Source organism: Tasmannia lanceolata, unplaced genomic scaffold (genome assembly GCF_043159265.1).
Source record: "Tasmannia lanceolata isolate RefF3 unplaced genomic scaffold, GAP_Taslan_0.1 ptg000037l, whole genome shotgun sequence".
In the NCBI taxonomy this organism is placed as follows: domain Eukaryota; kingdom Viridiplantae; phylum Streptophyta; class Magnoliopsida; order Canellales; family Winteraceae; genus Tasmannia; species Tasmannia lanceolata.
Window position 1 is genome coordinate 54,477,630 of NW_027518714.1, and position 72,089 is coordinate 54,549,718.

At 38.8% G+C, this 72,089-nt stretch overlaps 2 protein-coding genes and 2 pseudogenes across 3 annotated transcripts; 2 read left to right on the top strand and 2 right to left on the bottom strand.

Annotated features, from left to right (window-relative positions):
- Positions 1 to 6,638: 6,638 nt before the first annotated feature.
- Positions 6,639 to 17,255, top strand: LOC143862501 (uncharacterized). 2 transcript variants are annotated; one of them, XM_077373557.1, is made up of 10 exons: positions 6,639 to 6,889; positions 9,227 to 9,574; positions 10,401 to 10,473; positions 10,639 to 10,751; positions 10,977 to 11,061; positions 11,345 to 11,417; positions 13,141 to 13,196; positions 15,955 to 16,020; positions 16,821 to 16,886; positions 16,978 to 17,255. In XM_077373557.1, the coding sequence occupies exons 1-10, from the start codon at positions 6,726 to 6,728 to the stop codon at positions 17,056 to 17,058; spliced, it is 1,125 nt and encodes a 374-aa protein (XP_077229672.1). In that variant the 5' UTR covers positions 6,639 to 6,725; the 3' UTR covers positions 17,059 to 17,255. The 2 variants fall into 2 exon arrangements, with proteins under 2 accessions (XP_077229672.1, XP_077229673.1); XM_077373558.1 differs by having other exon boundaries at positions 6,647 to 6,889; positions 9,230 to 9,574.
- A 3,333-nt stretch (positions 17,256 to 20,588) lies between these two features.
- Positions 20,589 to 27,968, top strand: LOC143861783 (Calcium-binding EF-hand family protein). The gene is made up of 5 exons (XM_077372710.1): positions 20,589 to 20,838; positions 26,489 to 26,737; positions 27,045 to 27,244; positions 27,354 to 27,528; positions 27,653 to 27,968. Exons 1-5 carry the CDS (start codon positions 20,799 to 20,801, stop codon positions 27,769 to 27,771), a joined length of 783 nt encoding a protein of 260 aa, XP_077228825.1. The 5' UTR covers positions 20,589 to 20,798; the 3' UTR covers positions 27,772 to 27,968.
- Positions 27,969 to 35,526: 7,558 nt separating this feature from the next.
- On the bottom strand, positions 35,527 to 37,236 carry LOC143862244 (cytochrome P450 89A2 pseudogene; annotated as a pseudogene).
- A 23,548-nt stretch (positions 37,237 to 60,784) lies between these two features.
- On the bottom strand, positions 60,785 to 62,528 carry LOC143862402 (cytochrome P450 89A2 pseudogene; annotated as a pseudogene).
- Positions 62,529 to 72,089: the final 9,561 nt, after the last annotated feature.

Sequence of the window (72,089 nt, forward strand, 5' to 3'; positions counted from 1 at the left end):
AGTTCACTTTACAGTGGGGTGAATAATCCTATAGTGGGTATTTTTGTCACAGAAATTTGATCACACATGCCATGTCAGTTTGTCCTATCTACCAACCAGTTCATTTAGTTCGCATGACGGCATGAGACACGACGAGATATTGGTGGAAGTCTACGGGTGGCAATATCAATAATATCATGACAAGATAGAGTCCGACTAGGGAGATAATCACAGTCCGTATAAAACACTAACAATCGATTTGTGGGTCCCATAAGGAAATGAATGTGCAATCTAAACCGTTGATCTTGTAAGCAAAATAGTACTCTGTTCTCATCTCACATCAAACGGATGCAGATCAACGATTTATCTTTTCTTAGTGGGCCCTAAGTGCTTTTTTATGGTTCAAGTGGCTAAGAAACATCCAAATAAGATGGCTTAGATTAGAACTTGGGGTTGATAGTTGGATAAACGGACCGGATCACAAAAAAGTGGTGCATGTATGGCCCATGAAGTGACTGTTAGGAAAGAGGCTAACAGAGACCTTCTGTTTAGCATTTAGATATTTATTAGTTGGAATATTTGAAGTCCCTTTCAGATAAATCGTGCCGTGAAACGGCCGCTTCCGGCGACCGTAACGGCGAATCACGAGAGTTTTTACCCATTTGGAGTTTGTTTTGTTTGTTACTTGATGGCATTTTTGGCATCTTTATTATTAGTTATTTAATTACAAATGCTAAAGGTAAGGTGGTTCTTTCCTAACAGTCACATTTTGGATGCGTTTGTGCCAGTCTGGGTTGATCTGGTATGTTGATCTTGTCAGAGACTCAATATTTGGACCGGGTTTAAAGAAATCATTGGTTTTGGGTAGGGTCGGGTTTTAAATTGGAAAACCGACTCAATCTTAGGACCGGGTTTAAAGAAAAAAACTCGAAACCCAGCCCGACTTATATGGGTGTATTGTGACTTTCTTACATATCTCTTGAATAAGATGGCAAATTATTTTCCAATATATTGATACAATTGTTTTCATTGAGGTGATCATGTTTGTTGTGTGAAAATATAGTCTCCTTAAATTTATACACTTAATGACATAAATTTAGAGATTTCCTTAAATTTATACACTTAATGACATAAATTTAGAGATTTTTGGTGTGAAAACGTGTTTTTTCTCTACATTCTTTAAAATTAGTCACTATCCTACGCTAAAAAAAATGAAAGCCCAACCCAACCCAACCCGAGAAACTATCTTGGGTAGGCCTCGGGGTTTACGAATCTCAGGTTTTCCTATAGAAAATTAGGCCCAACCCTAGATAGTTCTTGGGTAGGGTAGGGTTTTGGCAAACCTAACCTGCCCGACCCGAGTTGCACCCCTACTGTTTGATATGTTTTCTAAGAACTTCCAGGCCCTCTGAGCATCTTGATTTCTGTGTGTTCTACAAAACATAGATTTAGAAATGGCATGATCTCAAACAATATATCTAAATGAGTCTATCTTGCAGGTCTATTGAAAATCAATCTAACCTAACAATGCGATTAATTTAGAATACAAAAGAGAATAGGGATTTACTTTGATTGGGCAATGCAGATGATCAACTGGGTTGAATCTTCTATTGCCTCCCTATATGACCCAATCTCCATTGGGGGGCAACCATTGGAGATTGGATCTCTTTATAGTTAGCTGGATGATATCATAAACCAACCCCTCATATATATGGAAATAGACTTGTAAAAGTTTACAAAAAGTAATATGCATAACAGAACTCTAAATAGTTTAATTAGCTACTAATCATGATGTAGTTAAAAGGGGCCACACTAAAACGTTCATGTCTAAATAGGATAAGATGTACTAATTACCCTTTTATCATTTATTGGAGTTTTTATATGGTGTAAGCCCTTATAGTCCCGTATTTTTCAAAAGTACTGTACGGACCACACTATAGGATGATCCAAACTGTCCATGTACGTAAATAGGTTGTTCCCCCAAAAATCATTTACATAAGATGAGCATATACCTCCGATCTATAGAATAACCGCATAATATGCAGTTACTCTACATATCGGAAGATTGGGATCATCCTGTAGAGATGATTTTTTGCGCACAACCTGTTTATGTTGTGGCTCATCACTTCGATGGTTATGATCATCCTATAGTGTGGTCCGTATAGTACTTTTTGAAAAATACGGTACTATAAGGGCTTACACCATATAAAAACTCCATTTATTGATCATTTTTCAATGAGTAAATCTAGTAATTTCACACTTAATCTCACTCCTTAGTCTGGATCATTAATCTAAGATCAATGGTTGCCCACATAAGATCTTACATTCTCTCACCTGGGCAAACACTGATCATAAGATTAATTTTAGTACACATTTAGATTTCATAAACTTTATGGCCAAAGAAGATCAACGTAAATGACATCATATAACCATAATTTTGTCAATCAAGATCCCAATGATGAACCATATGTTGTAAAATATGTTGAGGGTACTGTTGATGATAGAAAACAGAAACTTGTTGCTTCAAGGTGTGATATCACTTTCCTTAAGACAAGATTCGCCCCCACTAGTAGTGTGCAAAGGGGATCCGCGAATTGCCTCCAAGATACAATGAAGCCTAGTAGGGAAGCCCTACTAATGTTTGATGACGCGTAGCACTAGCGGAATCAAACCCGAAATGCCCTTCCGAAATTTCAAGCCTTAGAGAAATCTCTAGATTCTGTTTCTGCAGAAAAACAGTATCTAGAACAGTGAACAAAAGAAAAAACAGTATGTAGAAATACTTGGGAATTTTTGTAGGAGTGTAGAAGAGAGTGTAAAGTCTGTCAGAATTGCCAATTCGTTTTCTATATTGAAATGACTGAATTTTGCACATTTTGTAGACCACATGGTGTCTTTTCAGTGTGAAAAACACCTCTACAGGGCACCTTTCCAGAATGTTTGAAATCTGACCGTTAGATCGCACCCATTGATATTGAACGGTCCTGATAGATCCTAGATGCGACTGTTGGTTTGAGTAAAACCTCTCTCCAACCTAGTCATCGTTAGATCAACCATCTATGGTGTGGATCGCACCCCCTTGGCACATGACCGTTGGGGGAAGGGACAACCCATTTGATCACACTCTTTGACCGTTGGAGTTATGGGCCCGTGGAAAAATTAAAGGCTCCAATCGCTCCTCGCGACGTTGCGTACGTGCGCCTAAAAAAGCGCCAATATGCGCCCTATAGCCCATTGCCCATTGCCCACGTCGCGCGCGCGCGCGTGCGCGTGTGCGAACGGTGCGTTGCACCGTCCCGCGGGTCCAACCCAATGTGCAATCAAACAAGTAATAGAAAAGTGTAGTGCTTTATAAGCCCTTCTCTTTCTTTTCTCTCATCCGGTACGGGACTATCTTTTCAACTACACTTCTACATCCTTTTGTAAAAGCAAATCTTTCCAAGAAAATATTTTCTTTTTCCCAAACGCTTGTGATAAAACATTTTCCAAAACACTAAAACATGCAAAACACATGATTTTGAAAATCCAAAATCACTAACACCATAGAGGTCAGTCTAGTATCAAACGTTGTACGACCTACTATGATCACAATTATCTTATTCTCATTTACAATGATCTCCAACAAACATGAAGCATGTAGTATGAAAATAATCTACTTTATGTGATCATTTACCCTTATTGGTCAATCTCTATGATTTATCACCGAATACTCTTATGCTTTCTTTTATCCTAAAGCCTAAGGCCCTGTTTGTTTTGGATTTTGAGAAGGGATTGAGAGTCCAAAATTGATTATTGGACTCAAAAATTTGTTTATTTTTAGTCCAATAATCAGTTCCTCCCATTTGGTTCTCAAAATCCAAAATTATTGTGATTATTAACTGATGGGGTATGAGAAACAGCAGCCAATTAACTGTCGACACGTGGCCCCAGGATGGCCCACCACAAATCCAGCGTCGGCCCAGGGGTAGTCTGGTAATTACCTAAGAGTAGGTAAACTTAAACCCGTAAGAGGCCGACACTGTCCTGGGGTAGGTAATCCAACCACCCTAGGTTTCCCTCTTTAAAAGGCCTTTCAGGGCTTAGACCGAAGGGTAATAATTTCTCAATCTACCACTCTTAAAAACTCGCTCTGAACTCCTGTTCATACTGACTTGAGTGTCGAAGGGCCTGTCCGGAGTAACGACTCCGGGTTGGTCTTCTGACCTCGTTTGCTCTTGTGCAGGACTCAGCTCCTTCACTTCGGCTCCTCGGGTCTTCCAGCTCGGCTCTTACGTCACTGCCGTATCTGTTACCGATTTCAGGCTTAACATTAACCATCATTCGTAAGATCAATCTTACATTTTTTTTTATTTCATTAATATTCACATCCAACTTTAAGAGTTGCTATATGCCTGGAGTGGAATAAAGCCTGGATGTAGTTCTCATGAATTCATTTCATTTAGCCAAAATAAAATAAACAATCTCTCACTTGCCTTGAGGTATATATACCGATCAATCAAATATAGGGAATATGTGATAAAATTAAAAGAAAAAACCCATTATTTCTGTTGGGGGTTCCACGCAAAAGCCAAAGATCCCACATCGGAAAGGTAAATAGATGTGGATGGGCTTACAAAGGAATGGGCACCCTCCCCTAAACGGCTAGCTTTTAACGGTGAGTTCTACTTAGGTCCCAACAAGTAGTATTAGAGTTGGGGCGTAGTAACTCCTTCGTGTACCTCTGAGGACAAAAAGTCCCTCTAAGAAGATCTTAGTAACCCGGGTGTACCTTTGTGGACGGTGAAATTTCCTTGGAGAAGATCTTGTAGTTTCCACGTTGTCACTGAGTGGAGGGGTGAGATTGTCCAACGTGGAGGGGGAGATTGTTGGGGGTTCCACGCAAAAGCAAAAGATCCCACATCGTAAAGGTAAATAGACGTGGATGGGCTTATAAGGGAATGAGCACCCTCCCCTTAACGGCTAGCTTTTAAGGGTGAATTCTACCCAAGTCCCAACAAATTCAATGCCGGTTTGAAATCATAAATTAACTTAGGGCCCGTTTGGATACCTCATGCATTTGTATTTCGATTTGGATTTGAGTTTTGGATACAAAACACATCAATCATCTTCATGATCATGTTTTAATAGAGAGAGAGAGAGAGAGAGAGAGAGAGAGAGAGAGAGAGATGTTTCGCTGCTGCCGGAGCAACATCGAGGAGCAGCGATGGTGAAGGAAGTTGCCACAAATATTGATTTCCAAATAATGTCTCGTAGAACATATTTGAAAATCGGAATTTTTTGCACTGTTGTAGCTGATTTAGAAATCTAAGGATCAGATCTAGTTCCTAATATCAACTAAATCCAAATCTAAATCTGGTTGGTATCCAAACTGGCCTCATTTAATTTACAAGTCACATAGTGAGAAATCGATACAATGATGATTCTAAAAGAATCTTAGAGATTATTCCCCCAATGATGCTTGCATCCTTAGTGAATTAGCTCACATGTCTCTATAACTTGATGCTTTTACCTCTTGTTCATTGACAAGCTGCTTCGAAATTGTCTTTCATGATCTTTTGCTAGGGACCATCGCAAAGGAATTTCACGGATGAGCTGTTGCATGAGAGAGCAGCCACACCGGCTCCGATTTTGTCTTATTCATTTGATCGGAGCCTGTGTGGCTGCTCTCACATGCAACAGCCCATTCGTGAAATGCCTTCTGCCATGGTCCTTAGTAGGGGTGCAACTTGGGCGGGCTCAAACCGAACCCCGCGGGTTCAACCCGGAAAAAACTTGGGTTGGGTTGAGTTCAAGTCGGGTTCCAGTTGGGTTTTCTCAACCCGGGTTGAGTTCGGGTCGGGTTCGGGTTGAGGACTTGGGCAACCTGACCTGAGTTCAACCGGAAATTTTTAATAATTTTTTTAGTTTTTAAGCTTAAAATCTCGTGTTGGGTCGGATCCGGATTGGCAAAAAGGGCTGCTAGGGTCGGGTCGGGTTGAACCTCGTTGGGTTGGAACTCGGGTTGGATTCGGGTTGAGTAAATAGTTGCTCGGGTCGGGTTTGGGTTGGCTTCATCCCAAACCCAACCCGCCCGAGTTGCACCCCTAGTCCCTAGCAGATCCCTAACTGGATCCACCATACATGATATGGGCCCACCACTTGTTCTGTGATAGGACCCACAATTTCCACAATTTAAACCAATAGCAAAGAGCGGAGCCCATTTTGAGGTTATCCAAACAGTGAAGGTATTAATTAGGGGTGCAACTTGGGTAGGTTTGAGGCCAACCCTAACTCAACCTGAGACAACATTCCCTCAAGTCCTCAACCCTAACCTGACCCAACCCTCGGGTTAAGGATGGTCAACCCTAACCCAACCCGCCTCCAAATCGGGTGAGGTTGGGTTCGAGTTCATGTAGGGCAAATAGAAAAATACAGGAAAAAAGTATAATCCTAAGAAAATCATGAGAAAATTAGAGGACAGAGGTCGGGTTCTGGTTCAGGTTGGGTTGCCAAGGCCTCAACCCTAATCCAACCTGAAATTTAATCAGGTTGGCTTTTCCCAACCCTAACCCAACCCAACCCTAGATAATGCCAACCCAACCCGAGCCAAAATCGGGTAGAGAAAATGGGCTGCCTTGACAAGAATATGTGGACACTTGAGTAGAAGAATATACTTATTCTCCTACTTCACTAGGTACCACATATGGCTGTAATTAGACATAAAATTTAGAATCGTTGCTTGACAGTTTGACCTCTCTGTAGCACCAATGGCTTTAGCGTCTCCTTTAACACACGCCTCTTTCCGAACCCCCTTACCATCATTTAAAAAAAATCCCTCTCCAAAGCCTTATATTCTCTCTAACCCGGTGGTGGATTCAAAGCGCAGGTTATTGGGATCTCTTCCCCATTTCTTCAATCCCACAACCTTCTGGTAACTTTTTTTCCTAACTTATGGGAGCTTTCAATATATTGTTTTGATTGGTTTAAATCTTAAAATCTTCTTTGCATATATGTTTATCAATGTATGCAGTTGTCTCACTTCTCAGTCCTGTATTGCTTTTCAATATTTTGTTTCTTTGTTTTAAACAATTTCAAATCTGGAATTTTGGATCTTCTCCACATGAATGATCTGTAAGAATTTTAATTAAAGTGGACTTGCATAGCACATGAATATTTGCAGAGCGCGTGTTTTGGTGTTTATAAAAATGGGATTATAGAGGATGTTTGATTAAAGTGAAGAGCACTCCAGGTCGGGTCATAGACAGTTAGTGATCAATACGGTTTTGAGCCAGGAACACCTTAGCCACATGTATTGTGCGTCGGCTCAATGTAATCCCAATAAGCATTTGGGCTTACTTGATGAGGAAGAGCCCATAATGAGTAGACACTAGGGTTTCCTTTTGTTATTGTATGTAAGGTTGATCCTTACTCTCACACATTCTTTTGAAGAGTTGTTTTTCTCCTCATTGGAATTAATATAACGTTTCAAGATGACGGCCCTTGAAAAATTCCATCCTTTTAGTTTTTAATAGCTCTAGGGTTTTAAGAGATGATGGGGTAAAAATGAGCAACTAAGGAGGCGATGGCACGTGGCAGTAGACCCACGGGACTCCACCACCTACTCTGTCGGTACCCATTGGCTCGCGACCGGGTGCACAACCTCCGACACACAGCCGTTAAGGAACATACTGGGTCACTATCACCTGCCAACCTACTAGCATACACCACCCCCAAGAACCGTACTGCACACCACTTACCTGCCAGCTCGCCGGGGCACGCCACCTCATAGGGAACACATCACATTAGACACTTACCCAGGGAAAGGATATCGCTCGAACCTTCCAATCACATCCATTCCTTGTACCTGCTACTCCTGGCAACCGTAACATCCTCCAAAAGCTTCCAATAGGCTCCATCCTTTAACGGCCGTGCTACGCCAGGTGTCGGAACCACGCCACAACGAATAACATGGCACCACGTCGCAGTCACGTCGCAGCCAGGACTACGGAACCTCCACCTATAAAAGGGAACCCTTCCCTCCATTTCACAGGTAATGCAAAAACACCAGTGCTAAGTTCTCATTCTGTTTGCCTTAAACTGACTTGAGCGTCGGAGTGTTTTCCCGGAGTTCCAACTCCTGGTGGTCACCTGGCCAAGGCAGCCTTCCCTTCATCAAAGCCAGATAAAAGGGCGGGACCTATAACATCATAGTCGTCTGTTCGTTTAGCCAGATTTGAGCCGCAACAAATTGGCGCCCATCGTGGGGCTTGACAAGGCCTTCTTGGTAAAAGGGAACTTAGCGCCATGCCTGCAAACACCCATTTAAGCACCAGATGTAATCCACCAACCCAAAAATCTCGCCCGGTGCCAAACACGCAAGCAAGAGAGGATCCTCCTCTTCCTCAACCTGCTGCTAGCCGGAACTCAGATGATGGACAGATAGATCGTCTGAGGCAGCAAATGGAGCAGCTGACTATTCTTGTTCACCATTTGGCAACAATCTCAGAATGGAGAGTGATGGAGCAAGGAGACCGGTTCCCACGTGACGAGCATTGCTCTCCAGCAGCACGGAGCCACAGTCCATCCAACTCATCCTCCAATCCTGGCAGAAACCCACCTGCCTGTCTGTCGCACCTGCACAACCACAGCACGCTTAGCCCCCCCCCCCCCCCCCCCCCCAACCTTTTTTTTTCTTCAAAAGGCCTTTTTTCTTGAAGCTACTTTTCTAAATTATCCACATAGGTGTTTTCGGAGTGGACCGTATAATCAAAGAATTTGAATTCAATAGATAATTATCTATTAACTTTATATGTATATGCATTACCCACTGCATCACCAACTTTGTCTTGGCCTCATTCTGATCTCTTTGTTTGCTTTCATGCCAATGCATTCAGCATTAGCATCTTAGAGACAATTCTTTAACTATCCACTTGACTTCCCATGCATGAGAAGTTGTGCCTTCTGAGTAGTCCAAGTTTGAGCTTTGATTAGCACTCAGCACTTGGTTAGGCACGGTTTTATACATTGATCTAGGGATGGAAATGCTGGATGCTATACAGGGGAATGCATTGGTATTTACATGCATGCTCAATTAATTAGCGTGCTCATTTTCTTGTCTGTATCTTTTGACATTTTTATAAGGATGTAAAAAACTTTCGAAAAATCTTAAATCCATGCCTGTCTTTAGCCTTCTAAAGTAGGTTTTCATCCTTTAGAATGTGTTATATGATGTTGGAGCATAGAAATGTGACCCCTGACTTGACATTAGCAGGGTAATAAGCTCTCGCTGTCAGCATGTCAGAAGTTCTAATGTTTCACCATCTGCAAATACTCCTTTGAATGGAGGAGACGGGCTTGGTAATGAGATACTTGAAGACTGGGAGTTTGAAAAGAGTAGTTTGGGAATTTCATTCCTGGCAAAATTAGCAATTGCTCTGGGCATAGCTGTCGCAGCCACCATAATATCCATTTGCTTCAAGAGGCCTACTTTGGGATCATCCTTTGGGGTTCCATTTCTATTTGATGGTTCATCAGCTTCAGCTCCAGCTGTTCCCTCTGTTGGTTTTACTTTGACAATTTTTGGATATAGAGTTGTACTGCCCCAATATGCTCCAGGGTATGCACCTGAAATTCACATTTAAGAGTTCATGTTTTTTTACCTTTCAGTTATCCTTTAGATCTGCTTGTGTTATCAAATGCTAAACACTACTAGTGGTGAAGACTTTGATGAATGATTTTCTTGAATGGATTGCAAATAATCCTTGAGAATCAATTGTATTTTCTTTAACTACAAAATATGCACATCATTCATGTGCAATTGCAAATGATTTTCCATTTTCAGTGTGGATGTTCCATTAAAACATAATAACATGGTAACCGTATTTGGCTTATTTTCCTCATACTGGTGTTTGAGTGGCAAATATATACGCTTTGGATGTTTCAGATTATTATATTTGGAAATGTTTTTACTTTTGAACTGTTTTCTCATATGAGAAGCACAAGTCCCATGTTTACGTCCCTCTCCCTTGGTTTGGTTAGTTCTGATAAGATTTCTTTATTTTCCTTGTTGTTTGAATTTATTCTGCCTCCAATGTCATAACACATTTATTTGTTTAAAATTTAACTTTTTAGAGAAATACAAATTTTTTGGGTGTTTGTGCTATGAAAAACGATCTGCCTCACAATCAGACCACCCTACCCACCTACGTGATACGTGTTGGTTTCATTCGACTCTTAGGTGTCTACCGGCTTAATTGTTTGCTTTTGAGTAATTTCCATATTGCGGGGTGGATTTACTTATTAGCTTGGAATGTTGTGTTGGTGTTAATTTTCTGCTAGCATTTTCAATAAAGTTTAAAACAATTGCTGATTGCACTGCTTCACGTGATTTAATTTTTGAAATGGATACCTGTCTGAGTTTCTTACAAAAGAATTTCTTGCAGATGGATCTACTTTTGGTTGCTTATGGCTGCTGGATGCGGACTTTTCATTAGTGAAGAAGCACTAAATATTTGGGTCTGTTTTATTTTTTTTTGTGCTGGTTTTTCTGTTTAACCAAACTCAAACTGGGCCCTACATATATTTTCAAGTTCAGTAGTTAAACTAATTTCTATATAAGAATTTTTGAATATATCGTTGGTCGTGCACTTGACGGTAGCCATTTCCAAGAAAATGATGTAGGTTGGAACATCTTTAGCTCGGATGCTGTCTCTGGATGGATCTTGGACGTCATTTGCAGAATCTTTCTCAAAAAATGCTCCCTATATTATATCCACAGTGCTGTGGGTATACTGGTATGTTCACGCTCCATTTCCCCTTTGGTTTTATAAGGGATAATCTTGAGTCATCAGTTTTGTTAAGTATAAAGAAAGGAGGTAGAGAAATATCTGGGTAAGGTGATATGAAATTTCTATTGGCATACAAGTTGGTTTTTTGCTACAAAACTTAGAGATATTCCTGGTGTATGAATTACACTCATTTCTATATTGTCAATCTGACACTCTAACAACTACCTTCAGGGGAGTTTGTATCAGTGATATGATACCATTTTATCTTGGGAAGCTTTTTAGGCGTAGTAAAGCATCTAAAGATGTTTGTTCTAAGGTTAGTGACCTTCCCTTCACTTCTGACACATCGTACAGGACATTGCATTATTGCTTTTTCGTATTTTGTTCTTTTGAATATGCAATATTCTAAACTTGAAATCAAAATTCAAAAAAATAAAATAAAAAAAGATTCTAAAACTTGAAAGGACAATCAGCATGAAGTATTAAGCCAAAAGAATGAAAGATTTAATTCGTGCAATTAATTAGCTTCATGCACTGCTAATATGATGTTAGACACTAAGTATGTTTACTTAAATATTTCATCCTTATAACGGTTGTAGGTAGGGATTAGCAAAGAGAAGGCAGCAAGCGTTACTCGAGTTGTGCAGAAATATGGCAATCTCATTGGCTTTGGTGAGTTCTATATATTGCAACATTTCTGTGCAAAGAGGTTTCCATGTGCCAGCATGGAGAAGATAATCTTGTGTTGGATGATATTGTTATTCATTGTTGTAGGATGTTTTAGTTCTATGTATATTTAGTTATTTTTGTTACATTCTTGGTCTATTGCTCTTATTCCTTTACGTTTGGGTTATTGGTGTAAACTTGTAATTTGTAATTACACACGGGCTATTTGGATGAAGGGAAAACAAATTGTGGAATTTTTTCAATAGAAAAATTCCAGGGCCTAGTAGGGTTCCAATTTTCCTAGAAAACATTGAACATTTTCATTTTTGAAAATATTTTCCACGGAAAATGAGTTAGCAAATGCCGGGAAGCTCATTTTGCGTGAAAAAAATTTCAAGATAAATTTTCCCTACATCCAGACCCCCCTTAGCATTTAGTATGAAAGGGAGGATGTCGTAATATTTTCTGTCTAAATCATTCTTATTCTTCATATACATTGTACTGGAGCACCTTTCAAACCGGAAATCAAAGATTGCTAGAGTCCATTCATTAGAAGTTCAAATTGGAGCAATCCTAGGAATATTAGAAACATTTGAGTTTGGAGCTGGGATTGTATCCTTTACAACCATACAATTACGTCTCCCATACCTAAGTGTGTATTTGTGCTCATTCTAGCAACTCCCAAGGTTTCAACTTAAATATCCGGCATTTACATATGTTTTCATACGTTTTCATGATTTTACAAGGTTTTTACTGAAATTTCCATCCGAAACTGACTTTTTTCCATTTCCATAACAACTGAAATGTATACCGAAACCGAAAGCTGAAACATTGCCATTTACACACTATCACATATTTCCCTTGAGCTATCTTTACTAGTTTCCAAGTTCTGTTTCTTCCAAAGTCCAAACACTTGCAGTTCCTCAACCATTACATCTTTACACATATGATAAACCAAAGCACCTGCAACTTAGGATGGATTTTTTTGTGGAAAGGCTAAATTTCATAAAAAGAACCAAAATAGAAGGTGTGGCCCATGAAAGACAAAGAAAGAAAAATAAAAGATGAAAAAAAGAAAGTTAAAACTACATTATAGGCAAGTTACTAAGCAATAGCCTCTGTACAAGTCGTACTAAAATTAGCATATCTTTCCACTTGAGAATCTCCTTCATGATGAATGCGACTGAAGGAATATTTCGAAAGACTAGATAAAAGATCATCCATCTCTTCAAACAATCTTCAAAAGCACCAAAGGACGGCTAGATATTCTCTTGAGATGAGAAATAGTGGAAAGAGAATAACCCTCGATCCATACTTTAACACCATCAAAGAACGCCATGCATCTGACACCAAACCAAACATCTTTTAACCTCTACCTTGATTGCTTCACTCTCATCATAACGAACTGCATGTGCCAAAATAGTATTTCTATCTTAGAGATACTTACCCAAAGCCGGATTTATGGTATGAAGCATCCTTTTACCCTCAACTTTGCTACTCTCATCAATGTTTAATTTGAGCCAACCAGAGGCGAAACATGATTTCTCTGAGCGACCGATAGTCTTTACAGATGTGTAGACAAAATTTTAATACAGCAAATAGGACACTTTCTACCCCCCCTCTCTCTCTCTCTTGTGTGCGTGCGTGTAAATTTATGTATAGATGATATATAGAATTCCTCTATCGAATATTCAATTATATGAGTTGTTTTTTTGTATTTGTACTGCAGTGGAACGTTTTTCCCTTGGAGTGCGAAATCCAACAGCCTTTCTGGCCGGAGCATTGGTCAGTCATGCTCTCTGGTCTTGTTTATTGTTTACTTGACCCTGAACCATTGCCCTTTTTGTACAATAAATACCATCTACTTCTTGAATTTCTTATGTAGTATTATTAATTATTTTTTAAGCACTAAGTTGCGGTTCTGATTCTCTTCTTATTGGTTTTTTTCTTTTTAGTGCCTCTTGTTATCCATGCGAGCATGCCATTTGTCTTTGTGTATGGTTTCTAGCTTCTTAGATTTTTTTTTGTGATTATGTAAGTTCTGTCTTAAGAAGTTTAGCCCATACATTAATTGGTACTTAAAATCTTATGCACATTTGGTTTACCTCTTGCCATAGGTTTTCAAATAGCTTGTTTGTAATGTCATTTGATTATTGGCTCAAAACCCTAATCAAGATATGTGCTCAAGAATGAGATCTGCCACACCGTTTTGAACCTCTCTCCTTTACTGAACCGTGAAGGGGTGAGCTTAAAATGAAGTTATGAGAAGAGAGATGGGATGGGGTTATTGGTTTTAGGAGGAAACTTAAGTAAGGCGAAATAGATAACCTCTGATCTATGTTTAGAGTCCTCCGTCAGTGTATGTGTTCCAATTATGAACTTCACAGACGAGTGTTGAGGAAGAGAATGAGAGAAAGAGATTGTGAGTTAGGGAGACTCCCCCTCACTTATATATTTATATATAATGAGAAATGTACAAAAGACGTATATGCCTATGGGCATATACATACACTAACACTAACAATCCCCCTCAAGCTGGAATGTATGTCAAACATTCCTAGCTTGTTACAATTATCACTCAGTTTAGCTTTGTTTAATGGCTCGGTAAACATATCTGTAATTGGTCCACTGATCTAGTGAACACGGTGCATATTTCTCCTTTTTGAATTCGGTGCCGGATGAAGTGGCAATCAACCTCGATATGTTTAGTTCTCTCATGAAAGACTGGATTTGTGGCAATGTGAATCGCTGCCTTGTTGTCGCAATATAATTGAGAAGGAGATGATGGGGAGAAACCGATCTCTGATAAGAGAGAGTAACCAAATGAGCTCTCCACTTGTGTGTGCCATAGCTCTATACTCCGCATCTGCACTAGATTTGGAAATAACGTCCTGTTTCTTACTCCGCCATGACACAAGGTTACCTCCCATATATGTGCAATATCCTGCGGTAGACCTCCTATCAGCTGGAGATCCTGCCCAATATGCATCTGTGTACCCTTCTATCTTCTGATGTCCATGTTTCTTGAATAGCAACCCTCTACCTGGAGCACTTTTTAAATACCGAAGAATCTGAAGAACTGCTGCTCAGTGTGAAGTACGAGGTGAACTCATATGTTGGCTGACAGCACTAACAGCAAAGTAGATATTTGGGCATGTGACTGTAAGATAGATAAGTTTACCAACCAGCCTCCTGTATTTGCCTGGGTCATCTAACAAGTCTCCCTCTTCAGGTAGTAACTTCATATTTGTGTCCATGGGAACTGAGGCAGGTTTCACTCTAAGACAACCTGTCTCCTCAAACAAGTCTAAGACATATTTCCTCTGTGAGAGAAATTTCTATGTCGAATATGCAACTTCAATACCCAAGAAGTATCTAAGACGACCCAAATCTTTGGTAGAGAACTCATTTTGCAAGAATGTCTTTAATTTCTGGATCCCAGCTGTATCACTGTTAGTGATGATGATGTCATCGACATAGACTATCAAGAGTACACACCCAACTGTAGATTGACGGCTGAAGATAGAATGATCAACTGCACACTGCTTCATACCAAAGCAAGCGGGGAGTGCTGGAAGGGGGGGCGGGGAGGGAAAAGGGGCGTGGGCGGGTGATGGAGAGGGGGGGGGGTGAGGTACTGTAGGGCGCGGGGAGGGAAACGGGGGTGGGCGGGTATGGGTTTGGGTTAGGGTTAGGTTAGGAGTGGAGGAGGAGAAGAAGAAGAAGGAGGAGGGTGGGGCGGGGATGGGTTAGGGTTAGGGTTGGGTGAAGGAAAAGAAGAAGAGGAGAGGGGTTTCAATGGGGTCCCTAGGGATTCAAAACCCTAGGGCTCTAATACCATGTTGAGGAAGAGAATGAGAGAAAGAGATTGTGAGTTAGGGAGACTCCCCCTCACTTATGTATTTATATATAATGAGAAATGTACAAAAGACATATATGCCCATAGGCATATACATACACTAACACTAACAACGAGTTTGGACCCTAGAACCCAATGAGAGGTTTCTGATAAGACTTTTTTCATGGCCATTTCGGCCGAAGGTAATTGGGATTCTCCTTTGGTGAGGATTATCCCCTGGTGCACACTAAATGGTCCATATGGTAGCTTCCATGTGATTGATGCTGAAGTGAGTGTATTGTGATATGGAATTAGTTGGTCAATTTTCAAAAAAAAAAATGTGATATTGAATTAGTAGTCTTCCCAAGTGTGGGAGGTTATCAGGGTTTGTATTGAAGGTGACTCTATTGGTTTTTTCCTTCGCTTAGGAAGGACTCTAACCTGCCATGGACGGTTAGAATTAGCACTGTTTTGTAAATCAATAATGCGCTGTTAGAATTATGTCCGCCTCTCTTTTACATTCTGCCATTGAGAATTTGTCTATGAAGCCATGATGATTTGTAGATAGAAATTACCAATTAAAAAAAATGATTTGTAGATAGAAACTATGGTAAGCAGATCCTAAAGATTTACTCTTCCTACAAAACATCTACTGTTTAGATCTTTGTTTCTAAAATATGTCCTAATGTGATATCTGTAATGCAGGGGATATCTTCAGAGTATTTTTTTGCCGGAGTTTGTTGCGGTGGTTTGCTCACTCTTCCGATTCAGGTCAGTAGTCACCCTTCTTTTTGCTTTTTTTTCTTATTTTTTCGCTGCAGCAAGTCAGTTGCGAGGCGCTCAAGACCTGTTCGGACGTGAGCTGAGCTTCCAAGATCCTACTACTGCTCATTCCAGCGGACGGAAAGTGGACATCTAGTGACTATTATCCAATGCTTTCTCTATGCATCTTACCTTGCTTTCTAGCAAACCAACATGGAGGAAGAAAAATAAGCGACCAACATGGTCAATACAGACAGAAGAACAGAGGGCAAAAAAAAAAAAAAAACACTACTACACAACCCTCAAGGAGGTAGAAAATCAAACACCAGCCTCTCCTTGGATACCCCGGCCCTGGCAAACCTAACAACGTCGCTATTGGCTGCTCTCCTCACATACTAGAAGGAGATGGATGATCCCGCCACTCAATCCTAAATCTCATCAAAGTACTGAGTGAATCTCCAATGAGATGGATGGGCCCCTTTGAGGCATCTCATAACATTAAGGGAATCTCCCTCCACTACCACTTGATCCATAAGAGAGCTCTCTAGAATCCGAATGCCCTGTTGCTTTAACAGTTTAACCTTCCAAAGCTATGTTCCAAAACATGGCGTTGAAACATATAATTCAGTTCTGATATTTTATCGTGATACACGTGCTGAAATCACGTGCCAGTGTAACTATCAGATGTATCTTTCAAGTTCTTTGGGAAAACTCTGCCGATATAGGTTCTTCTCATGTTGAAATAATCAGGTACTACCTTATCAACTTGGTTACTAACACTATTTTATCATCTGTTATTTTGATATCAGTTGGGGATCGGATTCTTGTTGAGAGAGCGCCCTGTGGTGGCCATTGCTAGTGTTGCGACAGCCGTGGTACAATAAATACCCTTTTCAAAAAATTCTGCATTATGTTTGATTCATATCATATTAGAATTAAGAACTAATAACTCGCACATATATGCAGGGCATATGGACTGTTTTTCCATATCTGTTTGCAGCTTCAACAGCATTGTTCCTTTTCCTGCGCCAACGTTACTCCACTTAATTTGTGCTCATAGTTTGCTAACCAACGCGAGTTCTTTTGAATCCTAGAGCAAAGTAAAGCCATTTTTTTGTAAGAGCATGCAGTCAGTGGTTCCTAGAATGTGCCACAGCGCCATTCCCCTTATTTATTTTATTTCTTATTATTTATTGCATGATATATGATTATTTATTGAAGAACTAAACCAATTTTTGAGGGAAGGTGACCTTACAACAGGACAGGTAAAAAAATCATGACTTTTGATTGACCTGGAGGTTGCAAATTGTTATCATTATGGCTTCTTAGGAGGCTACTAAAATTGCTGCTTAGTGGCAAAACAGGATTGTTTTAAGTTTATCATATTTGCAAATGGGACATTAAGGCATCTTTGGAAGACATTAAGTATATCATTTATAAGAGGAATGATAGACGCAAGGGCCATCTTTATCCTCTTTATGCAAGGGCTAAAGAAGGGCCCTTGAATAGATCCTCGTCATTAAGTTCAACCGAATTCAGTTTCTCAACCGACTTTAGAAATGATGTGGATCTATTGAAGAACCCTTCTTTGGCCCTTGCATAAAGAGGGCCCTTGCATCTATCATTCCTCCAATTTTTATAAAACCATTTCAATCATTATTTGAAACAATTTTTTTTTATGGGTTATTTGAAACAATCTCATTTTTATTAGAGAAAACATTTCCTACACACTTGTGTAGGTAAGTTACCTACACACTAGCTTAAAATACATTGGGGGCCCACATTGTTTGGGTGATCCAAACCATTCATTTGAATGGTCCTCACAGAGATAGGGTGTTCACAAAAAATCAGATCCATAGGATCATCCCAACCCTACGATTTGTGGAGGTAAAATGGACGTGTATAAACCTTCACAAATTAGTCCATTTTTTGCCTCCATAGTTTGAATTGTTGGGATGATCCTATGTATCTGATTTTTTGTGGACACCCTATCTATGTGAGGACCATTCAAATGAATGGTTTGGATCACCCAAACAATGTGGGCCCCCACTGTATTTTAAACTAGTGCGTACCTACACAAGTGTGTAGGAAATGTTTTCTCTTTTTATTATACTTCTATTTATAAAAAATTCTCAAATTCACACCATTCAGTGGTCTTGCAAGCTTAGGAGGTCTACTGAAGTTATATTTTTGGAGACCACTGGTATATTAGTCTCTTTATTAGGAGAATCTTCTTCTACTAAAACATATGTTATACAATGATTAATAATATGTTATTAGGAGTGGTTTTTAAATGCATTTTTCTTTTCAAAACATGTTAAAACATATAAACTATCGCCACTGTATTAGAGGGGCTAATGATTTCCCCCCTTGCCATCTAACTGGACACGAGGAGATCTATCCCGTGACACAGTCTAACTCTCAGAATTTTTTGAGGGGTTAGTGATTTCCCCCTTGACATGGTCATTGACCAACGAATGGGAGTGAGATTGTATGTGGAATTACTGTATTTACCCAGTGCATATAACTATCCTAGCTAGACATGGATGTTTTAGTGCAGTCATAAATTAGCAACATAGGATTAGTATAATTAAATTGATAATCAACTAAACTGATCAGAACATTAACAGTTGGTTCTCTATAAATAAAAGTTTGATCCCTATTGCCATCTATCTGACCACAAGGAGATCTATCCTACTAGAACTCTGATCATCTAGAGAGGCAGTAGAAGATTCACCCCATATTGATCATATGCTGTAGCTGATCCATGTTAACTTCTTAATCTCTTTTCTACTCTAAATTAACTATATTGTTAGATTAGATTAATGAGGAATGAAAGACTAAAGAGTGCCCCTTGCAAAAAACCAATTACAAGGGCGCCCCTACTGGTCAATCTCAAGAAATTGCATTTAGTGTCCATTTAATTTTATATTTATCAATGCCATTTCCATCTGAATCTAATGTATCCAACTCTCCTGCTGGTTCTATGAGCACTTTTTGGGTACCTTTCCAAGTGGAGAGGGACTCTTGTCACATACTTGCGTCTACCTTCCCCTTAGGAAAGGAGGGTTAGATACCAGTGAGTACTTTTCTATCCCGAGCGAGAATGAGAAATAGGTGATGGACCATCCTTTTGCTACATTGGTTGAACTTAGATTTGACAGATTCATCCAATTGAACATCTAATTTTATATTTATCAATGCCATTTCTACAGGGGCGCACTCTTAACTGGTTTTTGCAAGGGAGCCCTTCAGTCTCTCATTCCTAGATTAATGTATGTGAAACAATTTTGATTGGAGCTTGACATTCTACATAGGGATTTGCCAGGGATCGCATAGGGCCTTTTGTGGTCGGCTGCTGCACGAGAGAGCAGCCACATAGGCTCATTTTTCAACAGATTCCTTCTAAATATATAAGATAATTAAAGGCTACTAATTAGGGTTGCAAGTTTGCAACTTGGATTGGGCGGGTCGTTTGTTCCGGAACCCTATGATACCCGAGATTCATAAACCCAACCCTACCCGAGATAGTTTTCTAGGTCAGGTTTTCCGGAACACTACCCTACCTGAGAAATTATCTCGGGTCGGGTCTAATCTTTTACGGGAAAATCCGAGATTCATAAACCCAACCTACGCGAGATAGTTTTCCGGAACCCTACCTTGTCCGAGAAATTATCTTGGGTCGAGTTGGATTGGGTCTGGTCTAATCTTTTATGTGAAAATCTGAGATTCATAAACCCAACCTACCCGAGATAGTTTTTCGGGTCGGGTCTAATTTTTATGGGAAAACCTGAGATTCATTAACCCAACCCTACCCGAGATAGTTTTTCGGGTCGGGTCTAATTTTTATGGGAAAACCCGAGATTCATTAACCCAACCCTACCCGAGATTTTCCGAAATCCTACGCTACCCGAGAAATTATCTCGGGTCGGGTCTAATTATTTATGGGAAAACCCGAGATCCATAAATCTGACCTTAACCGAGATAGTATTCTTGTCAGGCCGGGTTTTTATTGTTTAGAGTAGGATAGTGACTAATTTCAAAGATCGTAAAAAACTACAAATATTAATACCAAAAATCTCTAAATTTATGTCCATCAAGTGTATAAATCTAAAAGGAAACTATTTTTACACATCACAAATATGATCACCTCAATAAAACAAGGGAAATGTTATCAGCATTACTGTATTTTGATGAGGGCACTCCTCACTTTATTAAAAGTAAGGTATGGCCCCCACTAGAGGATGATCCAAACCGTCCATTAGATGGGTCACAACCTAAATAGGTTGTGCGGCTTGTGCCCCAAAAATCATTTCCATTGGTTGATCCTAACCCTCCAATCTGAATGTTAGACCGTTGATCCTAACCCTCTATAGATAGATCAAAGGGTTAGGATTAACCTATGGAAATGATTTTTGGGGCACAATCTATTTAGGTGTTGGTCCATCTAATGGACGGTTTGGATCATCCTATGGGGCGGGCCATATTGTACTTTAATAAACTGAGGAGTGCCCTCATCAAAATACAACTTGTCTTGTCTTTTCTTATAGGATTTAAACCCTCTCTCGTTATTCTTTTCTTCTTTCCCTGATTCTAGGACTCTCGATTCCATTGTGCGTAGTATAATACCTTACCTCCCTTTTAGTGCGTGGAGCGTGTCACTCATCCCATGAAACCTCACTATTTGGTTTGGTGCGTTGTTCCACCTTCTTTATTCTTTTCTCCACGCCAAGGAAAAAAACCCCACTATTTTACTTGATTAAAAGGGAGGTTTGTTCTCTGCGTCAATGGAATCAACCCCAACACCGCCAATGAAAGAAACACCTTGTGAGTTTCTACTTCTTCGCCATTGCATTTCTTTCTTGGCGTTATAATCTCTGCATTTCTTTCTTGTTTTAGGCTGAGGTATATAATCTAGTGTATTTGGGTCCTTTTAGTTCTGCAACCAATCTGATTAAAAATAGCATTTGGGTGCAACTTGTGTGTAAACTGGAACCCCGAAAAATTACACCCAAAATGGCAATTGTTTTTTTTTTTTTTTTTTTTTTTAGACTGCACAAATTGGCACCCAAAATGATGCACAGGGTTTTACAACCTAATAGGCTCATTCTCTGTATTTTTTTTAAAAAATTTAAAGAATCTGGTTCACCAATCTCACTTGAAAAGCATTATCCACCCTGTCTTTTATTCAACCTGCAATCTTGTGTTGGATGTCTCGAGTGACTTGCTGAACATATGATGATTTACAACACATTCATAGTGAAACTATTTGATTATACTCGTTGGTCTTCTGAGTTTGCTGATAGCCTGATACTGGCTGTTTGAAAACACTGTATGTTATTCCTGTTTAACTAACTATGTTTGTTTAGCAAGAATAACTTACTATTTTTTTTGAAAGATGACATATTTCATTGATATTAGAATAGCATTAGGGACCAGTAGCCCCCCTGCATTACAAAATATCAATGAGAGCTGGATTGGGCATAACCAACCATAGTAAAACCTTAAAACAAAGCAAAAACAGTCTTGTATCTTTTCTTCCCTTCGCCGTCCCATTATCATGAACAATTTTCTTTTCAAAATTCCAAACGATTCTTTCTACATCCTCGTTAGTCCCTTCAAAAAGCCCTATTAAATCTTCAGCCGGCTCTCTTATGCCGAGCACTTCTCCAATTCCTCCATGATGTGCTTGATTTGAAAATCTGGCATGTCAATTAGAAGGTGCTCCGGCAGCCGATTCAAGAATACAGGGTTTTTTCTGCTGGCAATCCTTTCCTCCACCAGCCGGATACCTACGACCTTGTTGGCTTCCCAATTCAACCGTCTCGCAGCCCTTTCCTCGCTTAACACCAGTTGGAAGAAATGGTGTTTGTACAACTGCGAGTGGGTATCCTTGACAAAGTCCATCCCACAGAGTCTGTACATGGTGAAGGGTCGATCTTCAGCCTCTATTTTAAATAATTTCCACTGCTTTCAGAGAAGATCTCCCGACAACTCTTTGTGGGATGGATCATTAATAGAGGCCCTCTCTTCGTTGTAGGTCACCGACTTCATTCTCTTGAGGATATTTTCTGGGACCATAATCTCCATGAATAATCTCCTATTCCTACCTCCAGAGCACGAAGAAGATTCGTTATCCATGTCAGGTTGATTGAGGTTAAGAACAAAGGCTTTCTTTTGCACTTCTTACTCTTCTTCAAAACCCTATACTCCGGATGCCCTAGAATTTCAATCCCCAGATATTACAAAATCCCACCCCTATATAGTAAGGACAAATCACTAAGAATAAAGAGAAGTGTCCACGGATCATTGAGACACGTCGCTTAGGATAGCGTGCTCCTAACAGGGGAAATTTATAGCCCACTCCCCATTAACCAATAAATAATAAATTTAAGGAAGCTTGTGTGACATGATTTAACCTGAAGGCCTCGCAATAGCAGAAGATACTAGAGGGTGGGCCCCCCGATCCAATCAACCAGAATCTGCTAGAGGCTGGGAGAGTTAAGAATTAGCCGAAGGCGAACCCAACCCTGGGCAGTTTAATAGGTTTTGGGAGCCGACTACTGCTTTGTACCCTTATTGCTCCCACAGATTTCTCCAGATAGGTTGAACAAAATTTCTCTTTTGATCTTGCCATCTTTTCCTTGAGATTTATACCAGGATTGATCACGTTAGAGGGAATATTCCTTGCTTTTACTTGGTAACCACCTTTTTTGCTCAACTTGGTAGATAGATCCAGCCGCGAAACTTTCCGCCGAGGGGCAGGAGGGTCAGTTGACTCAGACTCAACTAGAGAAAAGCAGGAAAGACTAAGGCTCTTGCTTTCAGGCACAACAATCCCAAGACCTTTGTCAGATTCGACCTTGGGCAGCACGCCCTGGTCCAATTCGAAATTTGAATTCAGAAGGGGGGCAGGAAGTTCGCCGGAAAGCAATCCCGGAGGGTTCAAATGGCCTTCTGCCAGTGACAATGTCGGAATATCCAAGCCAACAAGATCTGAAGGGATTTAGTCAAAGAATAGCCGTCTAATTTTTCCGGAATTTCAATCCCGATGTAATAGATGTGATCTAGAACCCTGATTCTAACAGATGGTCCTAAAAATTTCCATCGGGGGGCTACAATTTTGGCAGAAACAAAACTCATACAGTGATGATGACTGCCTTCCATCTTTGTTTCCAGGACCTTACCAAAAAGATTCCCTATAGCCTCCACTGTAGAAGTAGCCCAAACGTGTAACGGTAACCATAGAAGTTGACCCACAATGGTTCTTACGTCCTCTCCTTGAATAAATTCCTTATTCCACGGAGAGAGGGAGATCAAATGATTCCCCAGAGTTTCTGGGCCCTTGGAAAGGACCAGAGAGGCCCGCAGTTCTGATTCAAACATATGTAGGAAATCGTCCTCCGCCAAGATACAGGGGCATTGTAGTGATGGAATATCCCAAAACTTTTGTGCCCAAAACCAGAGGTCCTCTAAAGATCCTTTGTGGTCTTTCTTTTTCCCTATCAGACAAGCTTTTGGAGAATTCATTCGGACTTCCACCTCCCTACCCGAGATGGTCAAGATCGGGATACCTCCAGTCTCATCTGAGATAATTTTACCAGTATCAGGCCAACGATTGCTCTCACCGTAATCAATCTCCAATCGAGGTAAAGGACGAGAACGGGGTACCCAATTAGAAGAGTTCCTGATCCGGGCGACACCAACGGCAATTATCCCGGAGCATAACCAGTTTCCATCGTAGAACCTATCTCTGATTTAGATTCCCTTTAGGTCCGTCTCCCCCCCGGTAGCAAAGCCAATTTCTCTTTATCTTGCTTACAGGTTCTACATCTTTTCCGCCAACCGAAGTTCTGATAATGGCATTAGGGACACTGCCAATCCTCCGACCATCTCCCCATAACTACCGAAAATTTTCTAAATGTATGGCCATTTTTCCGGTATAGAGCTTCTATTTTTCCGGTCTAGAACCTATTCGTTTCTGGATTTTTAGCAACCACTGGTTAGTGATCCGGGATTTTGTTTCCTGATTTTGAGGGATTTCAAGAATAACTTATTATTGCAAAAGCAATACCAAAAAAGAGCCATGTGGTTTTAAGCAAGCATTGACGATGACCCTTTCAGACTGGCATTTCTAAGTGGAAACATAATTTGTTTGGGAAGCTTGAAACAAGGTAAGAGTTGAAATATTGTGGATGTGGATGGAAGGATGAGCAATGGATCGATATAATATAAAGAAGCATGCTACCATTTTCAATATATATATATATATATATATATATATATATATATATATATATATATGGGGAAATGAAGTATGTGCAGCTGCACAAACCATAGTGGGGGCCACATTTTTGTGGGGATCCAAAGCATTCATTTGGAAGGCCCTTCCATGCATAGGGTGTGTTCCAAAAATCAGCCCTATAGGATCATCCTATATATATATATATATATATATGAAGAAGCATGTGGAACTCAACCAAATTCCATGGCTTCAGAGATGTTGTAGTTGAAAGGAAAATTTTACCTACGACGACCTCCTGAGCTAAGACTGAAATATTGTTGTTGAAATCGATAGGAATGGTAAAACAATGCCTAATTTTTTTTGAGTAACACTTGTCTTGCAAAAAAACCCTACAAAAACCCAGCCACTATATCGAGTAGGGTCGGTTTTATGAATATTGGGTTTTACCAAAAAAAAAACTCGATCTGACATTAACCCAAGATAGTTAGTAGGCAGGGTAGGGTCCTAGAAAACCCGAGCCACCGGATCCAAGTTGTAACTAGGGCTGCAACTCGGGTTGGGAAGGTTGGGTTTTCCAAAACCTTACCCTACTCGAGAAATTATCTCGAGTCGAGTCAGGTTGAGTTTTTTTTTTTTGCGGAAAAACCCGAGATTCATGAACACAACCCTGCCTGAGATAGTTTCTCGGGATGGCCCGAGTCGTTTTTTTAATGTTTAGCTTAGGATAGTGACTAATTTCAAAGATCGTAGAAACATCAAATCTTCACTTCAAAAATATTTAAATTTAAGTTATCAAGTGTATAAATCTTCACCTTCTTCATGAATTTTTTCTAAAGGATTCATTTAGCCGACCCCAACTAGTTTGGGACAAAGGCTTTGTTGAGTTGAGTTGAGTTGAGTTGAGTAAGTGTATAAATTTAGGAAGGAAATTACTTTTTCAAATCACAAATATGATCTTCTCAATGAAAAAACTTATATTAGTATACTAGAAAACAATTTGTTATGCCATTTGGGAGATATTTAAGAAAGTCAAAGTACACCTATAAGAGTCCGGTTGGATTTTAGGTTTCGGGTTTTTTTCTTTAATCTTGACCCGACTTGAGATTGGGTCACCCAACCTAAGACCCATGATTTCTAAACCCAACCCAGGTAATTTTTGGGTCGGGTTTTACCCAATCCATGTTGCAACCTTTGTTAACCCTGTCACAAAGCAAGGAAAATTGAACATAACCAGCTTTAATATTCCAAAAAACTAGAGGAACTCAACAACTAACATCCACAATCACCTTTTTTAAGGATGATGACACTATGTAAGAGGTAAGGGACATTTTATCTCCCTCAATCTTCATCCATACAATATGAATTTACTTCATAGATATCTCTAACAATGGTTCGATCCTATTGAGCAGGATCTAATTCGTGGATCCATGTTGGAGTAATCTAGATCTAATGATCTCCTTCAAGCCAGATTTTTTTGAATGGGAAGAAAAATCTAGAGTTAAAAACATGCCCTTAAAAACTAACTGCAAGTGTCATCATCATCAAAAAAAAAAAAAAAAAAAAAACAACACTCATCGATACATGGTTCTTCCAAATTCTTCCCAAATGTAAAAGATGATGCCAACATATTTTTTGTCTGGGATCTTGCTATCTAAGTAATATTTTCTGAACAGTATGTTAACCTCTAGATAGGTAAATTTCTGTTGCCTTTCCTTAGAATTCTTGATCTGTATCTCAAAGCAAACACAAAAAATCTAGGATAGATTTCTAGTGTCTTAAAGATAGCTCAGAGGGTGTTTTGGGTGCTTGTTGTAGACGGGGATAAGCGTGGAAATTTTGGAGGTACATTTCGAGGGATATCTGCTGGTAGTTGATGCTTTCATTATCATCCTACTTGTTGTTATAGAATACAAAACAAGTATTCTCTATTTGCCTAGTTTGCTAGCTTTTGCTTTGTAGTACTCAAAAGCGCCTGCTTTTAATGAACAAATATGCACCAATGTTTGGATCCATGAATGCTTTGATTTTTGCCTGGTAACTTAATCCATTGATATACGTGGTTTTAGTTTTGCTCCGCAATAAGGTAATAAAAGAACTATGTAATGTTAACTATGTAACTGTTATTGGATCAGATTTTATCCATCCAAATTTCCATAGAAATTTATATGACTAAGTTTGACTAAGGTCCTCTCAAATTTCCATAATCTGCTTTCATTTTTTTTCTTCCTTCAGGTACATCTCACCTATATCCTGCATTAAAGTCATTCTTCGCTGGCAAAATGGGAGGAATCCTGTCTTCTTGCAATTCACCAAACAAGTATAGGAGACTGGATCCAAAGCTTGATAGGAGATTTGTGGAAGCCATTAAACAGAGAGCTGCATCAGGACAACATACCTTCAAATCAATTAACAGCATAATTATGAAGTTCCCACAATTCAGAGAAGGGCTGAGGAACATCAAGAGTGTGTTCGAGCAATATGGTAAGTTTGGTATTTTTGGGAGGTTGTATTCCATTTTTAATCTCATTTCCACACAATGGTGAAAAAAATGCTTCCTAATTTAGGCCCTGTTTGTTTTGGATTTTTGAGAACCTGATTGTAAGCCCAAAACTGATTATTGAACTCAAAACTAAACGTCATTTTGAGTACAATAATCAGTTTTGGACTCACAATCGGTTCTGAAAATCCAAAACAAACAGGCCTTAGTATCAGACATAATGCTGTACAGTTTCAGAAACATTCTATTAGTTCCTCCTTATGTCAATTCATTTACCGAAGTTCTTTACAGATGAGGACTCAAATGAAACTATAGACCGAGAAGAACTGAAGAAATGCTTACAGAAACTTCAAGTCCACCTCACAGAGAAGGAAATAGCTGATCTATATGATTCCTGTGACGTGGATGGAAATGAAGGGATTCAATTCAATGAGTTCATCGTTCTCCTCTGCCTTATTTATCTTCTGATGAAGCCTACCTCCACTTCTAATGTTGTATCCCTAATATTTTTACTATATCTCCCTGAAATCATTGCCTTGAGTAAATCATTTGCAGCTGAGCTATGTGCTGGATTCCTCTGACAACTTTGAACTGTTTCAGATTTCAAGGATGGGATCGCCACAGGTTGAGGCCACCTTTGATACTATAGTTGAAGCATTCTTATTTCTAGACAATAACAGTGATGGTAAACTGAATAAGAAAGACGTGGTCCGGGCTCTAAACGAGGCTTCCCCTGGGGAGAAGTCCCCTGGGCACATCACCACATCAAGATTCAGTCTCTCTCTCTCTCTCTCTCTCTCTCTCTCTCTCTCTCTCTCTCTCTCTTGTTTGTGTGTTTTTGTGTTCATGGTTGTAGTGGCTATTACGTTAACAGTCTTGTTCTGTTCAAATAAATGCAGGAGAAATGGATTGGAGCAAGAGTGGGAAGATCAGTTTCAAGGAATTCCTCTTCACCTTTATAAATTGGGTCGGGTTTGAACCGGATGATGTAAGAGAAATCTCAATACTGGACAAGTGAATGTCACATTGATAAAGAAATACTCAGGTGATAAAAATATTTGACATTGGCATGTTTTATCTACATATCCTGACATTTTTTGGATTGGTCACAAAGAAAAATCCTGGTCCAATGTTAGCTGTACTTCATATTTTATTTAGTTGAATTGGCATGTAGACACCTTGCTATGGGGGATTTGGTCAACTGATCCGGAGATATGTTGAAATGTTAAGCTTTTACTTACATCCAAAATGGAGGGTTCTTACCAATGTTGAGCAGAGAGCCTTAGGGGCCGTTTGGATACGCGGATTTTAGAATCTTGGTTCTCCTCAAAATCGTAGGTGGGAGACAAGAGAAGGAGACCAGCCATCGTTTTCTTATTTCATGTCCTTCTTTCCGTCAGCAAGAGAGTAGGAGATCATACCATATTTCCAGGTTTTAGAAATCTCAGGATGTGGGAGAGATTTCTAAAGCCTGGATTTCTTAAGATTCCAAAGAGAAGCGAAATGGACCGTCTCCTTCTCTTCTCTCCCACCTACGATTTCGAGGAAATCCAAGATTCTAAAATCTGCGTATCCAAACGGCCCCTTAATCTTTTTACCAGTCTATTTCTGTACTTCATTTTTTATTTTTTTTACTTATTCTTACTTATGTCAGATCTCGTATAGATATTCATACGTGGAATGATCATTAGTAAATGTGATGAAGTAGACAAACTTCTCGTCGAATTAGTAGTGGGAATTAAATCCAATAGATCTAAGACCCTTGCACTCCTGCCCGTAAAAGGGCAACTTTGTCATTTTACCTCATATATATGACCCGCATACAGGGTAATGTTCCACTTGAATGAATCTAATGGACCATCCTCAATTGTATGATCTTGCCTACATTAATATGACATAATCGAAGTTGCCATAAAATTTTTTTGTTTTTTGAAAATTGACAATTTCATTGATACTATGGAGATTACATTGGGGACCAGGGGTCCCTACTTGCATTTCATAGGATCAATTAAGGGTGGCCAGGAACATACTCGTAGGCCAGTAAACACCAAAATAAGTGATCTTCTGGGTCAACCACTATAGCGAGGTCCACTCTCCCATACTCTGCCACCATGCTGAATAACTATTTCACTTTCCTTTCGAAATCTTCGGCTACTACCACTGCCGAGAGCTCCTAATGGCAGTCCCTTCAAAGGCCTTTAGAAACCTCACCAAAGCCCTTTATTTCTTGAGGTCCCGTTCCCCTCTTTGCAGAACAGAGAAGAGGCAAGGCATTCATCAAAGCATACTTGTAATCACCATTTACATAGTCATTCAGTTTGCACTGTTGGACAAGTCGCCAAAACCGAGCACCCCCTTTTTTAAAATTTTTTTGGTGCATTTGTGCTGGTAAAACTGCATCCTAAAGACCGAACACTTTCCACCTCCATGATATACTGGATATGGATCTCCGGCAGGATAAGGAAGTCCTCCGAGATCCTATCCAGGAATCCCTGTCATCTCCTACTCGAAAGCCTTTCTTCCACCAGCCGGGAACCCACCGCCTTAGACACCTCCCATTTTTGCCTACTCTCATCCCTTTCCTCCATCGGAAGTGGCTTAAGGGTATGTTTATACAACAGTGAAAGGTTGTCTTTGATTGGTATAAACCCATAGTGTCTAAACACAGTGAACGCCTGACTTGTTTCCAGAACGCAGGAAAAAATGAAAAGCTGTCTGCGACTTCTTCCAGAGCCAGAAGAAGATTCTCCTGGATCACCAGGGTTTTCCATACCTTCATTGTTAAAGGTAGATCCAAAAAGAGCCCTGAATTCTTAAGACTTAAGAGGTTCTTCACAAAATTAGATTAAGGGTACCTTTTAATACCAATTCAAGGGCCTTGAAAAATCCGCTCCTAGAAGGAAGCACTAGAAAGGAGAGTACTGAAAAGACGCGAGGTGAAGACCGACTTCCCACCAACTGAGAAGAAATAAGGGGAAGCGTGCACCCGCTATAATCACTAGAAGGTGCCCCCCAGCCCAAAAACCAAGACCTACAACCGTCATGGGCCAAAACTTTTGAATTAACCATGAATGGGTCCTATCCTAATAGAAATGAACTTTAGGAGGTTCACCAATCTGCTTTTTATCTTTTTTGACCCTATATTTGTAACCAAAATTTTCTCCAAAATATTCAAGAGAGGCTTTCCTTGAGGTCTCGGCCCCTTGGCCCAGGGTTTTGAACCATCATAATAGCCGCCAAGGGCTCTGTAATCAAAGCTTTTCCTAGCTCTTGGGTATAGGCCAACCGACTTGATATTCTTGGAAGGTACACCTAGGCATACACTTTTCCCCATAGGGGCAGGGCATTATGGCTTAGGGGACTCAGGACCATGGTTTAAAATTTTGATTTCGGTACTGGTTTCAGACTTCCCAAAATTCCGAAAATTTGGTCGAAATTTGGTAATAATTTAAAAAGAATATTTAATTGATTTTGAAAATTTTCGGACCGAAATTTTCTAACATTTAAAAAAGAAAAAAAGATTTCAATTTCTCGAAATTTCGGACCGAAATTCCCAAAATTTAGAAATTTCGGACCGAAATTCCAAAATTTCGGACGAAATTTGGTAAAGCCGTAGTTCGGAATTTCGGGAAATTTCAGTTTCGGTCTCCACCAAAATCCGAAATTTCGGATTTCGGATTTCGGTCGAAATTTAAAACCATGTTCGGGACACATCAACGGTAAACTTGATTGAATACTCTTTTCCGGTCCCACCGCACCTCTTTCGAGCGAAGCCAAGGGCACTTCCTTGGGCGGCAAAACCTTCGATTGGTTAGATTTGAAATTTGAATTCCAAACAGGATCCAGGAGGCTTTTAAAGAAAACACCCCTGAATCGCCGGAGATTGATCCACTGACAATTGAAAACCCGATCCTAGGATGCCCTGGGAGGTAGAGGGACCAGGATCCCCCCGAAGCTCAACCCCAATAGTGTAGGAATGGTCGAGAATTCTGATTTTAAAATAGGATCTAGGGAAGTGCCAAATGGAGGCTAGGATTTTGGCCGAGACATAACTCATACAATTCCGATGATTGCCTTCCATCTTAGTTTCTACAACCCTACCAAAGATGCTCCTTATAGCCTCCACCGTTGAGACAGCTTAAGCGTGCAGGGGGATGCCATAATAGCTCCCTATGGCCTCTACCGAAGTTGCCATATGGCCTCTACCGAAGTTTCCATAGATGTGTTGGACTTACTGTGCCTCTAGCCCTTTTAAGTAGCGCAACCCTCTCAGGTACTACGTTCTCTGTTAATATTATTCGAGCTGGTGTTTATAATGTACAAACCACTTACTAAGATACCTTTCGCAATCAAGGAAATTTAATATTTTATAAAATCACTTTCATTAAAGCTGATACAATGTCTAGAATTAATTAGTTTTGAAATAAAAATCAAATTCCTTCTTATAGAAGGTACTAGTAAATAATCTTTTAAAATTAAAATCCTCTGTGATAAAGCTGACTTAATAGTTACTACATCTTCGTCCGCAACTATTGCATCCGTTTCAACTGGTAAGAAGAGCCACCTTTATTCAACATTTTGCTTTTTCTTGAACCCCTGCAATACATTGCGGACATGTGCGGTCGCACCAGTGTCAATAAATTGAGTAAAAGTAGGACCAATCATATTTATTTGAACAACGAAAACTATAACATCCCTTACGAAGGCTTGTGGCCCTCATGATCGCCAAATATGAGTGAAAATTTCAGTTTCAGTGCTCATGCTTTCTGCAGTGGAAGCATCTGTCATTGCTCTGTCTTCTTTTCTTAAAACCCATGGTATGAGCTTGTTTTTTAAATCCCTTGCATTTTTTCTTTTACCCTTATCTTCTGGGTTGGGCCCCGAAGGTACTTTACCTTCAGTTAAGAAAAGAGGACTTCCTGTTTCTCTTAGGGGTGCAACTTGGGTAGGGCTCAAACTGAACCTGACGGGTTCAACCCAATTTTGGCTCGGGTTGGGTTCGCATTTTCTCGGGTTGGGAAAAAACAACCTGATTTAATTTGGGGTTGGGTTACGGTTGAGGCCTTGACAACCCGACCGGACCCGAACCCCTACTTTTGTCCTTTAGTTTTCTCATGTTTTTCTCTGATTATGCTTTTTTCCCTTGTATTTTTCTATTTGGCCCTAGATGAACCCGACTCAACCCGAACCCAGCCAACTCGACCCGATTTGGAGGTGGGTTGGGTTAGGGTTGACCATCCTCAACCCAAGGTTGGGTTTAGTTAGGGTTGAGAGAATGCAATTTCGGGTTAGGTTAGGGCTGGCCTCAACCCGACCCAACCCGACCCGAGTTGCGCCCCTAGTTTCTCTTCTAGAAGTCCTTCCTTAACTAAAGCATATTCAACAACTCTTGCATATTCACTTCAAGCTTGTTAAATCGACACAAACTTCTTGAAGGACTTAGATAATGATTTTGGGACTATATCCATCTGAGATTCGACATCAATTGCTGTCCCCAATACGTCTAGTTCATTTAAATAAGATATCATCGTTAACATGTGATCTCTTACAAGGAAACCTCCCATCATCTTTGTGTGGACGCTAGGACTTTCATTGCCAGCTGCCTAATATATAGTATAATTTTGGTTTCAAAACCTCTCTTTTATACTCGCCATATTATCCATGTTATTAGTTATTACAACACACTGGTCATCAACGCTAATATAGAGCATTTGGCCAGGTCATTGTCCTCATGCCACTTAGTGTATGCCACTCAGTGTAGATGTTCTTTTCTTCGTTAGTGGTCTTAGTGGCATTAGGTCTTGCCATGTCAGGCGCGCGAGTCTACGGTAAGAACATAGATGGTCTTCAGTGCTGTGAGCACGATCTTCTAATGTCTCTTCAAGTCCATCAAGTTAAGACCACACAACTTATTTTGATCAAGAACTTAGCCAACATGTAGAATGATCTCATGTTATCAATAAAGAAAATGAATATACATAAGCATTAATAAATCTAAAGACCCTCTATCCTTGAGATTATAAGTAGTGTCTAACACTTTCCAATGAGCTTCGTAAGCTCATTCTTCCTGCAAGTTAAGTCTTATACCTTGGTCGTGGACTAATCTTGTCTTGAATGAGTGGATTCATCTAATCCATCATGTCTGTCAATCTCGTCGATCGTTTATGATCTCTGATATGATTTCGTTTTCGACCTTCGCGATGTTTACTCGGTTAAGTTATACCCATTGCCTCGAAAACATATAGAAAATAAAAAATTAGCTTCTCTTTTGTCATGTGACCATTGTATTTTCCTATCACTAAAGAAATTGGGTCTATGCAGTAGCTAGAAAGATAAATGGATTCTACTTTGGCATGTGACCACATGTAATTTTTCAACCAAGCTAGAACCCAATGGCTAAGGGAGGCCATGAGATCCAGTCCTTCGAATGAGCCCCACTTTGCAACTTAATATTAATATAGCAAAAGTAATTTGTCTAGCTGTTTTCTTTAGTGAATGGTTCTTGGATTCATTAGAAAAGGAGGTAGTAATCACGCTACAGTTAACGGGAGATACTAGAAACTTAATATCCAGTAGATTAATTCAAGCAACCAAACACATAAATGTGCAATATTAATTAAACAACCATACAATAACTGCGCAATACAACCATTCAATCCACTTGATACATGTTTGGCATCTTCTGCAACACTCTCACCATTCAATCCACTTGATCAGTTCCAACTTTCTCAAATTGTTTTCTAGTCTAATATTCCCAAGATTCATAGTAAAGTATTGGAACTTAATTTACTACCTAAACCCACGAATCAAGTCAATTACAAAGTTTCTGAAAAGAAAAATCACCAATCTTGAGTGGTTTCCATAATAAAGAAATCAAATACAAATTTAGGGATTAGAAAAATAAATGAAGGTTGAAATTGTCTAAAAAAATGTAGAGATAACATAAAAAAAATTAATTGAATTTTGAATGTGGCATTTGCTACGGAAAACTTGTGGGAAGCACTTTCATGGCTACCTTTTGCATACGAGAATAACCACCTCAAATGAATAAAATGAGGACAAAATCTGCCGAAAAAATGAGCCCGTGTGGCTTTTCTAACATGCAAAAGTCAGCCGCAAAATGGCTTTTAGTGAAATAATTGCGTAGCAAATCCCGATGAATACATGCATTGTATCTTCACAACCATGTGATGAGTTTTGGTAGGCCACAATGTAAATATGTTCTGGCGTAAAATAATTTCCATAGGATGATCCTAGCCTCCGATCTATTGAGGTTTGATTATACATAGTTTCTCTATAGATTGGAGGGCTAGGATCATCCTATGGAAATGATTTATAGGGTACAACCTATTTGCATTGTGGTTCATCAAATCGACGGTTTGGATCATCCTATGGTGTGGGGGTGTACAGTCCACAATATATTAAAAAAAGAAATTTGGTAGGCAATTTCTAGGAAAGCCATTTCTCCACCATCTCTTACATGTGAATTCGTGGATGCCATCATTTGTAAATAAAAACGGCTGAGAAATGGCTTCCCTGGATAAATTTAGAAAAGTGGTCTCTGCAGAGGCATGCAAGAAGCAGACGTTACTTATATAATATGATGGATTTGCTAGCGTACTTCGCAGAAAACACCTTTGCGCCTGCCCTTTGCATGTGAAGACAGCCACGGCAGTCAATAAGACAAAATCTGTTAAAAGTCAACATAGATGCTGTCATCATCAACATAGATGGATGTCATCACATGCAAAGGAACGGCGAGGAGGTGTTTTTTGAGAAGGAGGGTAGCAAACCCGAGGAAAACACCACACTGTATAGAGAGGGGTTGGGACAGCCGTAAATGTTGACTTTACATCTATTCCTTCCACAGAGAGAGAGAGAGAGAGAGAGAGAGAGAGAGAGAGAGAGAGAGAGAGAGATGGATGGAGACAGGTTTATTTCGTCCTTTAGCAGAGGAAAGGGAAGTATTTTGGAGAGATATAACAGGCATTCATGCCATATTTGAACGAAATTCCAACGTGTAATCTCTGACCTATCAAACCTGCTTTGATGTTGACTTTGAGAGAGAGACTTTGAGAGAGAGGGGAGGAACTAAAAAGTCATAGGAAAAATATCTCTGACTCTGCAGCGGAGGACGTATTAGAAATAACCTCATCCTTACAATCTTATAAGAGAGAGAGAGAGGGAGGAATAGCATAACTTTAGAGGGGAAGATGAATCGACAGGTTTTTCAAAAAATTTAGAAAATCCATTCCTTTTCTCTTTTGCTATATAGAAGTAGACTAGTTGTAGTCCCGTGCATCGAAGAAAAAATTATGATCTTACGGATTTGTACAAATCAATTTAGAAAATTTCCCATTTTTATGAGATTCTTTATTGGGAAACTTTATTGCGTTAAATGAGTATTTTGCAACTTAGATGAAATCAATTTAGAAAAATTCCTATTTTTTGGTACTCTTTATTAGAAAACTTTATTGAGTTAAATGTTTATTGGAAAGAGATACTTTATTAAGGTTACATGTGATAGAGAAATACGTGTTGAACGGTGTACAACATCCCCTTAAAGAGTTTTTAAATTTCGGAATGCAGTGGGGGTGCCACGTGGCGCCACCCCAGCTTACCATATTCAGCTTTATATATATATATATATATGTTGCATCTATAGGGAGCCCTAAATATAAATGGTTCGGGAATTTAAAACAATGGCACATAGGATAATAGAAGTGAAATCATTTTGATGACAAAAGTTTGACAGTAGTCATCCTTGATTTCACCTTAAGTTGTTGATATATTGAGACATTAACACAGCTCTGAGTAAGACAGCTTCACTACTTTTTTCCTTCATCCCTAATATTAATGGTGTCTACACTACTAACTCCCCCCGTTAATATATATTTATTTAACCCTCTGAATTCTTGGAGTGATCACTGCTTGCAAAGGATTCTTCATGACAACAGTGAACTCAGTTTTCTCTGACATATTAACCTCTTCTCCCTCCTTAGCCTTCCACTCAAACTCCCTCACCAAATTGGCCACAAAGAATTCCAAATGAAGTATACCAAGACCCAAACCCGGACATATCCTCCTCCCTGCCCCAAAAGGCATCATCTTTATCTTCCTACTCCCTGTCATATCCACCTCCTCTCCCTCCAAAAACCTCTCTGGTTTGAACTCCAATGGATCGTTCCACACCTCCCCATCCAACCCCATATCACCCACAGTAAAATTCACCCTTGCATCTTTTGGTATTAAGTACCCATTTAACATAATCTCTTTCGACACCGCGTGTGGAAATACAAAGTGTGATGGCGGGTGCCGCCGGAGCCCCTCCATGACGACCGCCTTCAAATATGGCATTCCTTGCAAATCCTCCTCCCTTATGATTTTTCTATCTTTTTCTATAATCCCCTCTATCTCTTCTACTATCTTTGCTTGTATGTCCTGGTGCTTAACCAGGTTTGCCATGATCCATTGTAACGAGGTCGCGGTTGTATCGGTTCCCCCATCGAGAAATTCTGCACAAAGGCTCATCATTTCACTTTCATTGAGCTTTCTTCCTCCTTCCTTCTCTGGCAGATTGACATTAAGAAGTGAGTCTATGTAGGAAAAGATGAAGCCATTTTCGTTGTTGTCCCCTTCGGTGGTTCGAGCTCTTATTAGAGGAATGAGAAGTTCCTCCTGTTCGCGACGTAGATCTAAGAACTCCTTCCACAACTTACGAAACACAAGCTTCCCAAAATTGGGAAAGAAAGTGAATATGTATAATTTGTTTGAAATCATAAGCAAGCGTTGTTCCACAGATTCTATCTTTCGAACGATTCTTTCATCGAGTTTTTGGCCAAAACACATGAGTAAGAGCAAGCTGAACATAGAAAATCGGAAGTGTTCAAGGACGGGGATGGCCCCACTTTGGGATTGTGATAGGAGGTTTTTTATCAACAAGTTGAGGACCCATTCACGGCCGCTGGAGTATGATTTTATGCGGGAAGGGTGGAGAATTTCGGACACAAGGTTACGACGGAGGAGGCGCCAAAGGGGGCCGTAGGTGGAGAAGGCGATGTTGTGTTGGCCGCCACGGATGATGCGTGCCACTTCGGTGGACGGAGGGCGATCAGCGAACGTGACACCCTCTTGGATGAGGGCTTGGTGGGCTAGTGAATGGTCTGTTATGATGATGTTGAGGCGGGGCCCAACGTAGAAGGTGAAGATGGGGCCGTATTGGGCGCGAAGGCGCCGGAGGAGTGGGCCAATATCCAGTGGCCCAACCTCAAGAAATGGCTTAGAGAGAAGTAGGAGATTGCCTAGTAAGGGTAGAGGTGGTGGGCCTGGTGGGAGCTGTTTGTTGTTCTTATTCTTCTCTTTTGTTTGGTTTAAGATACTCATGTTGGGGAGGAGTAACTTGAGAGTCAGAATGATGAAGAGGGAGGGAAATAGGAAGAACAACATCATTGATTTGGAGGGTTTTTCGCTCTCCTTTCTTGGGTTTTCTTCTAATGTTGCCTTTTCATGTTTCTAGTAAGGGTTTATATAGCTTCTATATTTTCCCAAGTGTTGAGTCAAAGTCTGCTTTTATTATTTTTTTCAGTTGACTTCACTGAGTTTCTCGTTCATATTTCTCGTTTCATATTTCTCGTGTGTTGATTTTCTTAGCGAGACCTTAGATAGGGTTGCAACTTGAACCAACCTGAAAAACTCATGGGTCGGGTTCTAAGCATGGTTTTAAATTTCGACCGAAATCCGAAATTTCAGATTTCGGTGGAGACCGACACCGAAACCACACAACTGAAATGGTCATTTATTTCGGCCGAAATTTGACACAAAAAATCTGTTTTTTAAAATATTAATTTAATATTTCACCGAAATTTCGACTGGAATTACCGAAATTTCGGTAATTTCGTCCGAAATTTAATAATGATTAAAATATTGTTTTTTTTTGTACCAGATTTCGACAGAAAGTTCAAAATTTCGGTCTAAATTTCGAAATTTCAAGGTCCGAAACCAGTACTGAAACCGAAATTTTAAACCTCGGTTCTAAGAGCACTGGTGTTGGGCATTGACAGCTTTAACATAAGCTGTTTTTTTTTGTTGATTATTTGGTTTCGTATGACTCCTCTTACCAGCTTTAATACATTTCTGACAGTACATCAAGTGTACAGAAAACACAGCCAATTAAAAGGAAGCATTTAATGACTGGAAATGTTATCAGCACAACCTTATTTTGATATTTTCACAAACCCACTGTCTTACTTCTTTAATCGGCTCGGGAGAGCTTTCTGGGATATGTAATAACATTTTGACAGCATTTTAAATACTAAAAGGCAAGATGGGTTAACGAAAATATAGAAATATGGTTGTGCTGATATCATTTCCCTTGATGATTCTTTCACGAAACTGTTTCCTCTCAGTTTGTAGCAACAAAAGGAGAAGGACAAGAGGTTAGTTCTTAATCAAATCCTCACGGAGATCAGCATCAAGATGAATGGGCTGAAAATCAAAGACAAGATCTCTCCAAGAAACATATCAACGGCCACAAATCTTAAATACAGACACATCCCTGACGATCCTTCTAGCAGATACTGCTCTTGGTCTCCGCCAAATGAAGATGAACTGAAGCTGAATTCGGACGCATCTTTGGATTCACTTGGAGGCGGGCTGGGGGGCCTTATCAGAGATAATCAAGGTATGATTAAAAATCTCTTCTCAATCAATGTAGACAAAATGAAAATCTATGAGTTGGAATTGCAGGCTATTGAAAGAGGGATCGTCATTGCCCTGTCCATGAACTGTCTGAAATTATGGATCGAATCGGATTCAAAACTCGCGGTGGATATCATCCTTGGAATTGTCCGTGTCCCTTGGAAGCAAAAACAAACCCTTAGAAAAATCAGAAGCTATCTGGATCATCTGAATTGGAGAATTTCCCATTCTTGGAGAGAAGGAAACTGCCCTGTGGATTAACTGTCAAAAAGGAATTACCCACATAAAGGCTTTCCTTCCACGTTTTTTTTGGCTACTCAAAGCCTCCTTTCAGCTGTAATTGAAGACATGAACGGATCATTGTATCTTAGATTGTAAGGGCTGAAGCCCGGCCTGTCGGCCCTTTTGTTCTGGCCTCTTGGCCCCCCTTGTAATGATTCTATCTTTTTAATGATATCTGGTAGGGGTCTTGCCTAACCCCAGCTTACCTATCAAAAAAAAAAAAAAAACAAAAGTAGAAGGAGAAGAAGAGAAGAGGTTTCCACTCTATTTGCAGCATTTTACGTTCTTTTTACGTCAAAAGGATAACTTCAACTGCTCTTTCTTGGCATTGCTTGAAGGAGAAGAAGTGATAGAAGAGAAGAAGAAGAAGAGCTGTTGAAGCATTTCTTCTTCAAACAACAAGTAAAAGGGTTTTACAGAAGGTTTCAGTGAAGGCCCCTTTTGAGTTTTGCAAAAGGTTTCATGCATTTCTACTTCAAACAAAGCAGTGTGAACCAACCGGAACTTTGAAACAAAATCAGAACTCTCTGGTTATTGATAATTAAATAAAAGAATTACCATTTGATTACCCCACCTCAGAAATTACCATTTGATACTAAATTATTAAAACAAACTTCTCATTTGCTTGCATGAATCAGTGCGACAATATGAAAAAACCCGACCCGAGAAACTATCTTGGGTTGGGCCGGGTTTACAAACCGAGGGTTCTTTTTTCCTAAAACAAACCTGACCCGAGGTAGTTTCTCGGGTAGGGTAGGGTTCTAGAAAGCCCGACCCGCCCCACCCGAGTTGCAACCCTATTAGAGATGATGTTTATACCAGGAATGTGTTTGCCGTGTGGATCACTTAAAGTAGGAAGAACTGGGCGTCAAAGTTACATTTTTTCTAAGCAACTTCCAAATACCAAAGTTTGAAATTATGAAAAGAGAGAAGTTGCAGTGAAATTCAGTCGAGCTACGCTTTATTCCCCATGACCAATCTTGCCGTATCAACTCAACTGAGGATGTGAAAATATGGTGGTGGACAAAATAATAGAAATATTTTGACACAATTGAGTCAAGAAACGAATCTTCAGTGCACTCTAGATATTATTTAAAATTGAGTTGCATACCAATTCCTTCCTGCTAAAGCAATTAATCATATGAAAACAAAAGTCACATATAGTGGGTTCCGACGGATTTGTTGATTTGAATAGTTTACGTAACAATCACAAGTACTGTTGATGATTTTCAAAATAAAAGTGCTTTTTAAAATAAAATTATTTTATTTTTGAAAAATGGGTTTTTTTTAAAGGAGTTGAAAAGGCTTGTGGTAGACTATTATTTTACTCCCACAATGGAAAATGAAAAAGTTAGAGAAGGGTTAATATATTCACCCACGCCACCCCACCACACCCCCAACACACACACACACACACTTCTTTCTCTTTCTTTTGTAACACATGTGGGTATTGGCAAATGGTGGACTCGCGGGATGATACAATGCACTGTTCATGCTCGCACATGCGCATGGCATGGGTAGTGGGCTGTAAGGAGCTAGTGGCTCTTTTTGGCACACTTTGCACTTGATTTGATCTCAGCCGTTGGGTCGGATCGCTGTGATTGAATGGAGATCACGAGCGGAAACGACCTAGACCGTAGGATCGTGATCGGAGGTACTCCAACGGCTAGTGCTCGAACGGGTACGTAGGATCATGCGGTAAGAGTCAACGTTCGTTCGAGTGCAATATGGATCATCGAATCATGATCATTTGCGTACCAATAATCAAAGGTCGATCGGGTGCCATTCGAGAAGCAAATTGGCGATCAGCTGCTATCTAATGGTTATTTGGGAGGACAGAGGTATTACTAAACCCGACAATCACTCTAAAGCCGATATGGACTGTAGAATTGCGATTTGGCACGATCTAATGATCAAATAAGCAGCCCATGTAGATAAGGTGTCATGAAAGGGTGTATCTCTACATGAAAGGGTGTATCTCTACATGAAAAGACATCAGAAGGTCGATAAATAGACCGGAAGCTCATCATTTGTGTAGTAATATGAGAATCCATTGTTGGAATCAAATTCTAGTGCTTTCCAAAGCCTCTACTCCCTCTTTAGAGATTTCCAAATTCTCTTTTATTTCTTTTTTTTATTTCTTTCTGGTTAACTGTTTTTCGAGAAAATAGAAATCGGTGTCTCAAAGACTTGCAAAATTCGAGAGTGTTTTGGGTTTGTTTCTGTTTGTGCATAGCATCAACAAACATCAATAGATCATATCTATTGTACCTCCGAGCGCGATCCTACGATCCAGATATCATCCGCTCTTTATCACCATTCGATCACACCGATGCCGATGAATCGGCTCAAATCAAATCAAGTGCAAAGTGCGCCAAATAGCGCCACTAGTGCCTTACAACCCACTGCCCATGCCACATGCGAGCGCAAATGGTGCGTTGCATCGTCTTGCCGGACCACCATTTGCCAATACCCACATGTGTTACAAAAGAAAGAGCAAGAAGTGGGAGGGAATATATTAAACCTCCTCTAACTTTTTCACTTTCCAATGTGGGACTGAAAGTTTAGTCTCCCACAAGCCTTTTCTACCCCTATTTCAAAAAACCCATTATTCAAAAATTAAATATTTTTTTTCAAAAAACACTTTTATTTGAAAATCACTAGATGCTAACAATTTCCCACAATTTTCAAAATCAAAGAAACTGTTCATTTTGTCAGACTTAGTATTCTTATGCTTAAAAGAATGTATCTCTCTATTTGAACCTTCACTTAGTGAGAACATATTAAAGTTGACCATAATTGCATAGTAGACATCTTTGAACTGGCAATTCTATTCGGCTAGTCGGATACATTTCACACATAAGTCTTCTACTCCTCAGGTAATTTCTAGAAGCTGACAAGTGTATTGGCCTTATGTTTATATCTTGGTTTTATGAGTGCTAAAAGAGACTAGCTAGGTCTCATGGGACGTGGTACCACTTCCACACTCATATAGGTGGACTTATCAAAAGTGCCCTTGTAACTAAAGCAATCCAACAACATGTTATAAGCCTATTAAGAGCCCATATGCTCAGCCTTTCCCTTTACACATTACAGATGACTTTTCCTTGAGATGACAAATCATATTATACTATAATGCTTGCAACCACTCATATGATGTACTTGGACACATTGAACTCCATACTTGATGTCTCTTTAAGCATTGAGTTGAGGATGCATCATAGGTGATTATTTGATATTGGCTTAAGCCTCATCGCTAATGGTGTTTAAACACCAATTCTGTCGAGAGACCTTTCGTCAAAGGTTCTGCCAAATTTTGGCTTCATAAAACAAAATCAACCGTTGCTTTACTATTTGTGCATAACTACCCTATATAACCTTCCCTAAGTCCTATATGTCTAGACCATTAAAAATTCAATTATAGGCCCATATAGAGAAAACTCTCTACCACAATACAAAGATATAGGAAGCATTGGCATAGGCTAAACTAGAATTTCTAACAATGAATTCTTTAGCCGCTCTACCTCTTTACCACAACAAGCCAATGCAACTAATTCTTGCACTTAGAATTTGTCATGCATCCTTACTTCTTAGAGGCCAAGGAGATGGGTCCCCTACCATGGAATTATCGATAGTTCATAATTCTTTTCAAATATTTCAAAAGTCTATTTATCGTATGCTAATATAAATGACCATGATTACTAGTAAACCAATTAAGTTTATTTGATGAAAATGCTATGCAAGGTCTACTACATATCATGGCATACTTTAAACTATCAATGACAATCAAAATCCAATCAAGAAATTGTTCTACCATTACTAGGATATAATTTCATATTTGAATAAAAAAGTGTGAGGACAAGTGTGCAATCAAGACTTTTTAAGACTTTTCTCTATGTAATGTGGTTGGGTTAAAATTAGTTCATTATATTTGCTTATAATTTTAATACCCAATTTCACACTTGTAGCATCCATGTCTTTTCAAATCAAAGTTTAATGACAAAAATATTTCCTCAGTATTTTCAATATAATCAATCTTCAACACCAAAGAACATGCCATCTATAATCTTGGATTTGCTTGAATCCATCTTTTTAATGAAAATTTTATCATTTTTCGTATCATATAATCATCTAAGAGAATTGCTAGCATCCATCGAAAAAGGCTTTCGTGGCTGGTCTGTCGCACGTCAGACCAGCCACCTCGTGAATGGAGACAACACAAAAAATGTGTTGTCTCCATTCACGAGGTGGCTGGTCTGACGTGCGACAGACCAGCTGCGAAAAGCCTTTTGCGATGGACCTTAGCAAATCCCATCATCTAAATATGTGACATTGTATTTGTCTTTTACATATATTGAAGAAACATTTTCTATATAACACACTTTGTACATGATATGTGTAGTAACATATCTTTAATAAATAAATTTTCCATATTATGATTATGTCAATCAAATACTTTGAGCATATTTCATCATTCATGTGGCAATTAATTGAATGCACATAAATCTCAATTATAAAAGACCATCACATAGCATCATGTAGATATTTGATATATTCATAAAAGAAATGAGAAAACTAAACTATGATTAGACTTAACAATTCCTTACAAAACACGAATGGGTATGTATATCTATGGCATCACATTTCATTTGCATATCATTTGATTATAGTGAGTATTTAAGATAGAAATCACAAAATTATTTGAAACAATAAAAACACTCACCATCATTTGATTATAGTGAGTATCTTATAGCAAGTAATATGAATCAATATACAAATCTATATTATTTATTTCAAAAGAATATTCTTTGAGTAATGAGTAGTTATATAATTTCGGCTGATATTTTGGGATAATTTAAATATTATTTATTTCGGCTAAAATTTTGGGATAATAATAAATAATTATTAAAAATAATTATAAAAAATCGAGATTTTTGAGAGAAATTCCTTAAATTTTGGATGGAAATTTTGGGGTAAACGAAATTTCGACTGAAATTTCAAAATTTCAGCCAAACTAAATGACCGTTCGGGTATTACTGATTTCGATTTCTGTCTTTACCGAAACCCGAAATTTCGGATTTCGGTCTTAATTTAAAACCATGAATGTAGCGCGCATTGAAGAATTATTTTCTTCTACATCTCCTCCAAGGATCTTCCCCAAGACATTTTTACCAAGAAATACGAGTCAATAGCTTATGATTCGAGATGAATGCTTACTAAAGCCAGGGGCGGAGCCAGGAATTTAGAGTTGGGGGGGGCGGATTAATTTCCATTTGTCTGCATTGGTCCTTGTGGGGGCCATGGCCACTCAACTAGCTTGGCATGCATGTATAGCCATGCACAATATAAAGGAATTTTGCTAGTCATGGGGGGCCGGGCCCTAGCCCCCCTCAAGCTATATGTACTTCCGCCCGTAACTAAAGCTGTCAGTATCGGTATCACACTCTGCTAAAACTGAGGTTCGTGCTCTTCACCAAGGATTGACCATTTTTACCGGACAGATAGAAGGTAGATTGGAGGCGGAAAGTAATTCCTCGAATACGGTATTGCTGGCCACATTAAAGGATTAGTGATGATCCATGGAGACTCACCAATCTCATGGATGTGATTAAAAATAGTATTCGTATAGTGGTTGCTCTTTTTCTCTCATTCCTAGAAGTGCCAATAATTTAAGTGATAGTCTTGCAAAATTAGGAGCTTCTATCGGAATTTTCTATGACGTATTCTTTACCCTATGAAGTCCACTTGTAATCCGTTCTTATTGTTTTAATCAATTGTTACCTTTATAAAAAAAAATGAATGCTTATGTCGGGTGAAGCTTCATTTTATTACAATGAGGTGCACCTACTATTTCACAATGGATCCCACCTTTGACTGATTAGAATCGTCTATCCAATGGGATTCAAACCAACTGACAAGAAAATCTTTAGGGCACTATTCGCTCCGATCATGCACAAAGAAACAGAACCAGTACACCAAATGCTCCAAAGCTTTTGGAACCCATTAGGCTAGGCTCTGTAAATCTGTCCCATACCAGATTGGGTTCCACCTAGTCCCATACCTAGGCAAGCCCACACTCAGGACTGTAACAGGAAAGTAGAAAATAAACACAAACCCCTGAGATTTTCTGTGGCTCGGCAAAGATGCCTATGTCCACGGGCGAGAACACAATCTTCCACTATGAGACAGCAAAATACAAGGTTTACGCTAGGATTTACACCGCAATCCCACAATTTTTATCCTTTCCTTGTCCTCTCAACCAAGACCATACACAAGAGTAACCCGACCCAAGAACAAAACTCTCTCTCTCTCATTTTTCACTCCCAGGATAAAACCCTCTCTAGCCGCGCTTTTTCGAAAGACTTTCCCTTTCAGTTTCCCACTAAAAGTAGGAACGTAGGAAACAAGGCAACTTTCCTAACACCAAGCATGAAATTCCAAATGATTAGATGTGAATCAAAGTCAACATATTTTTCTAACTGTCCATATATGATTGAAAACAAAGAGTAGGCGTTGATGTTACAATTGCATGACCGACTTGATTTTGTTTCTTATTTTCTATTTTTAGGGGTTCCAAATCAACGTATGTGGAGGCTTTCCTTTTGAATATGGACCACTACCAATTTTATTTTTCAACGGTCTATTTCAGACTACTTCGATCACAAAAATAAGAGGGGACATTAGAAACTTGCAAAACAATCAAAGGTTGGGTTGACGAAGGAAAAGATTGTCGAGCGCATACTGCATGGGGGACTTTTGTGACACGACACATCCACTACATGATTTTACAAATCAGTGGTTTTGATAGTAGAACAAATGGGCCCACCAATGCTTTAATTTTTACCTTGATAATTTACCTACAAGGAAAATTACAAGCATGTCGTCTTGTGCATTTTGAGTTTTGAGTTTGTAAAAGTTTTCCTTGGGATTGTGTCTTGTTCCCAAGGTAGAGTTAGAAAGTTAGCTAACGTTATTTATCTCTATTGTTGTTTGGTAGTTCAACTAAGGCCTTTGTTTTGGATTTTGAGAACCGATTAAGTCCAAAACTGATTATTGGACTCATTAAATGTGAATTTGAGTCCAATAATCAGTTTTGGAGTCCCAGTCAGTTCTCAAAATCATGGGTCGGGTTTAGAAATCATGGGTCTTGGGTTGGGTCGGGTGTTAGGTTGAAATACCCAACCCAATATTGGGTAGGGTCGGGTTTTAAGAAAAAAGCCCGAAATCTGACCCAACTCATATAGGTATACAATGACTTTCTTAAATATCTCTTGAATAACTAAACAAATTATTTTCCAATATATTGATATAATTGTTTTCATTGAGGTGATTATGTTTGTGAAGTGAAAAAATAGTTTTCTCTTAAATTTATACACTTGATGACAAAAATTTAGACTTTTTTTTTTGTAGTGGAAATTTGTGGTTTTCTACAATCTTTGAAATTAGTCACTATCTATGCTAACAAATAAAATCCCGGCCCGGCCGACTTCAGAAAATATCTCAGGTAGGGTTGGGTTTGTTGGGTTTATGAATCTGGGGTTTTTCCCAAAAATAAAAAAATAAAAAAATTAGACCTGACCCGACCCAAGATAATTTCTTGGGTAGGGTAGGGTTTTGGAAAACCCAACCTGCCCAAACGGTGTATATGCGTGTGAAGTGCATGGAGTGGGTGGGACTACACAATTAATTAAGTGAACAAAGTGGTTGCAAAATGGATATATACCCCCACTTAGAAACGTCATCAATTAAGTTTAATGTCGACGTTTGCTCCTTTGACAACATGGGCAAGGCAGGCATTGGATGAGTTTCAGGCGACATCAATTCATTTGCGGGCTCAATCGGTATCACAGATTCTACGGAACCAAGTAAAGGTCTGTGTTCTTCACCGAGGATTGACCATTTTCATTAAAGGTAGAATATTGGAAGTGGAAAGTGATTCCTCTAGCACTATCTTGTCGGCCAAAGGAATTATTGGCAGTCCGTTGAGACTTGCTAATCTTATGGATGAAATAAAAGTTATGTACATGTTTGGTATTCGATCTGTTTCTCTCATTTCTAGAAGTGCCAACGATTTGGCTGATTGTCTAGCTAAGTTAGGAGCTTCTAGAGGGCTTATTTGTATATGGGGCAATCAGAAGTGCACTTGTAATGTGTCTATTATTTATTAAAATATTTTCTTTATAAAAAATGACAAATGCTCATCCAAACAAATCAAGCAAGAATCCACAATCTTAAAAGAAATTAGGATCACTTAGGCCCTGTTTTCGATTTTGAGACCAAAACTGATTATTGGACTCAAAATAGGACCAAACACCCTAGAATCCACAATCTAAAAAGAAATAAGGATCACTTAAGCCCAGTTTGTTTGGATGTTGAGACCAATATTCGAATCAAAATGGCCTTTAATTTTGAGTCCGACAATCAGTTTTGGACTGATCGAATAAATTATAATCCAAAACGAACTTGGCCTTAAGGATTGTAACACACTGTAACTCCAAGTTCACATGTAAACGAAACATAAAATCCAGAAAGTGGCGCTACCAAAGCTAACGTATATGCTGGAACAGAGTTTCAAAACATGTTACGAACAGCCCACGTCCGAACTTATCAGAACTGAAATCTAGTGCTTGATACTCCCAAAGGCTAACATACACTTAGAAGGGCAAAAATTTAGAATGTGCTACCATTTAAACATGCTAACAAAGTGCCCTGTTTGGTTGCTCAAAGGCGGCTTAGAGAGTAGTGGAATAAGAAGTCAAAAGGGAGTAGACAAACATGGAAGATGTCAAGATGTTGAAGTATAAATGATTAAATAATACCATCTCCAACAGCTTAAGCTTTTGGAGCAATTGGTTGTTTCAGATGGTATCAGAGCCAAAGGTTCTGGGTTCAAACCTCCTTGATAAAATCCACATGCAATGGCCAAACCCAAAAGAGGGGCCACATGTGCCACGTGTAGGCCAACCCTAAAAAGAGGGGCCACATGTGAGGGGGTGTGTTGAAGTATAAATAATTTAATAACACCTTCTCCAACAGCTCCCCGGTTCAAACCTCCTTCATATTAAAATTCCACATGTAATGGCCAACCCAAAAAAAGAGGGCCACATGTGCCATGTGTAGGTCAACCCTAAAAAGGGGTGAATTTTAATCATTTATACTTCCACACGTGAGGGGGAGTGTTGAATTATAAATGATTAAATAACACCATCTCCAACAGCTTAAGCTTTTGGAGTAATTGGTAGTTTCACACTAGAATTTCCACTCGGAGAATAATTGAAGAGTGGTAAGTAGTGTTTGGTTGCGCAGCAATCCTCTCGAAGAGTAGTAGAAAAAAGAGTGGTGTCATTACCAATATAGGGGTTGTGAGATAGTTAGGGAAGAGAGAGAGAGAGACTAAGACCTTTTCTATTCTTCTACCCAAATTTCTCCATTTTGGTAAAATTTGGTTGGAAGATAAGGGGAGGGAACATTGGTGCCATATTAACGCTACATAGGGAAAAAGGCAATGGTGATGTCCCAAACATGTCTGGGAGTCAAATGGAGCTTCAATGCAAATTTGACAACCAAACATATGAATGGGCATTCATTGGAAGTTCATTGGCATTTGAAACTCCAATGAATGTTGTGCGTTTGAGCAACCAAACAGAATCTGATGGGGAAAAACAGATCCAATCAGGGGCAAAGAAGTAAAAACAAACAAATCACAAGATGCACACATGGAGATTTTGCATCGTTTTGCCCGAGTACCTACGTCCAAGAGTGGGATCATGATCTTCCATAAAAGGATTACAATGAATGGATGAAGCCAATTACAACCCGTAACAACTTCACTTGTTCTATCTACCAGACCGCACGTAAACAAAAGAAAATACTCTCTCAAATTCTCACTCCAAGAGAGAACCAAAGAAGAAAGTTCTCTTTCTTTCCTTATTGTTTTTCACTCTCCGATTAACGTTCTCCCTGTCCATCATATGGAATTTCAACAACTAGGCCGATTGGGTGTCCAAAACTGATTATTTGACTCAAAACTTAGGCCCCTTCGTTTTAGATTTCGACTACTTCTGAGTCCAAAACCGATTACTGGACTCAACATTAAACATGATTTTGAGTCCAATAATTGGTTTTGGACTCACATTCGGTTCTCAAAATCTAAAACAAACAGGGCTTTAATTTTGAGGACAGTTTTGGACTCTTTTTTCCACTCACAATTGGTTGTCAAAAGCCTAAAGAAACAATGGCGGAGATTTTTCTCCAAATCCTAGTTCTAGTCTAACTAGGAAGGAGACCAATGATTAAATTAAATCTCCTCTTTCTCTCCTAGTCCAGCTAGGTAGCTAGTATGATCCATGACAATCTTAGTTACACTACTAGGGAAACAAGAGAAAACCCAACACAACCTACATGCGAAACAGGATTGAGATCTTGTGCCTGATATCAATCAAAGGCTAACGTGCAACCAGAATAAAATGGGTGTAAAACAAACTTGACACCCTTTTTTTGGGGAGTAAAATTTGTTTTACGCCCATTTTACACCTAATGGAACAGCCTTAATGTCTCTGCTTGTGTTATTTGGGCGTACGAGTCCAAGTACCTACGCAAGCCCTCACGTAGGACCATAACAGAAACCACACTCTCTACACCCTATATAGTCATATAGATCTCTACTAGGGTCCAAACAAACAAAGGAGGAGCTTTCATTCATTGATTTTGAGACAAAAAAAAAAACTTTTCAAGATTTATAGAATTCTAAGGTTACAACAAACACTTGGCAATGTATGGCAGCCAGGATTTTTTTTTTTTCCATGATAAATTAGTGTCTCCAAGTGGTGAGAGAGGGGTTGGGCTGCTGAAGTGGCTAAAAATAAGGAAACTAGTGTTTCCAAGTGGTGAGAAGTGGCTAAAAATCAGGAAACAAAAAACTATACTGATGGACTGTTTCCTGATTTTTAGCTACTTCTCACCCTGGTCTCAATCATGCCCTCTTAAATCTCTCTCCTTCTCCCACCTGCCCTGCCCCTCTTTCAACCTAGTTTATCATGAAAATATAAATAAACATAGCTAAACGTGCCCCTAATACAACAGAGCTTACAATGGGGACTTCCTCTCCAAATCTGCGCTTGAGAACTTCTGACCTAAAGCCTGCCTTGATGAGAATTCCTTCTTATTTTTCCAGTTGTTTTCTCTTAAGGACCCACGCCAATTATATGCCCACACCATTTATATGTTGATCTTGCTATAGAGAAAACTTCTGACCTAACTTCTGACCTAGCATTATGTGTAAAACGGTGGGCCCCATCCAATGCATGGTTTGGGTGGAGATGGTGTCCCCACTCCATCAAAATATGGTGTAAAATGGTAAGCCCCACGCCATATAAAACATGGGATGTAAAATGGTGGGCCCCACCCTATGCATTGGCAGCCCAAAACATCAAAACATTAGGTGTAAAATAGTGGGCCACACTAATTCTAGGCATGGTTATAAAATGTTGGGCGCTGGCCTACGATAAATTGAGGTATAAAATATTGGGCTCCATCATATGCATGGGTTTGGCCCATCTGGGTGGAAACGGTTCGCCAAATCAAATGTAAAATGGTGGCCCCCACCTATGCTACGCTTGGAAATAAAATGGTGGGCCCTGCCCCATCAAAACATATAAAAACATGAGGCGTAAAATGATGTGCCCCATATCCATGCTATGCATGAGGTGTAAAACCGAATTTTTGGGGGAAAAGGTTTAACCAAAAAACTTTTTCTTTGAAGCGAATGACGATGGAAAGAAACATGGTTAAAAGGAGTTTTTATATGATGCCTGACTGTCAAAATTACCAAGGCAGGGTGTAAAAACCCTGTGGTAAAAACCCTGCCCCTTGATTTTTTATCTAAGTGGGAAGTCAAAAAATGTGGTTTGACAAGGATAAAAAATCAAGGGGCAGGGTTTTGCCACCCTGCCCTTGTAATGTTGACGGTCGGCCACCATATAAATTCTCAGTTAATAGATAGATAAAGGGAAGGGAGTTGCTAACCAATTTCGCATAAAGCCATTTCGCGACTGGCTTTTGCATCTGAGAACAGCCACACAGGTTGACTCTTTGGCAGACTCACTCATTTAATTTATTTGAGGTGGCTGTTCTCACATGCAAAAGCCAGCCACAAAATGTCTTTTTACGAAATTGGCTAGCAAATCCTGGTTCACAAACCATCTTATCTTTTAGTATTTAAAGAGCTCTCAAAATGAACCAACTTATCTTTTAGTATTTAAAGAGGGGAGATGATATTTTCACCCCCCTGCATTATGTGCACACCCCCTTTATAACCTGATTTGACGTGAAAAGTGGGCAACTTTATGTCAAATCATGTCATAAGGGGCGTGTGCAAGTACTGCAGGGGGTTGAAAATATCATCACCCTTGAAGTGCTCTCAAAAGGTTATTACATCCTATATATCTAATCTTATATATATATATATATATATATATATATATATATATATATATATATATATATATATATATATATATATATATATATATATATATATATATATATATATATATATATAAGTAAAGCGGAATCCTCTAAGCCGTGGTGGTGCCACGTGTCACCCCTCTCCATAAATATTTCTCCATCCTGTATATTAAATTCCCCTTATTCCATTTCAAACGTTTCTATTTGGATTTCATTACTCCTTTAATTTCTTAATTAAACCTTTATTTTAGCAGTTAATTACCCTTAATTAGTAGAGTTTGAATAGAATAGGAAAAGCTACAAGAATCCCAAACGTTATTTTCGTTTCAAAGAGTCACATACCTAAAAACCAGGACTTCCTGTGTGTGTGTGTGTGTCTATATATATATATATATGGGAAGTTTATCAAAATCTTCCTAATCTCTCTTTCCCTCTCTCTCTCTCTCTCTCCACGTACGAACTAAAGAAGCACATCTAATGTTCTAGGTTTCTTTCTGTCCTTGCTTTTTTTTTCCTGATTTACATGGTTCTTTTGATGGGTTTATCTTCATAACTCTGTACGGTGACTGCCTTTTGTGTGATCTCTCTCTCTCTCTCTCTCACCTATTGTTTCTCTCCATGTTCTAGGTTTTTTTCTGCAGGATTTCACAGCTGATGTTGAAAGTGAGAGGATGACAACGCCCTATTCATCATTGGATTTGGATGATGATTCCTAATACCAATAGGTTATTATCTCTCTTTCTCTTAGGTTTGATTGATTTCTGAGGTTTTCTTTGTGTTTCTACAATTTCACCCTCTATGTTTTCTTGAACTATTTTTTTTAACAGTATATTTTCAGGTACGCTGGTCCTTAGAAAACACAAAATAATAAAAAGGATTATTTTTATTTTAATAACCTAAACAAAATAAGAAGAGAATTGGAACAATGAAGAAATACAAAAAGAATTTTAATTAGAGGGATATAATTATGAATTGAAGGTCCCCTAATTAAAATTTGAACTGTGATAGTTCACGTTATAGGTTAATCTCTCTCTCTCTCTCTCTACCTTGAAATCTAAATCACCGTTTTCATTTTTTTTTTCTATTTATAAATAGAAAAAATGATGTCTATTTGTTGCCTTGTGGTTTTACTTTTCATTTAGATGGAATTTTATAAATGGTACTATTTATTGATTTTCTTTACTCAAAGTTTCACAGATATATAGTCTAATGGTTATGTACATATTTTACAACTCAACGCTCCATGGAAAACATAGATGTTCGTCAACCTATGCTATGCTTCCAAATAATATTTCACAATCGCATGGATAAGGAATACAACTATAATCTTTAATTTCTTTTGCCGCCCCGTGCATCACACGGGACTGCAACTAGTCTATATATAATAAAGAGGAAGGGGGGTTTATTGTTCACCGCTAATGTGGCAGCCCTCCCCTTCCTCCCTCACGTCTATGTGGCAAGTTATTTCTCACGCGGCATTCCAAATTCGCTGCCCAATTTTTTAATTTTTCGTCCAAAAAATTGAAAGATATAAAGAGCATTTATTTTTTGCAATTAATTGCAAGTATGTTTTACCAATATTTTCGGTAACGAAAATCAAGTCTTTTCCTCAAATCTCTCTCTCTCACACACATTTAAACTCTTCTTTACTTCCCTCATTTTTACCAATATTTTCGGTAACAAAAATCAAGTCTTCTCCTAAAATCTCGCCATCTCTCTCTCTCTCTCTCTCATTTAAACTCCTCTTTACTTTCCTGATTTTCACAAAAAAAAAAATAACGTCAGATCCTTACGCCTTCAAAACAACCCCACTATATGGATGCTTAAATACTTCTATTTGGTGCTGTGGACCTTGATCCGAGAGAGGCGGGGGACGAGCCCCCGAAAGTCTCTAGATCATCCACGTGAAGGAGAGCTTCTACCAAGGAACTCTAAAAAAAAGTGCCTCTCACAGCATGAGTGGCGATGTAAAGTGAGATACCTCTCGATTCGGGGACTAGCCCGTATTCGAGACGTACCTTAAACAAAGAAGAGTCGACATCCAAGAAAGTAGGCCCTGGATCCCATACTATGCTCTGTTGCAATGGATAACCAGAGATATATAAAATGTTCGTGCCTGGTTACGAATTTGGAAGGTCCGAAGAGCACCTCATCCGCCCAAGTGCGAGCACCCCTCTTATGCAATTTTTTTTATTGATTTTGAAGAGTTTTGGGCGAAAATCATGTGAAATGGGAACATATATCTCCGAGAAGACGTCTATCTAATCATGCATATCTCGGAGATGAATAATAAGTACACACAAAAGAAATGAAAGGAATGCCACCTAAGAATACCTAGGTTATGAATGTCATGCCTAATTGGTGTCTAAGTTCTGATGGGCAAACACATGCATGCTACAACTAAAGGTATAAGGTATGTACATGAAAGTAAGAAAACACAACAAAACACACAGCACAACTCGACTCCACACACGACTCGACATGACAAACCCTAAACTCTAATGTGATACTTGACTTGGACCAAGATGGCCATCCATCCCGGCTGCTCTACCTATCTCGGCCTCGGAAAGAATTAGAGTCAACGTAGTTCAATGTCCTATTCTAAACTACGATGTCTAACCATCTAAGATCGCTATCCTAGACTCGATCAACTAGACCTGACTAGTTTTTAAAGCTTTTTGTGCGATTGCTTAAGTTCAAGTGAATGGTAATTTTTAGGACTCTCTATATGCTTTAACTAATACAAAGTTAGCCATAAACTAATGCAGGTGAGCACTACATCCTATGTGTAACCAGGCTGTATAACCTAAGAAAAATAATGGACTAACTAAGTGCATCCTAGTCTAGCCATCGGCTCGACTAAGTGTCTAACCGACCACGACTAGAGGCCTCCTAATTTTAGGAACACTCACACGACAAGACACACAAAGAATCCACATAACCAGGACGGACTCCTAACTCTAAGACACCCCAAACTTCTAAGACGAACTCCTAACTCTCGGGGAAGATCTTTTTAAAAAGGTTTTGAAGAATTTTTGTATTTTTGGAAGGTTTGAAATGTTTATTTTTAAAGGTTTGATTGAACTTAGGATAAGAATCCCAAGCTGCCTACATACCCTGTGGAAAGGAATCAAGCCAACATAGTTCGGTAGGGGTGGTTATTCGGTTAAAACCGAACCGAATAGACCGAAATTTGGAAACCGAAATAATTTCGGTTCCAAATTTCGGTAACCGAAACCGAACCGAAATTTGCCAAAAACCGAACCGAAACCGAACCGAAATTTTATTCGGTTATTCGGTTATAACCGAATAACCGAATTGTGGGAGAAAAGAGGGAAAAAAAATCAAAATCTCGGTTTGGATCGGAGGGCTAGGATCATCCGATCGAAATGATTTTTTGAGCATAACCTAATTAAGTTGTGATCAATCAAATTGACGGTTTTGATCATCCTACGGAGTACACATATAGCACTTTTTTTGGGGAAAAAATGGTTTTCATCCATTATTTCGGTTAATTCGGTTAACCGAATTTTTTTTTTATAAAACCGAAACCGAAACCGAATAACTGAATTTCCGAAAAAAAAAACCGAAACCGAACCGAAAAGAAAAAAACCGAACCGAATCAGCCAATTCGGTTCGGTTCGGTTCGGTTATTCGGTTTTAACCGAATAATGCTCACCCCTATAGTTCGGAAACAGAATTTCCTAACTACTCCTAATGACTCAAGATTTTTCAGATGCTTTGAAGTTTTAAATGTTTTTTTTATGTTTTGAAGTTTTGGATTTCTGTTGTTTTTGAATTTTCAAAGTTTCCAAGTATTTTTGAGTTTTGAATTTCTAAGATTTTTACAGGATTCTCCCTTCTAGCCAAAGGGGAAACAAGGAGACAATCAAAAGAAGAACTTTTTACAGGATTCTCCCTTCTAGCCAAAGGGGAAACAAGGAGACAATCAGAAGAAGAAGAACACTCCTGTGATCCATAGCCTGGAGAAGTGTCAGATGAAAAAGAGGGAACCCTTTTAGCCTAAGGGTTGTCCTAAACAAATTGGTGTCTCAAATAGATGATAGAATGGATGGAATCCCGAGAAGGTGTGAAAACCTAAGGAGACTCAGTTAAACCCTAAGAGAAAGGAGAGGAACTAAATCAGAAATGAAGTCTTGCACTGCTCTTCTCTAAAAGAGTGTGCAGATGAGACAATGCCTGTATCTCAAATGAAAATGACCATTAGGATCAATGATACATAGCCTGTCTCCTAAAAAGAGAAGAATTGACAAGAGAATGAGACTGGCAAGTCTCCTAAAAGAAAAGGATGAGACAAGGAGAGTCTCCCTAAAAAAAATGATTATCTAGTGAGACAAAGCATGTCTCCCTAAAAGATACAACGAGTAAAACAAAAGAGACAAAGCATGTCTCCCAAAAAGGATGATAACCACTAGGATAAATGAGACACGACCTGTCTCCTAAGAAGGGCTCTAGATAGCTCTTTCATTGCCCTTGCAATGTTAGAGGACCAATGTCTAAGGATGTCTAAAAGGCTAAGAAATTCTACCTAATAAAAAGGGGAATGCTATAAGGACTGTGCACGTCCCCTAAAGGATAGGCTTGGGATATCTCCTTCATCGTCCTCTTCTTTGGCATAACCTATGGAACCCAAATGACTTAAGAATGAATTTTAAAACCAGAGACTCCATTTTGGAATAAAAACCTATGCAACTACTAAAAACATACAATGCTAATTATGAAAAAGGAAAATTAAACTTGTGCAACACATAGTGTTAACTATAAAAATAAAAAATAAAATTGAACTAACTGGCCTCAAGATGAATCATTAAGGAATGTCATTAAATGTGGCATTTGCAAGAAAGCATCAATTGAACATTACATAAATAGTTAAGTGATCATCTTTAGAAATTCTTTAGCCGTCTACCTTAAACAATTGAGTGAATGAACCATTTGAACGACATCATTATCACCATTCCCTTACACAAGCTATTTTAACATCATGATATTGACACAATCATACCACCGTAACTTCCTCATTCATCTTATCAGCATTTCAATTTCATCATCATTATATAGTAGGAGGTGATAGAGAACTGGTAATGACTACCTCTATTCACACTTAGACACTAGCACCCCCTATTAGACTGTAAGAGAACACATCAACCAGAATTTAAGTGTTCTCAAATGACCAAACCATGGGCAGAAACTGAGGCTAAACCATGGGCAGAATTGCCAAAATAAGGACTGAATTATGGACAGAATTTTGTGTCAAAACTGAGATTGAATTGTGGACAGAACTTGTGCCAAAACGGGGTTGAATTGTGGACAAAATTTGTACTAAAACAAGGGTTGAATTGTGGACAGAATTCTGTGCCAAAACTGGGCTGAATTGTGGACATAATTCTGTGCCAAAACTGGGCTGAATTGTGGACATAATTCTGTGCCAAAACTGGGCTGAATGATGGACAGAATTTGTACTAAAACAAGGGTTGAATTGTGGACAGAATTCTGTGCCAAAACTGGGCTGAATTGTGGACAGAATTCTGTGCCAAAACTGGGCTGAATTGTGGACAGAATTCTGTGCCAAAACTGGGCTGAATTGTGGACATAATTTGTACTAAAACAAGGGTTGAATTGTGGACAGAATTCTCTGCCAAAACTGGAAAAAATCGTATACCTGTTGGCATAAATATTTAAAGGATGGACTGAAATATTTACTTGTTGGTGTAAACAACCAAGAAGTGGACCGAAACTGACCATACATATGTACATGGTCAAACTGATTTTTCTCCTCTGTTTCTCTTCACTCTTCTCTATCTTGTATTCCACAAAATTCTTTGTTTTCCTTGTCCAAGCTGTGAACTCCCAAGGGGTGATAAAATCAAATAGAAACTACAAGAATTGGGGGTTCAAGGATGAGGAACTTGGGAAGATGATAACAACGATGGAGTTAGGTGAGGATAAGGACTGATTTTAACAATATTGGTCAGATTTCATGGCTATTTATTTCAGTGATGGGCGATGGAGATGTCCAAACAACAAAGCTTGAGCTCTATCCTAATTTTTCAATCTCACACCCTCTCTTAAGATTCTTCCTTAAGCTCTCTTTCTTTTCTTTTTTTATCATCTCTCTCAATCTTGAAAATGGAATACTCTTCTGCCTCTCCAATTCCTCACTAACTTCTTACCCTCTGACCCTCCCTGGACGAAAATGAAAAGTAAACCTCCCTGCTATTATGGTATACAAATGGGATGGTAGTTGAAGCTAATAAATGTTGTACAATATGGAGGCAAAACCATTAAAAATATGATCAAGCCGATGTCAACGAACCAACATATCCTTAAGATCATTTTAATTCATTCTGGGAGACTAATCATGTATACATTTCTACACAATTTTAGATATATATGATCATTAGTTAAGGACAGATCATGACAAGAAACTTAATTTGCCAAAGTCATTTATAAAACTTTTGATGTAGCCGTAAATAGATGAAACAATCCCTGTATTTTATAAAAATTCCAACCTTACTCGCCTCTAATTATCCAAAATACTATTGAGATTATAAGGATTTTCCAGCACTCAACGTTAATTAATTACAGAACAAATAAAAAACCTAAACTTTTGAATAAGAAAAATAAAAAAAATAAAAAATTAGCACTATTCTTTCTAAATAATGTAATTTTGTTTAGCAATGAACATTAACTAAAAGAAAACTGGGATTGTTGCACATAGATCAAAAGGACCATCTATAGCACAATGAACTAAGATCTCAATTGATGTCTTCAATTAAATTTAGATATGCACATTAAGATTTCTCAAAATAATAAGGATCACATGTTAAAACAGAGACATAAAAATAAATACCTGAAATCCAGAAAAGAAAGCAATGTCAAACTCAAAATCCTCAAAGTAAGACTTCTATTGTGTGTTCCTCTCTTCAGATAAGACAAATCAGTGGTTCGATTATTCTCAAATTTGATGAAAATCCATTGAAGTTGCAGAGAATGTTAGATTCCAACAAAGATTGTCTGATATGATGAAGATGCTATCAAATTCAAGACTTTAAGGATTAGATCCAAGGTTCTTAAGGTTAAATCTAAGAGTAAAATTCGGATCTATGGTTTAGGGCTAAAAGAAAACAGGTTTCATGATAAGAGAAGAAATAAGAAAGGAAAACGAGAGGCTTCTATCAAAGAGCAAACGGCTGGAGCTCCGGCAAGAGAACCGGAGAAGATGAGATGAGAGTTAGGGTTTGAAAGGTATGATCTAAAGAATAGAAACTATAAATCAACTATAGGAGAGAAAGAACTTGCAAAAAACATAGGTAGCTTGGGGAAGAAGAGCTGACCGGAGCTTGGCCGGATTCCGGCCGATGATCGATCGGAGAAGACGAAGGTAGGTTACGGTTTGAGAAGGATCCCTCTCTTTTCTCTCTCTTTAGGGAAATAACTGCGCAATACAACCATACAATAACTGCGCAATACAACCATTCAATCCACTTGATACATGTTTGGCATCTTCTGCAACACTCTCACCATTCAATCCACTTGATCAGTTCCAACTTTCTCAAATTGTTTTCTAGTCTAATATTCCCAAGATTCATAGTAAAGTATTGGAACTTAATTTACTACCTAAACCCACGAATCAAGTCAATTACAAAGTTTCTGAAAAGAAAAATCACCAATCTTGAGTGGTTTCCATAATAAAGAAATCAAATACAAATTTAGGGATTAGAAAAATAAATGAAGGTTGAAATTGTCTAAAAAAATGTAGAGATAACATAAAAGAAATTAATTGAATTTTGAATGTGGCATTTGCTAGGGAAAATTTGTGGGAAGCACTTTCATGGCTACCTTCTGCATAAGAGAATAACCACCTCAAATGAATAAAATGAGGACAAAATCTGCCGAAAAAATGAGCCCGTGTGGCTTTTCTAACATGCAAAAGTCAGCCGCAAAATGGCTTTTAGTGAAATAATTGCCTAGCAAATTCCGATGAATACATGCATTGTATCTTCCCAACCATGTGATGAGTTTTGGTAGGCCACAATGTAAATATGTTCTGGCGTAAAATAATTTCCATAGGATGATCCTAGCCTCCGATCTATTGAGGTTTGATTATACATAGTTTCTCTATAGATTGGAGGGCTAGGATCATCCTATGGAAATGATTTATAGGGCACAACCTATTTGCATTGTGGTTCATCAAATCGACGGTTTGGATCAGCCTATGGTGTGGGGGTGTACAGTCCACAATATATTAAAAAAAGAAATTTGGTAGGCAATTTCTAGGAAAGCCATTTCTCCACGATCTCTTACATGTGAATTCGTGGATGCCATCATTTGTAAATAAAAACGGCTGAGAAATGGCTTCCCTGGATAAATTTAGAAAAGTGGTCTCTGCAGAGGCATGCAAGAAGCAGACGTTACTTATATAATATGATGGATTTGCTAGCGTACTTCGCAGAAAACACCTTTGCGCCTGCCCTTTGCATGTGAAGACAGCCACGGCAGTCAATAAGACAAAATCTGTTAGGAGTCAACATAGATGCTGTCATCATCAACATAGATGGATGTCATCACATGCAAAGGAACGGCGAGGAGGTGTTTTTTGAGAAGGAGGGTAGCAAACCCGAGGAAAGCACGACACTGTATAGAGAGGGGTTGGGACAGCCGTAAATGTTGACTTTACATCTATTCCTTCCACAGAGAGAGAGAGAGAGAGAGAGAGATGGATGGAGACAGGTTTATTTCGTCCTTTAGCAGAGGAAAGGGAAGTATTTTGGAGAGATATAACAGGCATTCATGCCATATTTGAACGAAATTCCAACGTGTAATCTCTGACCTATCAAACCTGCTTTGATGTTGACTTTGAGAGAGAGACTTTGAGAGAGAGGGGAGGAACTAAAAAGTCATAGGAAAAATATCTCTGACTCTGCAGCGGAGGACGTATTAGAAATAACCTCATCCTTACAATCTTATAAGAGAGAGAGAGAGGGAGGAATAGCATAACTTTAGAGGGGAAGATGAATCGACAGGTTTTTCAAAAAATTTAGAAAATCCATTCCTTTTCTCTTTTGCTATATAGAAGTAGACTAGTTGCAGTCCCGTGCATCGAAGAAAAAATTATGATCTTACGGATTTGTACAAATCAATTTAGAAAATTTTCCATTTTTATGAGATTCTTTATTGGGAAACTTTATTGCGTTAAATGAGTATTTTGCAACTTAGATGAAATCAATTTAGAAAAATTCCTATTTTTTTGGTACTCTTTATTGGAAAACTTTATTGAGTTAAATGTTTATTGGAAATAGATACTTTATTAAGGTTACATGTGATAGAGAAATACGTGTGAAACAGTGTACAACATCCCCTTAAAGAGTTTTTAAATTTCGGAATGCAGTGGGGGTGCCACGTGGCGCCACCCCAGCTTACCACATTCAGCTTTATATATATATATATATATATATATATATATATATATATATATATATGTTGCATCTATAGGGAGCCCTAAATATAAATGGATCGGGAATTTAAAACAATGGCACATAGGATAATAGAAGTGAAATCATTTTGATGACAAAAGTTTGACAATAGTCATCCTTGATTTCACCTTAAGTTGTTGATATATTGAGACATTAACACAGCTCTGAGTAAGACAGCTTCACTACTTTTTTCCTTCATCCCTAATATTAATGGTGTCTACACTACTAACTCCCCCCGTTAATATATATTTATTTAACCCTCTGAATTCTTGGAGTGATCACTGCTTGCAAAGGATTCTTCATGACAACAGTGAACTCAGTTTTCTCTGACATATTAACCTCTTCTCCCTCCTTAGCCTTCCACTCAAACTCCCTCACCAAATTGGCCACAAAGAATTCCAAATGAAGTATACCAAGACCCAAACCCGGACATATCCTCCTCCCTGCCCCAAAAGGCATCATCTTTATCTTCCTACTCCCTGTCATATCCACCTCCTCTCCCTCCAAAAACCTCTCCGGTTTGAACTCCAATGGATCGTTCCACACCTCCCCATCCAACCCCATATCACCCACAGTAAAATTCACCCTTGCATCTTTTGGTATTAAGTACCCATTTAACATAATCTCTTTCGACACCGCGTGTGGAAATACAAAGTGTGATGGCGGGTGCCGCCGGAGCCCCTCCATGACGACTGCCTTCAAATATGGCATTCCTTGCAAATCCTCCTCCCTTATGATTTTTCTATCTTTTTCTATAATCCCCTCTATCTCTTCTACTATCTTTGCTTGTATGTCCTGGTGCTTAACCAGGTTTGCCATGATCCATTGTAACGAGGTCGCGGTTGTATCGGTTCCCCCATCGAGAAATTCCGCACAAAGGCTCACAATTTCACTTTCATTGAGCTTTCTTCCTCCTTCCTTCTCTGGCAGATTGACATTAAGAAGTGAGTCTATGTAGGAAAAGATGAAGCCATTTTCGTTGTTGTCCCCTTCGGTGGTTCGAGCTCTTATTAGAGGAATGAGAAGTTCCTCCTGTTCGCGACGTAGATCTAAGAACTCCTTCCACAACTTACGAAACACAAGCTTCCCAAAATTGGGAAAGAAAGTGAATATGTATAATTTGTTTGAAATCATAAGCAAGCGTTGTTCCACAGATTCTATCTTTCGAATGATTCTTTCATCGAGTTTTTGGCCAAAACACATGAGTAAGAGCAAGCTGAACATAGAAAATCGGAAGTGTTCAAGGACGGGGATGGCCCCACTTTGGGATTGTGATAGGAGGTTTTTTATCAACAAGTTGAGGACCCATTCACGGCCGCTGGAGTATGATTTTATGCGGGAAGGGTGGAGAATTTCGGACACAAGGTTACGACGGAGGAGGCGCCAAAGGGGGCCGTAGGTGGAGAAGGCGATGTTGTGTTGGCCGCCACGGATGATGCGTGCCACTTCGGTGGACGGAGGGCGATCAGCGAACGTGACACCCTCTTGGATGAGGGCTTGGTGGGCTAGTGAATGGTCTGTTATGATGATGTTGAGGCGGGGCCCAACGTAGAAGGTGAAGATGGGGCCGTATTGGGCGCGAAGGCGCCGGAGGAGTGGCCCAATATCCAGTGGCCCAACCTCAAGAAATGGCTTAGAGAGAAGTAGGAGATTGCCTAGTAAGGGTAGAGGTGGTGGGCCTGGTGGGAGCTGTTTGTTGTTCTTATTCTTCTCTTTTGTTTGGTTTAAGATACTCATGTTGGGGAGGAGTAACTTGAGAGTCAGAATGATGAAGAGGGAGGGAAATAGGAAGAACAACATCATTGATTTGGAGGGTTTTTCGCTCTCCTTTCTTGGGTTTTCTTCTAATGTTGCCTTTTCATGTTTCTAGTAAGGGTTTATATAGCTTCTATATTTTCCCAAGTGTTGAGTCAAAGTCTGCTTTTATTATTTTTTTCAGTTGACTTCACTGAGTTTCTCGTTCATATTTCTCGTTTCATATTTCTCGTGTGTTGATTTTCTTAGCGAGACCTTAGATAGGGTTGCAACTTGAACCAACCTGAAAAACTCATGGGTCGGGTTCTAAGCATGGTTTTAAATTTCGACCGAAATCCGAAATTTCAGATTTCGGTGGAGACCGACACCGAAACCACACAACTGAAATGGTCATTTATTTCGGCCGAAATTTGACACAAAAAATCTGTTTTTTAAAATATTAATTTAATATTTCACCGAAATTTCGACTGGAATTACCGAAATTTCGGTAATTTCGTCCGAAATTTAATAATGATTAAAATATTGTTTTTTTTTGTACCAGATTTCGACAGAAAGTTCAAAATTTCGGTCTAAATTTCGAAATTTCAAGGTCCGAAACCAGTACTGAAACCGAAATTTTAAACCTCGGTTCTAAGAGCACTGGTGTTGGGCATTGACAGCTTTAACATAAGCTGTTTTTTTTTGTTGATTATTTGGTTTCGTATGACTCCTCTTACCAGCTTTAATACATTTCTGACAGTACATCAAGTGTACAGAAAACACAGCCAATTAAAAGGAAGCATTTAATGACTGGAAATGTTATCAGCACAACCTTATTTTGATATTTTCACAAACCCACTGTCTTACTTCTTTAATCGGCTCGGGAGAGCTTTCTGGGATATGTAATAACATTTTGACAGCATTTTAAATACTAAAAGGCAAGATGGGTTAACGAAAATATAGAAATATGGTTGTGCTGATATCATTTCCCTTGATGATTCTTTCACGAAACTGTTTCCTCTCAGTTTGTAGCAACAAAAGGAGAAGGACAAGAGGTTAGTTCTTAATCAAATCCTCACGGAGATCAGCATCAAGATGAATGGGCTGAAAATCAAAGACAAGATCTCTCCAAGAAACATATCAACGGCCACAAATCTTAAATACAGACACATCCCTGACGATCCTTCTAGCAGATACTGCTCTTGGTCTCCGCCAAATGAAGATGAACTGAAGCTGAATTCGGACGCATCTTTGGATTCACTTGGAGGCGGGCTGGGGGGCCTTATCAGAGATAATCAAGGTATGATTAAAAATCTCTTCTCAATCAATGTAGACAAAATGAAAATCTATGAGTTGGAATTGCAGGCTATTGAAAGAGGGATCGTCATTGCCCTGTCCATGAACTGTCTGAAATTATGGATCGAATCGGATTCAAAACTCGCGGTGGATATCATCCTTGGAATTGTCCGTGTCCCTTGGAAGCAAAAACAAACCCTTAGAAAAATCAGAAGCTATCTGGATCATCTGAATTGGAGAATTTCCCATTCTTGGAGAGAAGGAAACTGCCCTGTGGATTAACTGTCAAAAAGGAATTACCCACATAAAGGCTTTCCTTCCACGGTTGTTTTGGCTACTCAAAGCCTCCTTTCAGCTGTAATTGAAGACATGAATAGATCATTGTATTTTAGATTGTAAGGGCTGAAGCCCGGCCTGTCGACCCTTTTGTTCTGGCCTCTTGCCCCCCCTTGTAATGATTTTATCTTTTTAATGATATCTGGTAGGGGTCTTGCCTAACCCCAGCTTACCTATCAAAAAACAAAAAAAAAACAAAAGGAGAAGGAGAAGAAGAGAAGAGGTTTCCACTCTATTTGCAGCATTTTACGTTCTTGTTACGTGAAAAGGATAACTTCAACTGCTCTTTCTTGGCATTGCTTGAAGGAGAAGAAGTGATAGAAGAGAAGAAGAAGAAGAGCTGTTGAAGCATTTCTTCTTCAAACAACGAGTAAATGGTTTTACAGAAGGTTTCTGTGAAGGCCCCTTTTGAGTTTTGCAAAAGGTTTCATGCATTTCTACTTCAAACAAAGCAGTGTGAACCAACCCGAACTTTGAAACAAAATCAGAACTCTCTGGTTATTGATAATTAAATAAAAGAATTACCATTTGATTACCCCACCTCAGAAATTACCATTTGATACTAAATTATTAAAACAAACTTCTCATTTGCTTGCATGAATCAGTGCGACAATATGAAAAAACCCGACCCAACCCGGCCCGACCCGAGAAACTATCTTGGGTTGGGCCGGGTTTACAAACCGAGGGTTATTTTTTCCTAAAAAAAAACCTGAACAGAGGTAGTTTCTCGGGTAGGGTAGGGTTCTAGAAAGCCCGACCCGCCCCACCCGAGTTGCAACCCTATTAGAGATGATGTTTATACCAGGAATGTGTTTGCCGTGTGGATCACTTAAAGTAGTAAGAACTGGGCGTCAAAGTTACATTTTTTCTAAGCAACTTCCAAATACCAAAGTTTGAAATTATGAAAAGAGAGAAGTTGCAGTGAAATTCAGTCGAGCTACGCTTTATTCCCCATGACCAATCTTGCCGTATCATCTCAACTGAGGATGTGAAAATATGGTGGTGGACAAAATAATAGAAATATTTTGACACAATTGAGTCAAGAAACGAATCTTCAGTGCACTTTAGATATTATTTAAAATTGAGTTGCATACCAATTCCTTCCTGCTAATGCAATTAATCATATGAAAACAAAAGTCACATATAGTGGGTTCCGACGGATTTGTTGATTTGAATAGTTTACGTAACAATCACAAGTACTGTTGATGATTTTCAAAATAAAAGGGCTTTTTAAAATAAAATTATTTTATTTTTGAAAAATGGGTTTTTTTTAAAGGAGTTGAAAAGGCTTGTGGTAGACTATTATTTTACTCCCACAATGGAAAATGAAAAAGTTAGAGAAGGGTTAATATATTCACCCACCCCACCCCACCACACCCCCAACACACACACACACACACACTTCTTTCTCTTTCTTTTGTAACACATGTGGGTATTGGCAAATGGTGGACTCGCGGGATGATACAATGCACTGTTCATGCTCGCACATGCGCATGGCATGGGTAGTGGGCTGTAAGGAGCTAGTGGCTCTTTTTGGCACACTTTGCACTTGATTTGATTTCAGCCGTTGGGTCGGATCGCTGTGATTGAATGGAGATCACGAGCGGAAACGACCTAGACCGTAGGATCGTGATCGGAGGTACTCCAACGGCTAGTGCTCGAACGGGTACGTAGGATCATGCGGTAAGAGTCAACGTTCGTTCGAGTGCAATATGGATCATCGAATCATGATCATTTGCGTACCAATAATCAAAGGTCGATCGGGTGCCATTCTAGAAGCAAATTGGCGATCAGTTGCTATCTAATGGTTATTTGGGAGGACAGAGGTATTACTAAACCTGACAATCACTCTAAAGCCGATATGGACTGTAGAATTGCGATTTGGCACGATCTAATGATCAAATAAGCAGCCCATGTAGATAAGGTGTCATGAAAGGGTGTATCTCTACATGAAAGGGTGTATCTCTACATGAAAAGACATCAGAAGGTCGATAAATAGACCGGAAGCTCATCATTTGTGTAGTAATATGAGAATCCATTGTTGGAATCAAATCCTAGTGCTTTCCAAAGCCTCTACTCCCTCTTTAGAGATTTCCAAATTCTCTTTTATTTCTTTTTTATTTCTTTCTTTCTGGTTAACTGTTTTTCGAGAAAATAGAAATCGGTGTCTCAAAGACTTGCAAAATTCGAGAGTGTTTTGGGTTTGTTTCTGTTTGTGCATAGCATCAACAAACATCAATAGATCATATCTATTGTACCTCCGAGCACGATCCTACGATCCAGATATCATCCGCTCTTTATCACCATTCGATCACACCGATGCCGATGAATCGGCTCAAATCAAATCAAGTGCAAAGTGCGCCAAATAGCGCCACTAGTGCCTTACAACCCACTGCCCATGCCACATGCGAGCGCAAATGGTGCGTTGCATCGTCTTGCCTGGCCACCATTTGCCAATACCCACATTTGTTACAAAAGAAAGAGCAAGAAGTGGGAGGGAATATATTAAACCTCCTCTAACTTTTTCACTTTCCAATGTGGGACTGAAAGTTTAGTCTCCCACAAGCCTTTTCTACCCCTATTTCAAAAAACCCATTATTCAAAAATTAAATATTTTTTTTCAAAAAACACTTTTATTTGAAAATCACTAGATGCTAACAATTTCCCACAATTTTCAAAATCAAAGAAACTGTTCATTTTGTCAGACTTAGTATTCTTATGCTTAAAAGAATGTATCTCTCTATTTGAACCTTCACTTAGTGAGAACATATTAAAGTTGACCATAATTGCATAGTAGACATCTTTGAACTGGCAATTCTATTTGGCCAGCCGGATACATTTCACACATAAGTCTTCTACTCCTCAGGTAATTTCTAGAAGCTGACAAGTGTATTGGTCTTATGTTTATATCTTGGTTTTATGAGTGCTAAAAGAGACTAGCTAGGTCTCATAGGACGTGGTACCACTTCCACACTCATATAGGTGGACTTATCAAAAGTGCCCTTGTAACTAAAGCAATCCAACAACATGTTATAAGTCTATTAAGAGCCCATATGCTCAGCCTTTCCCTTTACACATTACAGATGACTTTTCCTTGAGATGACAAATCATATTATACTATAATGCTTGCAACCTGCCATTTCAAAAAAATAAAAAATAAAAAAATGCTTGCAACCACTCATATGATGTACTTGGACACATTGAACTCCATACTTGATGTCTCTTTAAGCATTGAGTTGAGGATGCATCATAGGTGATTATTTGATATTGGCTTAAGCCTCATCGCTAATGGTGTTTAAACACCAATTCTGTCGAGAGACCTTTCGTCAAAGGTTCTGCCAAATTTTGGCTTCATAAAACAAAATCAACCGTTGCTTTACTATTTGTGCATAACTACCCTATATAACCTTCCCTAAGTCCTATATGTCTAGACCATTAAAAATTCAATTATAGGCCCATATAGAGAAAACTCTCTACCACAATACAAAGATATAGGAAGCATTGGCATAGGCTAAACTAGAATTTCTAACAATGAATTCTTTAGCCGCTCTACCTCTTTACCACAACAAGCCAATGCAACTAATTCTTGCACTTAGAATTTGTCATGCATCCTTACTTCTTAGAGGCCAAGGAGATGGGTCCCCTACCATGGAATTATCGATAGTTCATAATTCTTTTCAAATATTTCAAAAGTCTATTTATCGTATGCTAATATAAATGACCATGATTACTAGTAAACCAATTAAGTTTATTTGATGAAAATGCTATGCAAGGTCTACTACATATCATGGCATACTTTAAACTATCAATGACAATCAAAATCCAATCAAGAAATTGTTCTACCATTACTAGGATATAATTTCATATTTGAATAAAAAAGTGTGAGGACAAGTGTGCAATCAAGACTTTTTAAGACTTTTCTCTATGTAATGTGGTTGGGTTAAAATTAGTTCATTATATTTGCTTATAATTTTAATACCCAATTTCACACTTGTAGCATCCATGTCTTTTCAAATCAAAGTTTAATGACAAAAATATTTCCTCAGTATTTTCAATATAATCAATCTTCAACACCAAAGAACATGCCATCTATAATCTTGGATTTGCTTGAATCCATCTTTTTAATGAAAATTTTATCATTTTTCGTATCATATAATCATCTAAGAGAATTGCTAGCATCCATCGAAAAAGGCTTTCGTGGCTGGTCTGTCGCACGTCAGACCAGCTGCGAAAAGCCTTTTGCGATGGACCTTAGCAAATCCCATCATCTAAATATGTGACATTGTATTTGTCTTTTACATATATTGAAGAAACATTTTCTATATAACACACTTTGTACATGATATGTATAGTAACATATCTTTAATAAATAAATTTTCCATATTATGACTATGTCAATCAAATACTTTGAGCATATTTCATCATTCATGTGGCAATTAATTGAATGAACATAAATCTCAATTATAAAAGACCATCACATAGCATCATGTAGATATTTGATATATTCATAAAAGAAATGAGAAAACTAAACTATGATTAGACTTAACAATTCCTTACAAAACACGAATGGGTATGTATATCTATGGCATCACATTTCATTTGCATATCATTTGATTATAGTGAGTATTTAAGATAGAAATCACAAAATTATTTGAAACAATAAAAACACTCACCATCATTTGATTATAGTGAGTATCTTATAGCAAGTAATATGAATCAATATACAAATCTATATTATTTATTTCAAAAGAATATTCTTTGAGTAATGAGTAGTTATATAATTTCGGCTGATATTTTGGGATAATTTAAATATTATTTATTTCGGCTAAAATTTTGGGATAATAAAAAATAATTATTAAAAATAATTATAAAAAATCGAGATTTTTGAGAGAAATTCCTTAAATTTTGGATGAAATTTTCGGGTAAACGAAATTTCGACCAGCCAAGCTAAATGACCGTTCGGGTATTACTGATTTCGATTTCTGTCTTTACCGAAACCCGAAATTTCAGATTTCGGTCTTAATTTAAAACCATGAATGTAGCGCGCATTGAAGAATTATTTTCTTCTACATCTCCTCCAAGGATCTTCCCCAAGACATTTTTACCAAGAAATACGAGTCAATAGCTTATGATTCGAGATGAATGTTTACTAAAGCCAGGGGCGGAGCCAGGAATTTAGAGTTGGGGGGGGGGGGGGATTAATTTCCATTTGTCTGCATTGGTCCTTGTGGGGGCCATGGCCACTCAACTAGCTTGGCATGCATGTATAGCCATGCACAATATAAAGGAATTTTGCTAGTCATGGGGGGCCGGGCCCTAGCCCCCCTCAAGCTATATGTGCTTCCACCCGTAACTAAAGCTGTCAGTATCGGTATCACACTCTGCTAAAACTGAGGTTCGTGCTCTTCACCAAGGATTGACCATTTTTACCGGACAGATAGAAGGTAGATTGGAAGCGGAAAGTAATTCCTCGAATACGGTATTGCTGGCCACATTAAAGGTTTAGTGATGATCCGTGGAGACTCACCAATCTCATGGATGTGATTAAAATTAGTATTCGTATAGTGGTTGCTCTTTTTCTCTCATTCCTAGAAGTGCCAATAATTTAAGTGATAGTCTTGCAAAATTAGGAGCTTCTATCGGAATTTTCTATGACGTATTCTTTACCCTATGAAGTCCACTTGTAATCCGTTCTTATTGTTTTAATCAATTGTTACCTTTATAAAAAAAATGAATGCTTATGTCGGGTGAAGCTTCATTTTATTACAATGAGGTGCACCTACTATTTCACAATGGATCCCACCTTTGACTGATTAGAATCGTCTATCCAATGGGATTCAAACCAACTGACAAGAAAATCTTTAGGGCACTATTCGCTCCGATCATGCACAAAGAAACGGAACCAGTACACCAAATGCTCCAAAGCTTTTGGAACCCATTAGGCTAGGCTCTGTAAATCTGTCCCATACCAGATTGGGTTCCACCTAGTCCCATACCTAGGCAAGCCCACACTCAGGACTGTAACACGAAAGTAGAAAATAAACACAAACCCCTGAGATTTTCTGTGGCTCGGCAAAGATGCCTATGTCCACGGGCGAGAACACAATCTTCCACTATGAGACAGCAAAATACAAGGTTTACGCTAGGATTTACACCGCAATTCCACAATTTTTATCCTTTCCTTGTCCTCTCAACCAAGACCATACACAAGAGTAACCCGACCCAAGAACAAAACTCTCTCTCTCTCTCTCATTTTTCACTCCCTGGAAAAAACCCTCTCTAGCCGCGCTTTTTCGAAAGACTTTCCCTTTCAGTTTCCCACTAAAAGTAGGAACGTAGGAAACAAGGCAACTTTCCTAACACCAAGCATGAAATTCCAAATGATTAGATGTGAATCAAAGTCAACATATTTTTCTAACTGTCCATATATGATTGAAAACAAAGAGTAGGCGTTGATGTTACAATTGCATGACCGACTTGATTATGTTTCTTATTTTCTATTTTTAGGGGTTCCAAATCAACGTATGTGGAGGCTTTCCTTTTGAATATGGACCACTACCAATTTTATTTTTCAACGGTCTATTTCAGACTACTTCGATCACAAAAATAAGAGGGGACATTAGAAACTTGCAAAACAATCAAAGGTTGGGTTGACGAAGGAAAAGATTGTCCAGCGCATACTGCATGGGGGACTTTTGTGACACGACACATCCACTACATGATTTTACAAATGGGCCCACCAATGCTTTAATTTTTACCATGGTAATTTACCTACAAGGAAAATTACAAGAATGTCATCTTGAGCATTTTGAGTTTTGAGTTTGTAAAAGTTTTCCTTGGGATTGTGTCTTGTTTCCAAGGTAAAGTTAGAAAGTTAGCTAACGTTATTTATCTCTATTGTTGTTTGGTAGTTCAACTAAGGCCTTTGTTTTGGATTTTGAGAACTGATTAAGTCCAAAATTGATTATTGGACTCATTAAATGTGAATTTGAGTCCAATAATCAGTTTTGGAGTCCCAGTCAGTTCTCAAAATCATGGGTCGGGTTTAGAAATCATGGGTCTTGGGTTGGGTCGGGTGTTAGGTTGAAAAACCCAACCCAATATTGGGTAGGGTCGAGTTTTAAGAAAAAAGCCCGAAATCTGACCCAACTCATAGAGGTATACAATGACTTTCTTAAATATCTCTTGAATAACTAGACAAATTATTTTCCAATATATTGATATAATTGTTTTCATTGAGGTGATTATGTTTGTGAAGTGAAAAAATAGTTTCCTCATAAATTTATACACTTGATGACAAAGATTTAGAGTTTTTTTTGTAGTGAAAATTTGTGGTTCTACAATCTTTGCTATGCTAAAAAATAAAATCCCGGCCTGACCGACTCGAGAAAATATCTCAGGTAGGGTTGGATTTATGAATCTGGGGTTTTTCCCAAAAATAAAAATAAAAATAAATAAATAAATAATAATAATAATAATAAATTAGACCTGACCCGACCCAAGATAATTTCTTGGGTAGGGTAGGGTTTTGGAAAACCCAACCTGCCGGAACGGTGTATATGCGTGTGAAGTGCATGGAGTGGGTGGGAGTACACAATTAATTAAGTGAACAAAGTGGTTGCAAAATGGATGTATACCCCCACTTAGAAACGTCATCAATTAAGCTTAATGTCGACGTTTGCTCCTTTGACAACATGGGCAAGGCAGGCATTGGATGAGTTTCAGGCGACATCAATTCATTTGCGGGCTCAATCGGTATCACAGATTCTACGGAACCAAGTAAAGGTCTGTGTTCTTCACCAAGGATTGACCATTTTCATTAAAGGTAGAATATTGGAAGTGGAAAGTGATTCCTCTAGCACTATCTTGTCGGCCAAAGGAATTATTGGCAGTCCGTTGAGACTTGCTAATCTATGTACATGTTTGGTATTCGATCTTTTTCTCTCATTTCTAGAAGTGCCAACGATTTGGCTGATTGTCTAGCTAAGTTAGGAGCTTCTAGAGGGCTTATTTGTATATGGGGCAATCAGAA

Coding starts and splice junctions, on each gene's coding strand:
- LOC143862501 (XM_077373557.1), top strand. CDS start 6,726: ATGGCTTTAGCGTCTCCTTTAACACACGCCTCTTTCCGAACCCCCTTA. Junction 10,752..10,976: donor ACAGTGCTGTGGGTATACTG/GTATGTTCACGC, acceptor AACTACCTTCAG/GGGAGTTTGTATCAGTGATA. Junction 13,197..15,954: donor CCTTTCTGGCCGGAGCATTG/GTCAGTCATGCT, acceptor TCTGTAATGCAG/GGGATATCTTCAGAGTATTT.
- LOC143861783 (XM_077372710.1), top strand. CDS start 20,799: ATGGAATCAACCCCAACACCGCCAATGAAAGAAACACCTT. Junction 20,839..26,488: donor GCCAATGAAAGAAACACCTT/GTGAGTTTCTAC, acceptor TTCTTCCTTCAG/GTACATCTCACCTATATCCT. Junction 26,738..27,044: donor GAGTGTGTTCGAGCAATATG/GTAAGTTTGGTA, acceptor AGTTCTTTACAG/ATGAGGACTCAAATGAAACT.